Source organism: Bombina bombina, chromosome 1, assembly GCF_027579735.1.
Source record: "Bombina bombina isolate aBomBom1 chromosome 1, aBomBom1.pri, whole genome shotgun sequence".
In the NCBI taxonomy this organism is placed as follows: Eukaryota; Metazoa; Chordata; class Amphibia; order Anura; family Bombinatoridae; genus Bombina; species Bombina bombina.
In genome coordinates this window covers 1,453,594,041-1,453,666,129 of record NC_069499.1, presented here as the reverse complement: position 1 = coordinate 1,453,666,129, position 72,089 = coordinate 1,453,594,041, and the positions used below count along the sequence as shown (strand labels likewise).

Here is a 72,089-nt window from a genome sequence, read left to right as displayed (position 1 = left end):
AGCCAATAGAATGCAAGCTCAATTTTATTGGCTGATTGCAGCAGCCAATAGGATTTTTCCTACCTTAATTCCGATTGGCTGATAGGATTCTATCAGCCAATCGGAATTGAAGGGACGCCATCTTGGATGACGTCACTTAAAGGAATCTTCATTCAGTTGTTGGATCAAGAAGGAAGAGGATGCTCCGCGTCGGATGTCTTCAAGATGGACCCGCTCCGCTCTGGATGGAAGAAGATAGAAGATGCCGCCTGGATGAAGACTTCTGCCGGTCTGGATGTCCTCTTCTGGCCGTTTCGGATGAAGACTTCTGCCCCTCTGGAGGTCCACTTGTGCCCGGCTGGGTGAAGACATCTCAAGGTAGGGTGATCTTCAAGGGTGTAGTGTAAAGTTTTATTAAGGGGGGATTGGGTGGGTTTTAGAGTAGGGTTGGGTGTGTGGGTGGTGGGTTTTAATGTTGGGGGGGTATTGTCTTGTTTTTTTACAGGTAAAAGAGCTGATTACTTTGGGGCAATGCCCCGCAAAAGGCCCTTTTAAGGGCTATTTGTAATTTAATATAGGGTAGGGAATTTTATTATTTTGGGGGGCTTTTTTATTTTAATAGGGAGATTAGTGTAGGTGTAATTAGCTTAAAAAATTGTAATTCTTTTTTTATTTTCTGTAATTTAGTGTTTGTTGTTTTTTGTACTTTAGTTTATTTAATTTAATTGTAGTTAGTTTATGTAATTAATTCAATTATAGTGTAGTGTTAGGTTTAATTGTAATTTAGGTAAGGATTTATTTTACAGGTATATTGTCAGGGTAGGTTAAGTCCAGAGTTAGACCCAAATGCTAAAATGAAGTTAGAATAACACTCTAGCACTGTGAGTATATTCCAGGACCAGACCCTGCGACAGCTGCAATAGTATACTCACAGAAATTAACTGGAAGATGGCACAGCAGGGTCAGGAGAAGAACTTCAGGTAGTTAGGGTAAACCAAAAGAGTAATCCATCAAGCAATAACCGGTAACAAGGAATCAGGCAGGCAGGGGTTAACCAGAAGGATTTGTCAAACAAGCAAAGTCCAGCAATGAGTAATCAGACAGTTTGGGGTTAAACAGTAGAATGGTCTAGCAAGCAAAGTTCCAGCAGCGTGAAATCAGGCAGTTTGGGGTTAAACAGTAGAATGGTCAAACAAGCAAAGTTCCAGCAGCGTGTAATCAGGCAGTTTGGGGTTAAACAGTAGAATGGTCAAACAAGCAAAGTTCCAGCAGCGTGTAATCAGGCAGTATGGGGTTAAACAGTAGAATGGTCAAACAAGCAAAGTTCCAGAAGCGTGTAATCAGGCAGTATGGGGTTAAACAGTAGAATGGTCAAACAAGCAAAGTACAGCAACGTATAATCCAGGCAGTATGAGGTTAAACAGAGAAATGTCCAAACTAGCAATAGTCCAGATAACAGGAATCAGGCAGGAAGGGTTAAGCGGGTTAGGAGTTAAACAAGCCAGCAATTCTTGATTCAAACAAGTAATCCAAAAGTTACTTACAAGCCAGGAATAGAACAAACAGGCCCCGAGGTGAGGAGACGCCGGAATAAGAAGGCCCAATGACGTCAGCAGAAGGGGCCGAGGGGAACAGGGTTGCATAGCAACCAAGAAAGCGCTACCGCGCTGTCAAAGAGAAAAGGAAGCGATCAGCAGCTGAGCTGAGCGATCGCGACAGTGCCCCCTCCTCAAGGACCCCTCCGGGGGACACGAACAGGCTTAGAGGGATTCTGAGCGTGGAACTGTTTGATCAAAGCAGAAGCACGGACATGAGAAGCAGGTTCCCAAGAACGCTCAGTGATGGGATATCCCTTCCAGTGGACCAAATAATATAGACGGGTACCCCGTAATCTAGAATCAAGAATGTGACTGATCTCAAATTCAGAAGTACCATCCACAAGGAACGGAGAGGGAACTTTACATTTGGTGGAAAACCGGTTAGAGACTGCCGGTTTCAGAAGAGATACGTGAAAGACAGGGTGAATCTTCAAGTTGTCTGGTAAAGCCACCCTGTAGGCAGTGGAACATACCTTGGAAACAATCCTGAATGGTCCAATGTATTTAGGACCCAATTTAGCACAAGGTTGTTTGAGTCGAATGAATCTGGTGGAAATCCAAACCTTGTCTCCAGTCCGAAAAGAGGGTGCCTTCCGGCGTCTGCGATCAGCAAATCGTTTATACTTCTGAGAAGAGAGAAGAAGAATTTCCCGAATCTTCTTCCAGTATTTACAAAGATTTCTCACTGTACGATCTGCTCCAGGGACTCCGGAACCTCCCGAAGACATAGGAAAAGTTCTAGGCACAAATCCATAGGCTGCCTTAAAAGTAGAAGTCTGTAAAGAAGAATTGAAACGGGAATTGTAAGCAAGTTCAGCTAAGGGAAGAAGTTGAGACCAATTGGAGTGCTGATGATTAACATAGTGCCTGAGATAGGATTCAAGAGATTGATTTACACGCTCAGTTTGACCGTTGGACTGAGGATGATGAGCGATAGAAAGAGATATGGTAACTCCAAACTGTTTGCACAGAGATTTCTAAAATCTTGAGACAAATTGAACTCCTCGATCAGAAACAATGTCCAAAGGAAAACCATGTAATCTGGTGATATGGAGAATAAACAATTCAGCAAGTTTCTGGTCCGATGGTAATCCAGGTAATGGAACAAAATGAGCTGCTTTGGAAAACCTGTCTACCAAAACCCATATGGTCTTGTTTCCGGCAGAATTAGGAAGATCTGTAATAAAGTCCATGGAAACATGAGACCAGGGATAATATGGCAGAGGTTGTAAGAGACCAAGAGGTAAAGATGAAGACTGTTTATTAGAGGTACAGGAATGACAAGCTGCGACATAATCCTTGACATCTTTGCCCATGGAAGGCCACCAGACATGTTGTTTGAGTCTCCATAAAGTATTACGTACTCCTGGATGTCCAGATAGAACATTATCATGAGCCCAACAGAGAAGTTTTAGGCGGAATTCAGTAGGTACAAATAAGATCCCAGGAGGTATGTTAAAGGATGAAGGAACAGAAGCTTGAACAGACTGTAATGCTTGGAAAGGAAAAGTAGACAACTGAGCTAGAACTTTAGCAGAACGGAGAATGGGTTCAGAATCCAAAAATGTAGAATCAGAGGCTAGAAACTGTCTAGATAAAGCGTCTGCTTTCGTATTCTTAGAACCAGGAATATAAGAGAGGACAACATTAAATCTGGAGAAGAAGAGAGCCCATCGGGCTTGACGTGAGTTGAGGCGTTTGGCAGTATGAAGATACAGAAGATTTTTATGATCCATGAGAATAAGAAATGGTTGAACCGTGCCTTCAAGCAGATGTCTCCATTCTTCCAAAGCCATTTTAATAGCTAATACAGGGAGTGCAGAATTATTAGGCAAGTTGTATTTTTGAGGATTAATTTTATTATTGAACAACAACCATGTTCTCAATGAACCCAAAAAACTCATTAATATCAAAGCTGAATAGTTTTGGAAGAAGTTTTTAGTTTGTTTTTAGTTATAGCTATTTTAGGGGGATATCTGTGTGTGCAGGTGACTATTACTGTACTATTATTAGGCAACTTAACAAAAAAACAAATATATACCCATTTCAATTATTTATTTTTACCAGTGAAACCAATATAACATCTTAACATTCACAAATATACATTTCTGACATTCAAAAACAAAACAAAAACAAATCAGTGACCAATATAGCCACCTTTCTTTGCAAGGACACTCAAAAGCCTGCCATCCATGGATTCTGTCAGTGTTTTGATCTGTTCACCATCAACATTGCGTGCAGCAGCAACCACAGCCTCCCAGACACTGTTCAGAGAGGTGTACTGTTTTCCCTCCTTGTAAATCTCACATTTGATGATGGACCACAGGTTCTCAATGGGGTTCAGATCAGGTGAACAAGGAGGCCATGTCATTAGATTTTCTTCTTTTATACCCTTTCTTGCCAGCCATGCTGTGGAGTACTTGGATGCGTGTGATGGAGCATTGTCCTGCATGAAAATCATGTTTTTCTTGAAGGATGCAGACTTCTTCCTGTACCACTGTTTGAAGAAGGTGTCTTCCAGAAACTGGCAGTAGGAATGGGAGTTGAGCTTGACTCTATCCTCAACCCGAAAAGGCCCCACAAGCTCATCTTTGATGATACCAGCCCAAACCAGTACTCCACCTCCACCTTGCTGGCGTCTGAGTCGGACTGGAGCTCTCTGCCCTTTACCAATCCAGCCACAGGCCCATCCATATGGCCCATCAAGACTCACTCTCATTTCATCAGTCTCTGAGTATTGCACACCTTGTGCTTTTGGGCACTCCAGTGATGTTGCAGCTCTGAAATATGGCCAAACTGGTGGCAAGTGGCATCTTGGCAGCTGCACGCTTGACTTTTCTCAGTTCATGGGCAGTTATTTTGCGCCTTGGTTTTTCCACACGCTTCTTGCGACCCTGTTGACTATTTTGAATGAAACGCTTGATTGTTCGATGATCACGCTTCAGACACTTTTAAGAGTGCTGCATCCCTCTGCAAGATATCTTTTCTGAGCCTGTCAAGTCCTTCTTTTGACCCATTTTTCCAAAGGAAAGGAAGTTGCCTAATAATTATGCACACCTGATATAGGGTGTTGATGTCATTAGACCACACCCCTTCTCATTACAGAGAGGCACATCACCTAATATGCTTAATTGGTAGTAGGCTTTCGAGCCTATACAGCTTGGAGTAAGACAACATGCATAAAGAGGATGATGTGGTCAAAATACTCATTTGCCTAATAATTCTGCACACAGTGTAGTTCCTTGTTACCGACGTCATAATTCAGTTCAGAAGTATTGAACTTCTTGGAGAAAAATCCCACAGGAAGGATCTTGCTAGAAACAGGATTTCGCTGAGATAGTACTGCCCCAGCAGCGATCAGAGAAGCATCCACTTCAAGGATGAATTGGAGACTCGGAACAGGATGGCAAAGAACGGGAGCAGAAGTAAATGCAGACTTCAGAGATTCAAATGCCTGTAAGGCTTTATCAGACCAATGCTTGCAATCCTGACCCTTCTTAGTAAGAGCAGTAAGGGGTGCCGAGATGTTAGCAAAGTCTTTTATGAACTTACGATAGTAATTGGCAAACCCCAGGAACCTTTGAAGAGATTTTAAGGAAGTAGGTCTAGGCCAATCAATAATTGCCGACAGTTTGTCAGAATCCATCTTGAATCCAGACGGGGAAATAATGTAACCCAGGAAAGGAATAGATTCTTGATGAAAAGAGCACTTTTCAAGCTTGGCAAAGAGAGAATTTTCATGTAATCTCTGGAGTACTAGTGTACCATGATGAACATGATCTTGGAAAGTCCGGGAATAAATCAAAATGTCATCAAGATAGATAATAACGAATTGATTAAGATAGTCTCTGAATATTTCATTAACAAAATGTTGAAAAACTGCAGGGGCATTGCATAACCCAAAAGGCATAACTAAATATTCATAATGCCCAAACCGGGTGTTGAAGGCAGTTTTCCACTCGTCCCCTTTACGCATTCTGACCAAATTATATGCCCCACGAAGATCCAATTTGGTAAAGATGGAAGCACCCTGGAGACGGTCAAATAATTCGGGAATGAGAGGGAGTGGATAACAATTCTTGATTGTTATTTGATTAAGAGCTCGATAGTCAATGCAAGGACGAAGGCCTCCATCTTTTTTTTCCACAAAGAAAAAACCTGCTCCTACTGGAGAAGAAGAAGGGCGGATAAAACCTCGGGCCAAATTATCCTTGATATATTCCTCAAGTGAAACATTTTCTTGATGAGAAAGTGGGTATGTTTTACCCTTAGGTAGAGGAGCTCCTGGTAATAGGTCAATGGGACAATCAAAAGTCCGGTGTGGAGGTAATACTTCAGCATCCTTTTTAGAGAAGACATCACAGAAAGAATGATAATGTCCAGGAAAAGAATCAGGAATGTCCAAAGCTGCCACAACTGTACCAGAAATTTTGGGAGTACTTTGAAGACACTGTTTGAAACAAGAAGATCCCCAAGCAACAAGTTCTCCTTTAGACCATGAAAAATTGGATTGTGTAATTAAAGCCAAGGGAGTCCCAAAATGAGAGGAAACTGTGGGGAAGAGATTATGTCAAAACAAATGGATTCGGAATGAAGTACTCCTACAGACATAAGAAGTGGTATCGTAGAGTATTGAATGAAACCAGAACCTAAGGGTTGACCACTGACAGTAGTGACCTTAACTACTTGACTCTTGGAAAGCAAAGGAATATGTAAAGCATTGACAAAGTCCGAATCCATAAACATTCCTGCAGCTCCAGAATCGATGAGTGCTTGAGCCTGAAACTTGGTGTTGCCAAAACGGATAGTGACTGGAACAAACAGCTTGGGATTGAGGGTAGAAAAAGATCTTTGGCTTAACTCAGTCCCTCTTTCTGGAGTTAAGCCCTGGCTTTTACTGGACAATCTTTTAACATATGCCCCTTAATACCACAGTAAAGACATAGTCCCAAATTACTCCTTCTGAGACGTTCAGCTTCGGATAATTTAATTGCACCAACCTCCATGGGTTCACTTGACTCAGAGATAGAAGTATTTGGATGAAGCAGGTTTGGTGAACGAGGCATTGGACGGAAAGAAGATCTGATAAAGGATCTTCTGTTACTGTCACGTTCATGGAGACGCTCAGAGTAACGAGCATCTAGCTTGATACATAAGTTGATAAGTTCTTCTAGAGAATCAGGAAGATCCCTATAAACCAATTCATCTTTCAAACGATCACAAAGACCTTTACGAAATGCTGCACGCAAGGCCCCATGATTCCACATAGTTTCAGCAGCTAAAGTCTGGAATTCTATAGCGTATTGTGCTACAGAAAGAGACCCCTGTCTTAGATCTAAAAGTCCTGCTTCAGCAGCTGCTGATCTACCAGGTTTATCAAACACAGAAGAAAATATGGATACAAAAGTGTCAATATCATGGAGCAAAGGATCATCCTTCTCCAGTAGTGGAGAAACCCAAGCCAAAGCTTTACCCTTCATAAGAGAAATTAAAAAGGTGATCTTGGAGGAAGAGGAAACAAACATCTGAGGATTATTTCTGAATTGAAGGCGGCACTGATTTAGAAATCCTCGACAGTCTTCAGGATTGCCGTCATATTTATCCGGTAGTGGAATTCTAGGAATAAACTGTTCTGCAGGTTGTGGCGGATTAAATGCAGGGTTAGAACTGGCCGCAGGAACTACAGGTGTTGCAGAAACTTGAGAAGGAGAGAGATTATGTAAAAGAGCAGTAATTTGATCCAATTTAGAATCCAGGGATTGTAGGTGTGCAGAGTGGGTTCCAAGAAGCTGTCCCTGTAGAGCCACAGCTCTGGATAACTCACCAGGGTCCATTTTATGGCCTGTTTGTAATGTCAGGGTAGGTTAAGTCCAGAGTTAGACCCAAATGCTAAAATGAAGTTAGAATAACACTCTAGCACTGTGAGTATATTCCAGGACCTGACCCTGCGACAGCTGCAATAGTATACTTACAGAAATTAACTGGAAGATGGCACAGCAGGGTCAGGAGAAGAACTTCAGGTAGTTAGGGTAAACCAAAAGAGTAATCCATCAAGCAATAACCGGTAACATGGAATCAGGCAGGCAGGGGTTAACCAGAAGGATTTGTCAAACAAGCAAAGTCCAGCAATGAGTAATCAGACAGTTTGGGGTTAAACAGTAGAATGGTCTAGCAAGCAAAGTTCCAGCAGCGTGAAATCAGGCAGTTTGGGGTTAAACAGTAGAATGGTCAAACAAGCAAAGTTCCAGCAGCGTGTAATCAGGCAGTATGGGGTTAAACAGTAGAATGGTCAAACAAGCAAAGTCCAGCAACGTGTAATCAGGCAGTTTGGGGTTAAACAGTAGAATGGTCAAACAAGCAGAGTTCCAGCAGCGTGTAATCAGGCAGTATGGGGTTAAACAGTAGAATGGTCAAACAAGCAAAGTTCCAGCAGCGTGTAATCAGGCAGTATGGGGTTAAACAGTAGAATGGTCAAACAAGCAAAGTCCAGCAACGTATAATCCAGGCAGTATGAGGTTAAACAGAGAAATGTCCAAACAAGCAATAGTCCAGATAACAGGAATCAGGCAGGAAGGGTTAAGCGGGTTAGGAGTTAAACAAGCCAGCAATTCTTGATTCAAACAAGTAATCCAAAAGTTACTTACAAGCCAGGAATAGAACAAACAGGCCCCGAGGTGAGGAGACGCCGGAATAAGAAGGCCCAATGACGTCAGCAGAAGGGGCCGAGGGGAACAGGGTTGCATAGGAACCAAGAAAGCGCTACCGCGCTGTCAAAGAGAAAAGGAAGCGATCAGCAGCTGAGCTGAGCGATCGCAACATATATTTGTCTTTATTTTAACTAGGTAGCTATTAAATAGTTAATAACTATTTAATAACTATTATACCTAGTTAAAATAAATACAAAGTTGCCTGTAAAATAAAAATAAACCCTAAACTAGCTACAATGTAACTATTAGTTATATTGTAGCTAGCTTAGGGTTTATTTTATAGGTAAGTATTTAGTTTTAAATAGGAATAATTTAGTTTATTATAGTAAATTTATTTAGATTTATTTAAATTATATTTAAGTTAGGGGGTGTTAGGGTTAGGGTTAGACAGGTTTAGGGGTTAATAAATTTATTATAGTGGCGGCGACGTTGGCAGCGGCAGATTAGGGGTTAATAAATTTATTATAGTTGTGGGTGACGTTGGGGGGGAGATTAGGGGTTAATAAATAAAATGTAGGGTTCGGCGATGCTGGGGGCAGCAGATTAGGGGTTCATAGGGATAATGTAGGTGGCGGTGATGTCCGGAGCGGCAGATTAGGGGTTAATAATATAATGCAGGTGTCAGCAATGTCGGGGGTGGCAGATTAGGGGTTAATAAGTGTAAGATTAAGGGTATTTAGACTCGGGGTTCATGTTAGGGTGTTAGGTGCAGACATAAAAAGTATTTCCCCATAGGAAACAATGGGGTTGCGTTAGGAGCTGAACGCTGCTTTTTTGCAGGTGTTAGGTTTTTTTTCAGCCAGCTCAGCCCCATTGTTTCCTATGGGGAGATCGTGCATGAGCACGTTCAGCCAGTTTACCGCTGACTTAAGCAACGCTGGTATTGAGGTGAGATGTGGAGCTAAATTTTGCTCAACGCTCACTTTTCTGAGGCTAACGCCGGCTTGCAGAAAACTCGTAATGCCAGCGTTGTCTTAAGTGAGCGGTAACAAAAAAAGGAGCGTTAGCACCGCACACCATTACTGACAAAAACTCATAATCTAGCCGATAGGTCAAATTTGTACAAAAATAAACTGCTCTGATATTAAAGATATTTATTTTGAGGAAACACTTTGGTGTAGATGTTAACATGTATCCTGGACCCAGAGTGATATAGCCAACAGGACCCAGTTGTTTATGAATAAATGGGAACCTCTTCTATTTACTTTACCCACAACACTACAGAAACAAATCCTCTACCCATTCAGGAACTCTGAATACATCCTTAATGCTCAGTTACATGGTGAGGGGCAACTAGACTTTTACCCCCTCTGATACCACCTGATTTCCTTGTTAGTCTCATAATTAGAATCAGGAGTGAAACCATGGAAATGTATTTAGTACAATAAATTCAATATTTTGTTTATCCTAAAAGAGTTAGTGGGCCTCTTTGAAGTTCTCTTCAAGGAATAATATCCCTTTACATCATAGTTTCCAGTGCCCTTGTTTTCTTAAATCTGTTGGACCTTTTAATATACTTGCTTAGGGGACTCATTCCTCTAAATCCTTGTAAACTCACACAGAACATTTATGTAATTCTCTTGTGGACTCATATTTGAATAACCCAATGTAATTGTTCTTAGAGTGTTCATCTTGCCATGGGTTATAAGTATGGAACAGAATGAGCCAATGGTTATCCCATGGACACAATATTACAAACATGTTGTTGTCTTGGACTCTTTAGGATAAGGGTTATTGTACAATATTCTTAAGAATTATTTAGAATTTTGTAACTTGAGGGGTATTAGTCTGGACACCACATCTTAAATAATATCAAGCAACATATTTTGCCTAGGCTAGTTTAGTTTAATTTAGACTACTTTCGTTTATTAAAAATTAATAAAAGCCCAACAATACTGTTAAGGAATTTTATCTGAAAGCTTCTAATTATTGAAAGCAGCTTGAATTTATTCTTTTGAGCAGAGATGTGTTCCAGATTATAGACAGTCATATTTCACACTATGGTTATTACAATTTGTTATACTTGTCTTGCATGGCATGACAATGCACATTTTGTATATTTGTAATCGTGGCATATAAATAAAAGTTATTAAAAAAAAGCATATATCCTGGAAATCAACAGTCTCAGTAAAACCTACTAGCAGGACATTAGAAGCACATAGCTGTGCAACAAGATATAGCTTCCATAGCATTTGTACACATAGATCAAACAGTTTAAACATTCGCATCAGCTCTGACATATGAGCTAAAACACGAGACCCCATCATCAATCACCATGAAATATATTTTAAAGCCCAAACAAGAAGACATTGTGATCTTGACAAGGTAAACATAAAGAAAATAGAAGACATCTTATTTTTGCACACTGTTTTATAGGTTGAATTAATTATTTATTTATTTTTAAAAGTGAAATTTGCTGTATAACGCTTATGTATAGATTTGGTAACTACAAGTTGCTACTGACTACTTTACCAAATCTGACCAGTAGAGGGCAGTAAGAGACAAGCTTTGATCACTCACCTGCAGCAAACCATTGAGAGAGACTTTATGGGCTCAATTTATCAAGCCCTTCTCCTCCCTTCGACCTGCAGCCAGGATTTATCAAGCAGCGGCCATTAGACTGCTGCTTCCCTACCCTTTTCTCCACCTCTTAGCTGAAGAATTTCAATCTCCCCGGTCTCATCCGATCTCCCCGATCTCATCCGACCGGGAAGATTGACAGCTCCTGCCCACGTGTGATTGGCCATGAGCGGGCAAGGGGCAGGGTTGCACTTGAGCGCAAAATAGTACTCGTGTACAATGTTAAATTCGGGGAGCAGATTGCTGCCCGCCAGAGGAGAGCTTGGACAGACAGGAGCCCATATGTATACCCCTGTCCGCCCTTGATTGATAAATTGAGCCCTATCTATGTGTTTAATCCCTTTGTGACTAGTGCAGAAATTACAGGCTCTAACAGTAGGTTTACATTTATAAATCCTTCAACTTTCATGTATGTTTCTGAAAAGGTGATATTTCTGTGCTGAAATTCTTGTTGGGTGTGTCACTGTCTACCAACAGTAGCATAGTTTGGGGTTTTTTTTTTTTTTTTTTTTTTATCAGCCAGTGACACAGGAACCAGTTGTGCACATACATGCAAAATCAAAATAAACAGCTTTAACCTTTTCCATATAAAATAAAGTATCGTAAATAGTGTTCTATCACATGTGTATGCATGGAAGAAATTACTAACCCTATGTTTTATTTTTGCTTTCAGTAATGTACAAAATGTTCAAAGAATGGAAATTGTAAACACATTTGTATCATGCATAAGAAGCATCAGCAGTTATTAGGGTTACCAGCTCAACAAAAATACTGGAGAATCTGTAGATGCATGAGCAGGGTGGTAGTTTGTTCACACAAAGCTCTACCTTAGCCCTACTCTTGATCCCACCAAGTATCATTTTCACAACTGATCAGATATTTTACTCCTTAGCTGCCAGTAAAATACAAATAAAAAGTGTTACCTTCTGCCACTAACACACATAAACAGTTAACCCACTTGAATTCCTCTCACTTCTATCTGCTCTCCTTGTAACTTGTAAGTTATTGAGGCAAAGGGTGCCTTATACATTTAGCTAACACTCAGGTACTTTAAAAAAACAAACTGGACATTTAGGTGTCCATTATTTTTGTGAAGATGTTACGGGACAGCCTAGTATAATACTGGACTGTCTAAAGACTGCCTTCAGAGATTTAGAAATCAGTTGGAGCCTACCTAGGTTTACATTTCAAAAAAGAATACGAAGAGAACAAAGAAAATTTGATGATAAAAGTAAATTCATCTGCTGCACCTCTCTGCCAATCCCTTCACTGGCTTCCTCTTGCCTCCAGGATTAAATACAAAGTTCTCACTCTGACATACAAAGCCCTCAACTGCACTGCTCCCCCCAACATCTCAGACTTTTTCTCCAGATACTCTCCCTCCTGTCCCCTTCGCTCTGCTCATGACCTCCTCTTCTCCTCTCTTGTTACCTCCTCACACTCCCGTTTGCAGGACTTCTCCAGACTGGCTCCCATCTTGTGGAACTCTCTGCCTTGCTCCACAAGATTTTCCCCTAGTTTTGAAAACTTCAAGCGCTCCCTAAAGACTGTACTGTTCAGGGATGCATACAACCTACACTAACCTTTCTTTATACAGTTTCCGCTCTTCCATTGCTATCCCCTTGAACCCCCTTAGCATGTAAGACTAAGAGCCATGCTTTTTGTAGATCACCTTCTTTAGAGCTGACAACAGTGCGATTCTTGGCAGGGCCTGTCTGATCCCTATAAATGTTTCCTTTTATTCCGCCTATGTTTATAGCGCTGCGGAATCTGTTGGCGCTCTACAAATAACCGATAATAATTCTAAAAGTTACATTTTGATTTGACTGTCCCTTTAAGTATACAGTTATGGAGTACAATAATAGAAGATATTTACATAAATCATAAGGATATATTGTTTAAATTTTAACTGAAACTAGCAAATAATTAATATTGCCTACTTAGGTATTAATTGCTACTGAATTATAGTAAAGAGTCCTACAGCTCTGTTGGTGGACAGATACAAGTAAAGTATAGTTTCCCTTTTAAAAACTTCTATGCATTTCCTTTATATTGCTATTTACAATTTAGTTTATATTCTGTTTGACACTGTACTTGTTATTTCCTGTCCGTTCTACAGTTTACAGATTATTTCTTACAGGTTTACAGACAGATTGTGTTCTCAGTACATCAACAGATTATTTCTTACAGTAGTACAGTAGTACAGTGTTTATATAAGGCTAGATCTTGTTCTCAGTGCAGTGTTTATATACAGTAAGGCTAGATCTTGTTCTCAGTACAGTGTTTATATACAGTAAGGCTAGACCTTGTTCTCAGTACAGTGTATATATTATATACAGTAAGGCTAGATCTTGTTTTCTGTACAGTGTTTATATACAGTAAGGCTAGATCTTGTTCTCAGTACAGTGTTTATATACAGTAAGGCTAGATCTTGTTCTCAGTACATTGTTTATATAAGGCTAGTTCTTGTTTTCTGTACAGTGCTAATATACAGTAAGACTAGATCTTGTTCTCAGTACAGTGTTTATATAAGGCTAGATCTTGTTCTCAGTGCAGTGTTTATATACAGTAAGGCTAGATCTTGTTTTCAGTACAGTGTTTATATACAGTAAGGCTAGATCTTGTTCTCAGTACAGTGTTTATATACAGTAAGGCTAGATCTTGTTCTCAGTACAGTGTATATATACAGTAAGGCTAGATCTTGTTCTCAGTACAGTGTTTATATACAGTAAGGCTAGATCTTGTTCTCAGTACAGTGTATATATTATATACAGTAAGGCTAGAACTTGTTTTCTGTATAGTGTTTATATACAGTAAGGCTAGATCTTGTTCTCAGTACAGTGTTTATATACAGTAAGGCTAGATCTTGTTCTCAGTACAGTGTTTATATACAGTAAGGCTAGATCTTGTTCTCAGTACAGTGTATATATACAGTAAGGCTAGATCTTGTTCTCAGTACAGTGTTTATATACAGTAAGGCTAGATCTTGTTCTCAGTACAGTGTTTATATACAGTAAGGCTAGATCTTGTGCTCAGTACAGTGTTTATATACAGTAAGGCTAGATCTTGTTTTCTGTACAGTGTTTATATACAGTAAGGCTAGATCTTGTTCTCAGTACAGTGTTTATATACAGTAAGGCTAGATCTTGTTCTCAGTACAGTGTTTATATACAGTATAGGCTAGATCTTGTTCTCAGTACAGTGTTTATATACAGTATAGGCTAGATCTTGTTCTCAGTACAGTGTTTATATACAGTATAGGCTAGATCTTGTTCTCAGTACAGTGTTTATATACAGTAAGGCTAGATCTTGTTCTCAGTACAGTGTTTATATAAGGCTAAATCTTGTTTTCAGTACAGTGTTTATATACAGTAAGGCTAGATCTTGTTCTCAGTACAGTGTTTATATACAGTAAGGCTAGATCTTGTTCTCAGTACAGTGTTTATATCCAGTAAGGCTAGATCTTGTTCTCAGTACAGTGTTTATATACAGTAAGGCTAGATCTTGTTCTCAGTACAGTGTTTATATACAGTAAGGCTAGATCTTGTTTTCTGTACAGTGTTTATATACAGTAAGGCTAGATCTTGTTCTCAGTACAGTGTTTATATACAGTAAGGCTAGATCTTGTTCTCAGTACAGTGTTTATATACAGTAAGGCTAGATCTTGTTCTCAGTGCAGTGTTTATATACAGTATAGGCTAGATCTTGTTCTCAGTACAGTGTTTATATACAGTAAGGCTAGATCTTGTTCTCAGTACAGTGTTTATATACAGTAAGGCTAGATCTTGTTCTCAGTGCAGTGTTTATATACAGTATAGGCTAGATCTTGTTCTCAGTACAGTGTTTATATACAGTAAGGCTAGATCTTGTTCTCAGTGCAGTGTTTATATACAGTATAGGCTAGATCTTGTTCTCAGTACAGTGTTTATATACAGTAAGGCTAGATCTTGTTCTCAGTACAGTGTTTATATACAGTAAGGCTAGATCTTGTTCTCAGTACAGTGTTTATATACAGTAAGGCTAGATCTTGTTCTCAGTACAGTGTTTATATACAGTAAGGCTAGATCTTGTTCTTAGTACAGTGTTTATATACAGTAAGGCTAGATCTTGTTCTCAGTACAGTGTTTATATACAGTAAGGCTAGATCTTGTTCTCAGTACAGTGTTTATATACAGTAAGGCTAGATCTTGTTCTCAGTACATTGTATATACAGGTGGCCCTCGGTTTACAACGGTTCAATTTGCACCGTTTCAGAATAACAACCTTTTTTTCCAGTCATGTGACTGCTATTGAAAAGCATTTAGAAGCAGTGCATTGATTAAAATAGCCAGTAGGTGGAGCTGTCCGCTTGTGTTGCAGCAAAGATATGCAAGCCAAGCAAGCTGAAATTAATCGGTTTAACCATACATGAGCTATCAAGCAGATTTCAAAGGAACAAGATCTTCCTGTCTATAAATCAGTCCAGATTTGAATGCATAGAAAGAACTGTTTGCAGAAAAATGCAAGTGAAGTCTGTGTTTTGTGATTATTTTATTAGGTTTATAATGATGTTTAGCAAATGTTTTTGTTCATTTAACTTAGTTTAATTATATATTCTGTGTTGTGTGATTATTTTATTAGGTTTATAATGCTGTTTAGCATTTAAAGTCTTAATTTCAAAGCTTTAAAAATAATGTATTAGGTGTTACTTATGACAATTTTGAGAGGGGCCTGGAACCTAACTCCCTCATTTCACATTGACTTACATTATAAACTGGGTTTCAATTTACAACGGTTTCGATTTACAACCATTCCTTCTGGAACCTAACCCTGGCGGAAACTGAGGGCTACCTGTATACAGTAAGGCTAGATCTTGTTTTCTGTACAGTGTTTATATACAGTAAGACTAGATCTTGTTCTCATTACAGTGTTAATATACAGTAAGGCTAGATCTTGTTCTCAGTACAGTGTTAATATACAGTAAGGCTAGAATGACTTGTACATTTTATGGGCCAGATGTGCTCTGGGAGGTTAATGTGACCGAGCACAAGGATGTAAGATGTTCGTGAATACCATTAAGATCATTGCGCTGCTATGCCCACATTAAAGATGGCTGCAAACGGCATTTCAATAGTAAATACATCAACCGCTCATTGAAGCTCCACCAATCAAATTTAGAGAACAATCGAATTTGGTAAGGAAGGGAAGATCGGTCGTCAACGGTTGGGGAAAGGGGTTAGCACAATAATAATAATAATCTATAGCACAATATGATTACATTTATTTCGTGCTATGTGATGTTTTTCTGCTCCCTCCTAGTGCATCATGAAGATCCACATTAAAGGATGGAATGGAGTCGCTTCCTGGCTCTGGATGGCAAATGATGAGAACTGTGGGATCTGCAGGATGGCTTTTAATGGCTGCTGCCCTGACTGTAAGTGACTCCGAATTGGTTAATCTGTCCCATAAATCTCCCTACAGAGCACACTAAATATCGCTCCTTTATACACATAACTGCTGCAGGCTGCATCTTTATGTCCCGTATTTGATAGCTGCCTATGGAAACTTTTACTCAGGGAAATTTAGTTGACCGTGCAACACACGTCTGCCTTTTGTCAGTTGGAGGAATAACGCTACCTGATAGGGTGGAGGATCTGCTCTAGAGTATATCGGCTCTGGGATTGGAGGTGGGGTTTTCATGAAAAGCAGCATTGACAGTTGCTGGTGACCTAAGACCTGCATCTGAATAATGCCAGTTGACTTACAGCTCTCAACAAGCTGCCTACTGCAACTCTGTAAACCGAATAGCTATCTGGCACAGTATGTAGCTGTATAAACACATTGAGAGAATTGCTGCCAACATAAACTGATAAACAGTGTTTATTGTTTGAGTCACTGCACATCCAGATATTAACAAAGAGGCAAAACAATACATTTTGAAAATATAGAGTATATATATATATAATTCCAGGAAGGATTTGCCTCGTCCCACAAATATCACAGCTGCCAGGGTGCCCTTAAAGTAGTATCATAGCAGACCATCAAAAAGTAAAGGCACTTACTGGACTTTGTTAACCCTTTAAGGACACAGCTTTCAGTTTGCTTAATTGTTTTATGACGGAAAAATTCCGTCATATGTCCTTAAGAGGTTAAAAACTGGACTGGACTTTGTTATTCTACAAACGTGTACTTTTTATGTTTGTAGAATAAATGCTAAGTTTTATTTTAAGTGATGGTAAGCTAACTATAATCAGATTTTACGAATCGACCGGAATCATCCAAATAAGTGTATTAGCGCTTTTATTTCCCGCTACCTTACCTGCAATAATTCATTTCCATTAGTATAATATCGCTGCCTGTCAATCGTGTAATACAACCTATTACCGCTATACGCTTTTCTTTCTGTAGTGGTTGGTATTGCAATATACGTCACTTGTTGGAAGGGAAAATATCTCAGTGGGTGGAGTAAAATTATAAAAAAAAATATCCATGCTGTACTTTATATACATATTTAAAGGTAATATAATTAATTTTAATACTTTCCTTTTTGGCGGTTGTACTTTAAACAATACAATTATAGTAAAACACTATAGGCAATAATTGATTGTTTACCATCGCTTTAATCAAGTCCAGTTATTTATATATATATATATATATATATATATATATATATATATATATATATATATACATACACCCCCACACACACACTTGCGCGACAACCCAACATAAAAATATGAATATTTCACATTCCACTGTCCTTCACATAGAAGAATGTTATATTTATTAATAAATACATATTTCTATATATATCTATTGGTACTTTGGTACAATATATATCTATACCTATGTATGTTTGTATGTATGTATATATACATGATTATATATAGGTATAAATATATACAGATATATAGTAATATCTATATAGAGATACTTAGAACATATTCCTCTATTGGAATGTGACATATTTACACTAAAAACACAGTACAACACTTTATTAAATATGAATATTGCATAAATATGATTTTACTTGTTTTCATCTACTTGACTACAAAGGGCTCCAATCCAATATATATATATATATATATATATATATATATATATATATATATATATATATATATTTAATACAATCTTGTACCTGGCTCTGGTTTTTTACTTAAAGGTACACTGAACCCAAAAAAAATTATTTCGTGATTCAGATAGAGCATGCAATTTTAAACAACTTTCCAATTTACTCCTATTATCAATTTTTCTTCGTTTTCTTGCTTTCTTTATTTGAAAAAGAAGGCATCTAAGCAATTTTTTTGGTTCAGAACCATGGAAAGCACTTGTTTATTGGTAGGTGAATTTACCCACCAATCAGCAAGAACAACACAGTGTGTTCACCAAAAATGGACTGGCATCTAAACTTACATTCTTGCATTTTAAATAAAGATATCAAGAGAATGAAAATAATTTGATAATAGGAGTAAATTAGAAAGTTTCTTAAAACTGCATGCTCTATCTGAATCATGATAGAAAAAAATTGGGTTCAGTGTCCCTTTAAAGGGATGCTAAATCCAACATTTTCTTTAATAATTCAGATAAAGCATGCCATTTTTAGCAACTTTCTAATTTACTCCTATTATCAATTTTTCGTCATTCTCTTGCTATCTTTATTTAAAAAGCAGGAATGTAAAGCTTAGGAGCTGGCCCATTTTTGGTTCAGTACCTGGGTTACACTTGCTTATTGGTTGGCTCAATGTAATCATCAATGTAATCACCAATTAGCAAGCGCTATCCAGGGTGCTGAACCTAAAATGGGCATGTTCCTAAGCTTTACATTCCTGCTTTTTAAATAACGATAGCAAGAGAAAGAAGGAAAAATGATAATAGGAGTAAATTAGAAAGTTGCTTAAAATTGCATGCTCTATCTGAAAGTTAAGGATACCTTTAAAAATAATTTAGTAATTATTCCTATTTTTTTATGTGTTTTGCTGCTTCCATAGTTGGATATGGATAAACCAAATGAAGATGAAGTACACGTAGTGTCACAGATACCTCAGAAATAATGTTTTATTTATAAATAGTCTTCATCCCTTTGCCACTAATCCACCCTTACCAGGTGACTCACTACCTACAGTGCCCTCCACTAATATTGGCACGCTTGGTAAATCTGATGAAAGCATGTAATTTTAAACAACTTTCTAATTTACTTGTATCATCACATTTGCTTTGTTCTCTTGTTATTCTTAGTTGAAAGGTAAACCTAGGTAGGCTCATATGCTAATTTCTAAGCCCTTGAAGGCCGCCTCTAATTTTAATGCATTTCACAGTTTTTCACAGCTAGAGTTCATGTGTTTCATATAGATAACATTGTGCTCACGCACGTGAAGTTATTTAAGAGTCAGCACTAATTGCCTGCAATGCAAGTCTGTCAAAAGATCTGCGATAAGGAGGCAGTCAGCAGAAGCTTAGATACAAAGTAATTACAGAGGTAACAAGTATATTTCTATAACAGTGTTGGTTATGCAAAACTGGGGAATGGCAATAAAGGGATTATCTATCGTTATAAACAATATAATTTTTGGTGTTTACTATCCCTTTAACCTTTTGATCTTTTGTTAAAAATATACACACATACTCTGCTCTCATGGATATCAAACAATTGCAAAACATAACACAGGGTTATACAAAACTATCTTTTTTAAATAGATGTGTGGCACAATTATTGGAACCACTATGAATTCATATGAGAAAAAATATATTTGAAGCATATTCCCATTGATATTTTACATTTTTAGTACACCTGGGTGACTAGGAACAGGAAATAGTTCAGCCATGACTTCCTGTTTCACAGGGGTATAAATATGAGGTAACGAGTAGGCCAAATTCCCTTCGTCATTAATGGGTAAGACCAAGGTATATAGCTGTGATCTGCGGCAAAAGGTTGTTGAGCTTCACAAAATAGGAAGTGGTTATAAGTAAATAGCAAAAGCATTGAAAATGCTAATTTCCAGTTTCAGGGCAAAAGTTCCAGTCAACTGGAAATGTTTTGAATCAACCTGAAAGAGGACGCGTGTCTGTTGTCTCAGTGCACTGTGAAGAGGATTGTTTGAGTGGCCAAAATATCTCCAAAGATCAGCTGTAGAATTGCAGAAGTTAGTTGCGTTTTGGTGTCAGAAAGTCTCCAAAACTACAATCCGACGTCACCTACATCACCACAAGTTGTTTGGAAGGGTTTCAAGAAAAAGCCTCTATTTTCATCCAAAAACAAACTCAAGCGTCTTCCGTTTGCCAGACACTACTGGAACGTCAAATGGGATTGGTTCTATTGTCAAATAAAACCAAAATAGAGCTTTTTCGCAATAAACACCATTGATGGGTTTGGCGCACATAGAGAGGTAGCCATTTGGAAAAATACCTCATGCCCACGATTAATTATGGTGGTGGCTCTTTAATGTTTTTAAGTTATTTTTCTGCCAGAGGACCTTGATATTTTGTTTGATACATGACATCATGGACTCTATCAAATATCAAAACAAGAGAACTGAGAGACGCACTCACTGAGACAGAACAAAAGCTAGAAAAACTTCTGTGCTTGTCCACAAGGCCAGTGCCACTCAGGGTGCAGTCTCTTTTTGCACATCATGCCTTTTCACAGAGAAAAAATATCCTGTAGTTTATCAGTCTGATCCTGCCCAATGACAGTCCAGCGCCGAAATACCAGGAAATTCTTCTCTGAACAAGACAAACAACAAACCCCAGACGTACTTTTCGGCCTCCCTTGGGCCTCATCAGTGATATTTCTTTCTCTGTGAAAAGGTATAGTGTGCAAAAAGAGACTGCACCCTGAGTGGCATTGGCCTTGTGGACAAGCACAGAAGTTTTTCTAGCTATTGTTCTGTCTCAGTTAGTGTGTCTCTCTATTTTCTTGATTTTATGTAAATTGCTGTTAGGTCTCCCTAAGAGTAAACAGGGGAAACCAGATATGGACTCCTTGCACACATGCCCTAGAGATATGCAACTGCACCTCACTGACGAGGCCCAAGAGAGGCCGAAACGTACGTCTGGGGTTTGTTGTTTGTCTTGTTCAGAGAAGAATTGCCTGGTATTTCGGTGCTGGACTGTCATTGGGCAGGATCAGACTGATATGCTACAGGATATTTTTTCTCTGTGAAAAGGCATAGGGGGGTAGTTATCAACGTGTCTACTTTACCTGCCTTCGCCGGTTCAATACGCCCGCCTAAGCTCGCCTACCATCGCCGCCGCGGACCTTCAAAATTTCGCCTAAGTTATCAAAAAAGCTGTCAAAAAGCCGCGCACCAAGTACGGGGCGATGAGCAGCGGACTGTGAGAGTTATCACTCATCCAATCTCGCTGCTCTTCGGCTTTTTGACAGCTTTACTGCTAGCCTGTCACTAAGCACCCACACTAAACTACACTGTTCTACCCCCTATACCGGCGCCCCCGGAACCCCCCGCAACTGAATAAAGTTATTAACCCCTAAACCGCCGCTCCTAGACCCCGCCGCAACACTTATAAATGTATTAACCCCTAAACCGCTGCTCCTGGACACCGCCGCCACCTACATAATACCTAGTAACCCCTATCCTGCCCCCCCATACCGCCGCCACCTATAATAAAGTTATTAACCCCTATCCTGCCGATCCCGGACCTCGCCGCAACTAAATAAATACTTTAACCCCTAAACCACCGCTCCCGGACCCCGCCGCAACCTATATTAAACTTATTAACCCCTAATCTGCCCCCCCTACACCGTCGCCACCTATAATAAGTTTATTAACCCCTATCCTGCCCCCCCTACACCGTCGCCACCTATAATAAGTTTATTAACCCCTATCCTGCCCCCCCTACACCGTCGCCACTGTAATAAAATTATTAACCCCTAAACCTAAGTCTAACACTAACCCTAACACTCCCCCTAACTTAAATATTAATTAAATAAATCTAAATAATATTTCTCTTTTTAACTAAATTATTCCTATTTAAAACTAAATACTTACCTTTAAAATAAACCCTAAGATAGCTACAATATATATAATAATTATATTGTAGCTATTTTAGGATTTATTTTTATTTTACAGGCAAATTTCAATTTATTTTAACTAGGTAGAATAGCTATTAAATAGCTATTAACTATTTAATAGCTACCTAGCTAAAATAAAGAGAAATTTACCTGTAAAATAAAAACTAACCTAAGTTACAATTACACCTAACACTACACTATACTTAAATAAATTAATCCTATTTAAAACTAAATACTTACTTGTAAAATAAACCCTAAGATAGCTACAATATAAATAATAATTATATTGTAGCTATTTTAGGATTTATAATTATTTTACAGGTAACTTTGTATTTATTTTAGCTAGTTAGAATAGTTATTAAATAGTTATTAACTATTTAATAACTACCTAGCTAAAAGAAATACAAAATTACCTGTAAAATAAATCCTAACCTAAGTTACAATTAAACCTAACACTACACTATCATTAAATTAATTAAATAAATTAGTTACAAATAACTACAATTAAATTAAATAAACTAACTAAAGTACAAAAAATAAAAAAAGCTAAGTTACAAAAAATAAAAAAAATAAGTTAAAAACATTTAAAAAATATTACAACAATTTTAAGCTACTTACACCTAATCTAAGCCCCCTAATAAAATAACAAAGCCCCCCAAAATAAAAAAATGCTCTACCCTATCTTCAGACGAGCCGACGCGGAGCCATCCTCTTCTTCCCGACGACTAACGACAAATGGATATTCCTTTAAGGGACGTCATCCAAGATGGCGTCCCTTCAATTCCGATTGGCTGATAGGATTCTATCAGCCAATCGGAATTAAGGTAGGAAAAATCTGATCGGAACAGCCAATAGAATGCAAGCTCAATCTGATTGGCTAATTGGATTTTTCCTACCTTAATTCCGATTGGCTGATAGAATCCTATCAGCCAATCGGAATTGAAGGGACGCCATCTTGGATGACGTCCCTTAAAGGAATATCCATTCGTCGTTAGTCGTCGGGAAGAAGAGGATGGCTCCGCGTCGGCTCGTCTGAAGATGGCTCCGCTCCGGATGGATGAAGATTGAAGACGCCGCCTGGATGAAGACTTCTATCGGATGGAAGACTTCTTCAGCGCCGCCTGGATGATGACTTCATCGGATGGAAGACTTCTTCAGCGCCGCCTGGATGATGACTTCTGCCGCTCCGGATCTCCTCTTCGGTTTCATCGGTGGTCGGCTGGCTGAAGACGACTCAAGGTAGGATGATCTTCAGGGGGGTAGTGTTAGGTTTATTTAAGGGGGGTTTGGGTTAGATTAGGGGTATGTGGGTGGTGGGTTTTAATGTTGGGGGGGTTGTATTTTTATTTTACAGGCAAAAGAGCAGAATTCTTTGGGGCATGCCCCGCAAAAGGCCCTTTTAAGGGCTGGTAAGGTAAAAGAGCTGGTAACGTTTTAATTTAGAATAGGGTAGGGCATTTTTTTTATTTTCGGGGGCTTTGTTATTTTATTAGGGGGCTTAGATTAGGTGTAAGTAGCTTAAAATTGTTGTAATATTTTTTAAATGTTTGTAACTTATTTTTTTTTATTTTTTGTAACTTAGCTTTTTTATTTTTTGTACTTTAGTTAGTTTATTTAATTTAATTGTAGTTATTTGTAACTAATTAATTTAATTAATTTAATGATAGTGTAGTGTTAGGTTTAATTGTAACTTAGGTTAGGATTTATTTTACAGGTAATTTTGTATTTCTTTTAGCTAGGTAGTTATTAAATAGTTAATAACTATTTAATAACTATTCTAACTAGCTAAAATAAATACAAAGTTACCTGTAAAATAAATATAAATCCTAAAATAGCTACAATACAATTATTATTTATATTGTAGCTATCTTAGGGTTTATTTTACAGGTAAGTATTTAGTTTTAAATAGGATTAATTTATTTAAGTATAGTGTAGTGTTAGGTGTAATTGTAACTTAGGTTAGTTTTTATATTACAGGTAAATTTCTCTTTATTTTAGCTAGGTAGCTATTAAATAGTTAATAACTATTTAATAGCTATTCTACCTAGTTAAAAAAAAATTGAAAGATGCCTGTAAAATAAAAATAAATCCTAAAATAGCTACAATGTAATTATTATTTATATTGTAGCTATCTTAGGCTTTATTTTAAAGGTAAGTATTTAGTTTTAAATAGGAATAATTTAGTTAATAAGAGAAATATTATTTAGATGTATTTAATTAATATTTAAGTTAGGGGGGTGTTAGGGTTAGTGTTAGACTTAGGTTTAGGGGTTATTAGTTTTATTACAGTGGCGGCGGTGTAGGAGGGGGCAGGATAGGGGTTAATAAACTTATTATAGGTGGCGACGGTGTAGGGGGGGCAGGATAGGGGTTAATAAACTTATTATAGGTGGCGACAGTGTACGGGGGGCAGATTAGGGGTTAATAAGTTTAATATAGGTTGTGGCGGGGTCCGGGAGCGGCGGTTTAGGGGTTAAACTATTTAGTTGCGGCGAGGTCCGGGATCCGCAGGATAGGGGTTAATAACTTTATTGTAGGTGGCGGCGGTATAGGGGGGCAGGATAGGGGTTAATAGGTCAAATGTAGGTGGCGGCGGGGTCCAGGAGCGGCAGTTTAGGGGTTAATACATATATTATAGTTGCGACGGGGACCGGGAGCGGCGGTTAAGGGGTTAACATATTTAGTATAGCTTGCGGTGGGCTCCGGGAGCGGCGGTTTAGGGGGTAAACACTTTATTTAGTTGCGGCGGTGTACGGGGGGGCAGATTAGGGGTGTTTAGACTCGGGGTACATGTTAGGGTGTTAGGTGTAGACAGCTCCCATAGGAATCAATGGGATGTCTGGCAGCAGCGAACATGAACTTTCGCTATGGTCAGACTCACATTGATTTCTATGGGATCCGCCGCCCCCAGGGCGCTGGGCCGGAAAAGTGCCGAGCGTACCTGATAGTTTTTTTTATAACTAGCGAAAGTAGTCAGATAGTGCCGCACTTGTGTGCGGAACATCTGGAGTGACGTAAGAATCGATCTGTGTCGGACTGAGTCCGGCGGATCGAAGCTTACGTCACAAAATTCTACTTTTGCCGGTATCTAGGGCTTGATAACTAAGGCGAATCAGCCTCGCCACAAATACGCTGTGGAATTCCAGCGTATTTGAGGCTGACGGCTTGATAACTAGGGGCAAAGTGTTCAAAAAGAGACTGCACGCTGAGTGGCACAGGCCTTGTGGACAAGCACAGAAGTTTTTCTAGCTATTGTTCTGTCTCAGTGAGTGCGTCTCTCTATTTTCTTGACTCTATCAAATATCAACATATATTAAATGAACACCTGACATATGACAGAAAGCTTAAAATTGGCCATGGTTTGATCTTCCAGTTGGATAATGATCTAAAGTATACATCAAAATCAACACAAAAATGTTTTATGAAGTGGAGAGTCTACCAGCGTCAACCTCGAAATTTGAAGGATCTTCAGAGATTCTGTATGGAGGAATGGTCTCGGATCCCTTGCCATGTATTCTCCAACTTCATCAGTCATTATAGGAGAAGACTCGGAGCTGTTATCTTGGCAAAGTGAGGTAGCACAAAGTATTGACAAAAAGAGTGCCAATAATTGTGCAACACATATTTATCAAATATATATATATATATATATATATATATATATATATATATATATATATATATATATATATATAAACCTGTTGTTTAAAATTGTTTGATATCCATGAAAGCAGAGTATTTTTATGTATTTTTTTAAAAAAAGGTTAACCAATAAAGACTCATTTTCACAGCCTTCTTTGCTCATATTTACCAAGGGTGCCAATATTAGTGGAGGAATAGAGACACAAATAGGAGCACCAAAGGCTAAAGTAAGCAATAAGGGATTAAATAGGTTTGGTGGTTGGCTGCTGTTAGCTAAATATAAACCATACCATGTACTAAACAATTTCATATAGATACTGTCTAAAAACCACTAAAAGTGGATCTAAAAACAGATTATTTATTACAGATAAACTGTCGACAAAAGTAAATAATGACATAAATATTGACATCAATAAAACATTTAAAAATGGAAATTATAAGTACAATAAAATAGGCAGATAAATCATGAACATAAACATACGTATGAGTGCACTGGGTGATCACCGCCTCAAAGAGCAATGAAACAAAAATGTTGGAAAAATAATGAAAAAATGGTGATCATATGATCTAGGTTAGTGTTCTATCCCTCCTGGGATCACAAAATATATAATAAAAAACTGTATACAAGTGTACAAAAGTATATGTGTGAAGTCTCAATGATGAAGTGAACGGAGTACTCCTAGAGGCAGTCCTGAAGTGATAATCCTAGTGTGGGGATCCTCAAAGTGTATCCTTAGGTATGCCACAACGGCCTGGGTGATAGAAAGTGACTGAACCTGAGGTCACGTGGTTAGACCTGGAATCAATCTGCCTTGAAAATAAAACATAACCACAAATTCTAAAAAACATAAAAAGTGAGTTATATAAGAAATAAACTCACCAGGGAAGAATACAAGCCTCCTTATGTTATCTATGCGTTTCAGCCCATAAAGAGCCTTTCTCAAGACTGTAGTGTAAGAATATGGCCATATAAATGTACCACCAACCAATCAAAATGCGAGACAGCTGGGGGAGGATTGCTGCCAAAATGTTTGCCGTTTGTGACGCTGTTTTCACTTCCGGTTACACGTGTTTTTACTGCTTCTGGTTTCAGACATGCAGCAGACTCCATCTCAATTGAGGGCAAGATTGCCCTCACAATGACAGCGGACTTAGTATATTGTATATTATATGTGATCGAAAAAGCTTATATGGTGGAGGAACTTATAAATTTTAACTAATAAGAACCGTCCAAACTGCACATAATATACGAGGTTTAAAGGGATAAAATTAAAATTACAAAATGAAAGGGTATGTCTACCTTAATATCTCATAGATAATTATATCAAAGAGAGGTGGGGGCTTATATTCTTCCCAATTACATTCTAATATAAATAGAAATGTCTACATCAATTCTAATAATAGCTGTATCAAAATTACACAGCTAGAGATGGCTCAGAGATAATAAGTGACTTATTAACATGGTAAGGCTGCAAATGAAGTTGTGCCCAATACATCGATGTGGGACCTATTGCACAACATGTTATAATCACATGATACATGGCCTAGTAACATGATGGAAATACAATAATATCCTATGGGACTTAGCCCAGACTAGTTGGGTATATACAAAAACAGTGAGGTAATCATATAATTTAATCTATTAACTTTGAAAATTCGATCTTATACAAGGTTAGGTCCAATACCATTAACTAAATATGATAAATGCAAAACACAATGTTATGTCTGTATGCAGGAAGTCATAATAACATAATCGTTTCAGAGATCCCATAAAGAGGACACTACAAGTGGTATCACAGTAATGGATTATAAAAAGAAGTGTGACTATGCATCACATATTAAGTGGCCTATTGCATACTGTTACACACTAAATGTGGGATTGGACCCAGACTTATTGTATATACTGGACATTAAAGATAATACAAGCTAGTACGAATATACATGTAATATATTTCTCTTGTTAAGTGTGTTCAGTCCACGGGTCATCCATTACTTATGGGATATATTCTCCTTCCCAACAGGAAGTTGCAAGAGGATCACCCAAGCAGATCTGCTATATAGCTTCTCCCCTCACATGTCATATCTAGTCATTCTCTTGCAACCCTCAACATAGAAGGAGGTCGCGAGAGGAGCTGGAGTTTTTACTTATCTATTCTTCAATCAAAAGTTTGTTATTTTAAATGGCAACGGAGTGTGCTGTTTTTCTATCTCAGGCAGTATTTGGAAGAAGAAACTGCCTGCGTTTTTTTTTTTTTTCTATGATCTTAGCAGGCGTAACTAAGATCCACTGGCTGTTCTTGACATTCTGAGGAGTGGGGTAACTTCAGAAACTGGGAATAGCATGCGGGGTCCTCCGCAAATGAGGTATGTGCAGTACTTTATTTTCTGGGAATGGAATTGACTAAGAAAATACTGCTGTTACCGTATGATGTAAGTACAGCCTTAAATGCAGTAGTGGCAACTGGTATCAGGCTGATAAATGTATGCGCAGTCGAGTTATTTTCTAGGGACTAGAATTTGACTGAGAAAATACTGTTAAAACTGAAATAATACTTAAGCCTTATCTGCAGTGGTAGCGACTGGTAGCAGGCTTAGTGATAACTTTGCATGACATTGGAAAATGTTGTTTTTTAATAAAACGTTTACTGGCATGTTATTCGTTTTTGTGAGGTACTTTGGTGATAAATCTCTTTGGGCATGATTTTTTTCCACATGGCTAACATATTTTTCTGCATGGAAACCGTTATATCAGGGCTCCCACTGTTGTGATAGGAGTGGGAGGGACCTTGTTTTAGCGCCTTGTTGCGCAGTTAAAATTCTAGCACAGTCTTCCTGCTTCTTCCTCCTTGATCCAGGACATCTCTAGAGAGCTCAGGGGTCTGCAAAATTCATTTGTGAGGGAGGTAATCAGTCACAGCAGATCTGTGACAGTGTGCTTGACTGTGATTAAAAGCGTTAAATCTTAATTGATCCGTTTTATCCGTTTTGGGTATTGAGGGGTTAATCATCCTTTTGCTAATGGGTGCAATCCTCTGCTAATAATACACTTCTTGTTAAGAATTGTTTAATTATATCTGTATTTTTGAAGCGCTGCAGCGTTTTTTATATTGCTTGTAAACTTATTGAAAGTGATTTCCAAGCTTGCTAGTTTCATTGCTAAGTCTGTTTAAACATGTCTGATTCAGAGGAAACTGTTTGTTCATCATGTTCAAAAGCCAATGTGGAGCCCAATAGAACGATGTGTACCAATTGTATTGATATTGCTTTGAATAAAAGTCAATCTGTACCGATAAAGAAACTATCACCAGACAACGAGGGGGAAGTTATGCCGCCTAACTCTCCTCACGTGTCAGTACCTGCGTCTCCCGCTCGGGAGTTGCGTAGGATTGAGACGCCAAGTACATCTAGGCCCTGACAAATCACTTTACATGATATGGCTAATGTTATGAAAGAAGTATTATATAATATGCCCGAATTAAGGGGCAAACGCGATAGCTCTGGGTTAAAGACAGAGCGTGCTGATGACACGAGAGCCATGTCTGATACTGCGTCACAATTTGCAGAACATGAGGACGGTGAGCTTCATTCTGTCGGTGACGGTTCTGTTCCGGGGAGACCGGCTTCAGAAATTTTAAATTTAAGCTTGAGAACCTCCGTGTGTTACTAGGGGAGCTATTAGCGGCTCTGAATGATTGCGACACGGTGGCAATTCCAGAGAAATTGTGTAGGTTGGATAAATACTATGCGGTACCGGTGTGTACTGACATCTTTCCTATACCAAAAAGACTTACAGAAATTATTAGTAAGGAGTGGGATAGACCCGGTGTGCCTTTTTCCCCTCCCCCGATATTTAGAAAAATGTTCCCTATAGACGCCACCACACGAGACTTATGGCAGACGGTCCCTAAGGTGGAGGGAGCAGTTTCTACGTTAGCCAAGCGTACCACTATCCCGGTGGAGGATAGCTGTGCTTTCTCAGATCCAATGGATAAAAAATTAGAGGGTTATCTTAAGAAAATGTTTGTTCAACAGGGTTTTATATTGCAGCCTCTTGCATGCATTGCGCCTGTCACGGCTGCAGCGGCATTCTGGTTTGAGTCTCTGGAAGAGGCGATTCGCACAGAGCCATTGGATGAGGCTTTGAGCAAAGTTAGAACCCTTAAGCAAGCTAATGCGTTTGTTTCAGATGCCGTAGTACATCTAACCAAACTTACGGCTAAAAATTCCGGATTCGCCATACAGGCGCGCAGAGCGCTCTGGCTTAAATCCTGGTCAGCGGATGTAACTTCCAAGTCTAAGCTACTTAACATTCCTTTCAAAGGGCAGACCTTATTCGGGCCCGGCTTGAAGGAAATTATTGCTGACATTACGGGAGGTAAGGGCCACGCCTTTCCTCAGGACAGGGCCAAATCAAAGGCCAAACAGTCTAATTTTCGTGCCTTTCGTAACTTCAAGGCAGGAGCAGCATCGACTTCCTCCGCTCCAAAACAGGAAGGAACTACTGCTCGTTACAGACAGGGTTGGAAAGGCATCCAGTCATGGAACAAGGGCAAGCAGGCCAGAAAGCCTACTCCCGCCCCTAAGACAGCATGAAGACAGGGCCCCCTATCCGGAGACGGATTTAGTGGGGGGCAGACTTTCTCTCTTCGCCCAGGCTTGGGCAAGAGATGTGCAGGATCCCTGGACGTTAAAGATTATATCTCAGGGATACCTTCTGGATTTCAAAACCTCTCCTCCACAAGGGAGGTTCCATCTTTCGAGGTTATCAACAAACCTAGTAAAGAGAGAGTCATTTCTACAATGTGTACAAGACCTCTTAATCATGGGAGTGATCCACTCAGTTCCGCGATCGGAACAGGGACAAGGATTTTACTCGAATCTATTTGTGGTTCCCAAAAAAGAGGGAACCTTCAGACCAATCTTGGACTTAAAGATCTTAAACAAATTCCTAAGGGTACCATCGTTCAAGATGGAAACCATTTGAACCATCATACCCATGATCCAAGAGGGTCAATATATGACCACAGTGGACTTAAAGGATGCTTACCTTCATATACCGATTCACAAAGATCATTATCGGTACCTAAGGTTTGCCTTTCTAGACAGGCATTACCAGTTGTGGCAGTTTGTTAGCCACGGCCCCGAGAATTTTTACGAAGGTTCTGTGCTCACTTCTGGCGGTACTAAGACCACGAAGCATAGCGGTGGCTCCGTACCTAGACGACATTCTGATACAAGCGTCAAGTTTTCAGAATGCAAAGTCTCATACAGAGATAGTTCTAGTATTTTTGAGGTCGCATGGGTGGAAAGTGAACGTGGAAAAGAGTTCTCTGTTACCACTCACAAGGGTTCCTTTTCTAGGGACTCTTATAGATTCTGTAGAGATGAAGATTTACCTGACGGAGTCCAGGTTATCAAGATTCTCAATGCTTGCCGTGTCCTTCATTCCGTTCCAAGCCCATCGGTAGCTCAGTGCATGGAGGTAATCGGCTTAATGGTCGCGGCAATGGACATAGTGCCATTTGCGCGCCTGCATCTCAGACCGCTGCAACTATGCATGCTCAGTCAATGGAACGGGGATTACTCAGATCTGTCCCCTTTGCTAAATCTGGACCAGGAGACCAGAGATTCTCTTCTCTGGTGGTTGTCACCGGTTCATCTGTCCAAAGGAATGACCTTTCGCAGACCAGATTGGACGATTGTAACAACGGATGCCAGCCTTCTAGGCTGGGGAGCCGTCTGGAATTCCCTGAAGGCTCAGGGATAGTGGACTCAGGAGGAGAAACTCCTTCCAATAAACATTCTAGAATTAAGAGCAATATTCAATGCTCTTCTAGCTTGGCCTCAGTTAGCAAAACTGAGGTTCATCAGATTTCAGTCGGACAATATCACGACTGTGGCTTACATCAATCATCAAGGGGGAACCAGGAGTTCCCTAGCGATGTTGGAAGTCTCGAAGATAATTCGCTGGGCAGAGTCTCACTCTTGCCACCTGTCAGCGATTTACATCCCGGGCGTAGAGAACTGGGAGGCGGATTTCCTAAGTCGCCAGACTTTTCATCCGGGAGAGTGGGAACTTCACCCGGAGGTATTTGCTCAACTGATTCGTCGTTGGGGCAAACCGGATCTGGATCTCATGGCATCTCGCCAGAACGCGAAGCTTCCTTGTTACGGATCCAGGTCCAGGGACCCGGGAGCGGTGCTGGTAGATGCATTAGCAGCCCCTTGGGTTTTCAACATAGCTTATGTGTTTCCACCATTTCCGTTGCTACCTCGACTGATTGCCAGGATCAAACAGGAGAGGGCATCGGTAATTCTGATAGCGCCTGCGTGGCCACGCAGGACCTGGTATGCAGACCTAGTGGACATGTCGTCCTGTCCACCATGGTCTCTTCCTCTGAGGCAGGACCTTCTAATTCAGGGTCCTTTCAACCATCCAAACCTAATTTCTCTGAGGCTGACTGCCTGGAAATTGAACGCTTGATTCTATCAAAGCGTGGGTTTTCGGATTCGGTTATTGATACATTAATACAGGCTCGGAAACCTGTGACCAGAAAAATTTACCATAAGATATGGCGTAAATATTTATATTGGTGCGAATCCAAGAGTTACTCATGGAGTAAGGTTAGGATTCCTAGGATATTGGCTTTTCTACAAGAGGGTTTAGAAAAGGGTTTATCCGCTAGTTCGCTAAAGGGACAGATTTCAGCTCTGTCTATTCTTTTACACAAACGTCTGGCAGAGAATCCAGACGTCCAGGCCTTTTGTTAGGCTTTGGCTAGAATTAAGCCTGTGTTTAAAGCTGTTGCTCCTCCGTGGAGCTTAAACTTGGTTCTTAAAGTTCTTCAGGGTGTTCCGTTTGAACCCCTTCATTCCATTGATATTAAGCTTTTATCTTGGAAAGTTTTGTTTTTTAAGGCTATTTCCTCGGCTCGAAGAGTCTCTGAGTTATCTGCCTTACATTGTGATTCTCCTTATCTGATCTTTCATTCAGACAAGGTAGTACTGCGTACTAAACCTGGATTTTTGCCTAAGGTTGTTTCTAACAGGAATATCAATCAAGAGATTGTTGTTCCATCATTATGTCCTAATCCTTCTTCAAAGAAGGAACGTCTTTTGCATAATCTAGACGTGGTCCGTGCTCTGAAGTTCTACTTACAGGCAACTAAAGATTTTAGACAAACTTCTTCTCTGTTTGTCGTTTACTCTGGACAGAGGAGAGGTCAAAAGGCTTCGGCTACCTCTCTCTCTTTTTGGCTTCGTAGCATAATACGTTTAGCCTATGAGACTGCTGGACAGCAGCCTCCTGAAAGAATTACAGCTCATTCCACTAGAGCTGTGGCTTCCACCTGGGAATTTAAGAATGAAGCCTCTGTTGAACAGATTTGCAAGGCTGCAACTTGGTCTTCACTTCATACTTTTTCCAAATTTTACAAATTTGACACTTTCGCTTTTTCGGATGCTGGTTTTGGGAGAAAGGTTCTACAGGCAGTGGTTCCTTCTGTTTAATGTTCCTGCCTTGTCCCTCCCATCATCCGTGTACTTAGCTTTGGTATGGGTATCCCATAAGTAATGGATGACCCGTGGACTGAACACACTTAACAAGAGAAAACATAATTTATGCTTACCTGATAAATTTATTTCTTTTGTAGTGTGTTCAGTCCACGGCCCGCCCTGTCTTTTTAAGGCAGGTTCTAAATTTTAAAATTATAACTCCAGTCACCACTGCACCTTATAGTTTCTCCTTTCTCGTCTTGTTTCGGTCGAATGATTGGATATGACATGTGAGGGGAGGAGCTATATAGCAGATCTGCTTGGGTGATCCTCTTGCAACTTCCTGTTGGGAAGGAGAATATATCCCATAAGTAATGGATGACCCGTGGACTGAACACACTACAAGAGAAATAAATTTATCAGGTAAGCATAAATTATGTTTTTACCCATTTATATAAAAATCTATATAAGGAATGTGTATAGTGATTGTAAATAAGTCTCGTCCTGGTGTATAGATTTTTATATAAATGGGTAAAATATATTACATGTAGTAACAATACACAAAAAACCAGGCGAGTCTCTAGGCACAATTCGATAAAAAAATTTGTTAAGCTTTATTGGAAACCATTAAAATATAATGAAGTTAAAACAAAAATGAAAACATAAGAGCAATAGCTGGATTGTCTTACGCGTTTCGGCTACATGTGAGCCTTACTCATAGACACACTTTGTGAAAATAAATGCAAGGCTTAAATAGCCCTGTGTCTAATACAATCACAAAGCCCCAGCTGAACATAATTAAAGTGAAAAAGGAACGTTACCTTATACATTATTGGAACACTATCAGACATGCAGTAGAGATCATTCAATACACTTTTCACATTGAAACAATTCAATTCAACTCATATTGTATATTTGCAGGGGTGATCATTAGGGGGATTGATGGAACTCAGAACGTTAGTATGTGGCCCAATTGTTTTTAAATATATAAATGCTATGTATATAGGTGTTAAAATACCAAAGTTCAATTTTAAAGGGCCATACCCCAGATTACATATATAAAGGGCTACCCCAGGTAACATATTGGCATAAAAAATTAATTAGCAGCATACTAGTAATATACTAGAGACTACAGGTTAAACTCATCAAATTTTAGTATTGTTAGTATCACCTATTTACTATAAAAGGACCTATGTGATCCTTAACATAAAGCACTGACCTAAATTATCAAAGGAGCAAACTTTAATACATCCATTATTTAAGACTGACAGTTCTTGTCACTATTGAAATGTGCTATGATAAGACATAGGTACAGTTATTATATTATAGTGTTGGCGATATACTAAATGTATTCTGCAAGCTAAACTCATTATAGATACGTTATTGCTTCAGTTCATAACTATTTTTAGAAACCTTTTTTTACAAGATTAGCATTTATTAACATTAGAATAGATTAATATTATTACTATGATTTTTACTGTTATGCAGTTTTTTTCTCACTTAGCGTATTACTGTTACGCCATTTGTTAATTCATTTGTTACATTTGTTTGCACCACATTAATTTGATTGCACTAGATTCTGTGTTTATACACGTCCAGCTTTATTCCAGGTTCACATTATTTACAGAACTGGAGAACACACAGGGCTTTTAGGATTAAGCACGCCTACCTCGTCAGGCGGACACACGCTCTAACCTATTTATATTTTATATCAATTTTTTTCACTTGATTACAATCAGGATAACTATCGTGACACACAAGTGTATTTATTATTCACACTTACACACCACACATCACAAATTCACTTTAGTCCATTTTACCAAACACCATTTGCATTTGCACCAACATTGAGGGATATATATTTGCATTTTAAATCCTTTTCACAATTAATTGGCATCAGACAAAATGCAGTCTAAGGAAGAACGCAGCTCTAAAAGATTAAGTTTCAATTTATCCAAAGATAACAACATTTCAGAAACTATCTCTGAGAGTAATGAAATTAAACCCATGAGAGACCTTTTTTATCTATTAGAGGAAGAATTAAACAAGGAACACAGACATTGGTGGGATTTCACGGCCCTAGAGAAATATTTAGAAGTTAATTATATCCCTAGGGGGTTAAGGATTTTTAAACACTGTTCCTTTAAAGACGATCCCGCACTTCTAAAAAAATGGTATGAGGCACTTTATGAATGCTCTTTCAATTTAATGAAAATTCTGATAGAACATAGACGACAACTTTATAGCCAAAGTAGTACCAATATAGATAAAATACAGACAGATCTCAGGGTCTACCAACAAAACCCTGATTATGGTAAAATATTGAAGGAGATAAATGAACGCACAGATAGATTTCAAGAGAGCATTGTTACCAATAAAAATAGGAAATTACAAAGGGATTATGAGGATTATATTAAGGATTGTGTGTATACTTTTAATCGGAAAGAGAATTCCTTTCCAAATAGTTCTGCCCCCCAGAAACAACAAGGGTGGAGGTCTACTTCTAATTATTATTATAATAATAACAATCATTACAAAGCCCCACAATCTTTCGAGAACAAAACACTAGCACACAATTTTGCACATCACAACTCTTTTAATTATAGAAATTCAAAGCCTAATATGGAACAGAGAACGCACAAAGAGGGCTACGACAGATACAATGTATCTTCCAATCACAACAGGATTTATTATAACTACAACACAAACCAAGATAGATCACAACCAGCAGGATTTCACAACAAAACACAACAACATCGTCCATACAATAATAGAGACCAAACACACAGTTTAAACAGAGAAAAAACACACAATGATCACAACACTCATTTTAATCATAACACATCATATCAGACAGTTCAGGCATATCAACATCAAGGAGCGCATCCCCCACCACAACCAGGTAATAATTGGAAGCCAATGAGCCATTATAGATCTCAGAGGGAACACAACATCACACACGATGATAACGACCATCATAACATGCCACGACACTTGAGGCGACCTACCTCAGATCCACAAACAAATCACATATGGGCTCATAATGACAGTCCACGTACACCAAACATCAATTTTGAACAATATGAACACGCCAACAGATACAGTCCACTCACAATAGTGGAAAATGCCGAAAGTCCTAGCACTAGTCACCTTCCTCCACCACCTTTTTTAGGGATAGGCCCCAATACAAGAACGGAAAATTTTCCAACAAGGTCGGCCAAAAGACCACATATAGCAGAAAACGAGGCAGCAGGGGCAGAGGCCTTGCCGCCAAGAAAGCGGAATTATCCCGATTAGATCAGGGATTGTTCAACTTATCATCTCACACATTATCTATTGAGGAGAAAAGAGTACTCAAAAAAGGTCTTTCTTTTTGTCCACCCAACCCCCCAAATATTTTTAACATATTCGTTGATGTGAACAATTTCACACGAAAATTATCTTTACAATAATATTTTGTTAACAAAAAATTAAAAAAAGACCCTTACAATAACACAAATTCCCAGGTGATAGTAACTGACAACATGACACCCAACAAATTAATTCCATGTATAACGGCAAATGATAATGTTGATGTTTTAACTGATCATTTATTTGAAGAATACATACACACAACAGTCAAAAACAAATCTAATTTTAACCCTACGAACATTAACAATAAATATATAGAACTATACCAAAATATGGTCTTAGAAGATTGTGAAAAATTGTTAAAATCAGGGGCCAAAAAGAAAAATCACTCATTTTATAGACACAAAAAAGCATTATACAGCCTACAGAACAATCAGAATATTGTTATTCGCCATGCGGATAAGGGTGGTGGGATCATCATTCAAGATTATAAAGATTATATCATAGAAGCAGAAAGAATCCTAGGGGACTTCAATTATTATAAAATCCTATCACAAGATCCCACTCCTTTGTTCTTACAGACCTATCGAAAACTAATAGGGAAAGGTTTTACACAAGGAATACTGAATAAAGATGAAAGGGATTTTTTGAGAGTAGACAATCCAAGCATAGCACATTATTACCATCTTCCCAAAATCCACAAGGATAAAAATAACCCTCCCGGACTTCCCATCATAGCAGGGATTGGGAATTTAACATACAATTTATCATTTTATATAGATCAGTTCTTGCAGAAATTCGTAATAACACTTCCTTCTTACATTAGAGATAGCACTCATCTTTTACAATTGTTACAAGATCTCACTCTTACTAACACTACTAAACTTTGGATTACATGTGACGTCAGTTCTCTTTATTCAAATATCACCCATGATTTGGGGCTGTCGTCAGTATCTCATTTTCTAGAGCAAGATCTGTATTTACCTAAGGAACAAAAAGCTTTCATTTTGGAATGCATTAAGTACATATTGCAACATAATTATTTTTTATACTTAGATCGTTTTTATTTACAGACTAGGGGAACGGCCATGGGTACCAGGTTCGCCCCAAGTTTTGCCAATCTCTTTATGGGACTTTTTGAAGAGGTGTACATTCACCGGGCGGACCTTGGGGCTAGCCTGGTATTCTATGGCCGTTACATAGACGACCTGTTGTTCATATGGAATGGCAGCTTAGAATCAGCCGAATCTTTTATTTCACATCTCAATAATAATGATATGGGAATCACCTTTACAGCTAACATACAAACCGTCTCAATAGAATATCTAGATTTAGTACTTAGTTGGGGACCCAATCTAACTATAACATCCAAAACACACTTTAAGGATGTGGACAGCAACAGCTATCTAGAATACCACAGTAACCATCATAGAAGCTGGATTAATAATGTCCCATACAGCCAGTTTAGACGTATCAGGAGAAATTGTTCAGAATATCAAACCTTCATCGACCAAAGCCAAATTTTATACAATAGATTCATGGAAAAAAGTTATCCTGCTCACATTTTAGATCAGGCGCTAATGAGAACAAAATTATTAGATAGAAATGTAATATTATCTAAGAACAAAAATATTAATCAGATAAGGGATAAAACAACTGAACAAAGTAGCACTATGTTCATCACACAATACAATAATAGCTTTTACAAAATACAACAGATAATTTGCAAACACTGGCATGTCATCCAAAGGGACCCCATACTGAAAAATATAGTTTCAGACAAACCACAAATAGTTTATAGGAGAGCTCCTACATTGAGAAGTAGACTAGCACCGAGCAAAATAGTCAAACACACGCAACAGAGATCTAAAGACAATAAAATCAAAAAGGGTATTTTTGGCCTACAGGGAATCTATAAATGTGGTAAAATTAGATGTGTTTCTTGCAAATATATTAAATCTGGTGCCAAACAATTTAAGTCTCACATCACTGGGGAAATTTTCCCTATCCAGGGTTTTTTCAATTGCGACTCCTTTTTTGTCATATATTTATTGGAATGTGTATGCGGCCTACAATATGTTGGCCGCACCACCAGAAAGGCAAAAATAAGGTGGGGTGAGCATTTTCGCAATTGTAAAAATTGCAAGAAATCTAATATCAAACACAGTGTCCCTAATCACTGCCTAACAAAACATCAAGGCAATCCTTACATTTTCAAATATCTACCAATAGATTTTATCCCTAAATCCTCAGATTATAACAGAGTCAATAAACTTAGACAACGAGAAACCTTTTGGATTTTTAAATTAAAAACCTTGTTTCCGGATGGTTTAAATGCCAACCTGGATTTGGCAGCCTTCAATTAAGGTCTCTCAAAAACTGGAAATTTAATCTTTTTCAATATAAACTACTTCAGATCCCACTATCTCAAATCCCATATCCATTAGATCAAAACCCAATCAATTGAAGCACATGTTTTCACAAATAAGTTCAGAAGCATTCACTTTTTACATATTTCAAACATCAACATTCACACATCATCATCGTTAGCAGATTATAATTAATGAAACACACCTATACATATATACTTTTAAGCCTTTCTTTATATTATCCATATTACCATGAACGTCTCCCTTATATCAGATACACCCTTGTGGTAAATACCATTAACAAGGATTTGGTCTCAAGATCTCCCAATGAGCTCAACCTAGAACTGATAGACTTAAATATCCGCCCAACATCACCTAGAAGCACCATCAGCTTCACATCCACTGCTTCTATTTTTTGAAAAAAACTAGCAACATTTGTGGACCAACACTATTTGGTCTGCATCAAAGATTTCCAGTAGGGTAGTCCCATACAAACTATTTAATCGGGCTTCTACCATTCTCTTTAGAACTAATAAGGACACGATTCTCCTTACCTGATCAAGATCTCTCATTCCACGAATATATCTATACACCTACTACTTTCATGCACATGGATCCTTATTTTTATGCACATTGGCTTCACACAATAATGATCCTCTACTTTATCTTTTTCTCGACACTATATGATCGATACGGTTATTATAATATTATATATACATGCTTCAAAAATGGTTCTCATAGATGCATACCCTATTTTATCTTTAGATTAGCTAAATTTTTCATTAGCAATCTATTGTGACATCACACACCAACTTTCACATATATACACACTTTCTCAGACATGCACTACATGTTCATTCAAGACTAGGATCGCTTACACAATCATTAACTATATAAGAATTTTTACAACATAGGTTCACATAGCGTTTAGCCAAATTAGTACAACAGTGGTTATATAGGAGAATAGCAACATTTGTTCACATATATGAGAACAGACATAGGGGTTTGTTCTGATCAAATCAAAAGTCAGTAGACACTATAGATCCAACTCCTTCTATTTATCATGATCAAATATTATAGGAATCCCACAGTAATATAGCTAAATTACATTATCAACTTCCATTTATTGAAGAGGAATCCGTACCAATTCCACTCTTTCCTCACACAATCTGCAAACTCTCAGATTAAAATTATTTTTTATATATTTTAAAAATTAAGATATTATATACTTTTTAACAAAAATTGCCATTACATTATGTGGTACATTTTTCCGTTCTTTAGGCTAGGGCCGGGAAATCCCACCTTTTCTGTAAATCACACACCTTCATTAATAGATATTCTATACCTTTATTATCAATTTAACATCAACAAAATATCTCTTTAAGTTCTCTTTAACAAATCTTTACAGACTCAAACCGAAAACAACAAAATTTGTTTACCTTTTCTAAAATGGAAAACACTACAACTTGGTTTTTTAATTTTTAATTTTTTAGTGTGCAAGTGATTTTATTCTAACATACACACGAACTACATAGATTATAAAATATCATGCTTTCTTTTGTTGATGCTAGAAAAAACAACTATACCTTTACTACATGTAAGATATTGACTAATATGGATAACAAAACTCCAGGTTCTTTTCTTCCCCCTTTTTCATTTTATTTTTGAGCTCAGACAAAACAGTTGAATTAAATCTTTTATACCAGTCTGTTATGGGTTAACACATTTGAATTTCTAATCAGGGATAATTACACTCATCGTATCAACTAAGCTATTATTGGTTACTCTAGGTGCTTTGACAACTTCCGTTTTTTAATACACACCTGTATATAAGGTTTTTACTTTGTAACAATTGTATCCATTATTTCATGCCTGAGGAAACGACCGGTTACGGTCGAGAAACGCGTAGCGGTACTTTATATGGAATAAATATCTTTTAACTTATACGGAAGTTGTCCTTTTTGCTTTTACCGGCAATTTGCAAGGGTCAAGGTGTCACACTTAACCTGCAGTGTGAATTTAACAAAACAATATCACGTTGGCTGAGAAAGTGAGCGACCCGACACAGGAGTAAGACAGAATCACTCGACCTGCACACAGACGCAGTTTACCACAGACATCAGTGTACTAACCACTGTGAGTGTTAGCCGGCTTGTCAGCACCGGTCACAGTACGGTGCATTTCCATTTGGTAAGCATTTTTGATTCATTTTACCTTTGAAGTTGTCTCAAACATATTACGCTATGTGGCGCCCTCTTTCTCAACTTTAATTCATTAAAATATAATGAAGTTAACACAAAAATGAAAACATAAGAGCAATAGCTGGATTGTCTTACGCGTTTCGGCTACATGTGAGCCTTACTCATAGACACACTTTGTGAAAATAAATGCAAGGCTTAAATAGCCCTGTGTCTAATACAATCACAAAGCCCCAGCTGAACATAATTAAAGTGAAAAAGGAACGTTACCTTATACATTATTGGAACACTATCAGACATGCAGTAGAGATCATTCAATACACTTTTCACATTGAAACAATTCAATTCAACTCATATTGTATATTTGCAGGGGTGATCATTAGGGGGATTGATGGAACTCAGAACGTTAGTATGTGGCCCAATTGTTTTTAAATATATAAATGCTATGTATATAGGTGTTAAAATACCAAAGTTCAATTTTAAAGGGCCATACCCCAGATTACATATATAAAGGGCTACCCCAGGTAACATATTGGCATAAAAAATTAATTAGCAGCATACTAGTAATATACTAGAGACTACAGGTTAAACTCATCAAATTTTAGTATTGTTAGTATCACCTATTTACTATAAAAGGACCTATGTGATCCTTAACATAAAGCACTGACCTAAATTATCAAAGGAGCAAACTTTAATACATCCATTATTTAAGACTGACAGTTCTTGTCACTATTGAAATGTGCTATGATAAGACATAGGTACAGTTATTATATTATAGTGTTGGCGATATACTAAATGTATTCTGCAAGCTAAACTCATTATAGATACGTTATTGCTTCAGTTCATAACTATTTTTAGAAACCTGTACCTAATCTTCTTTGGCTTTTAGCTCTAGCATAAATATTTCAAAGAACGTACTGTAGTAATAAAAGATTAAGTAAACTGACTACCCGTGTCATTATATACATGATCTATAGCTGAGTATAAATAGACTTAGGTGTAGATATCAAAAGTAGGGACTATAGATTATAGGCGTATTTGCTATAATAATGTGCTTGATTCAGATACAAATTTATAATCTGCCTAAATCATATAATTAATAGCAAAGGTGAATTTAATTATTCATTTGCGTTGCCAAAAATTAATAATGTCCCCTTCAATATTAAAACCTTCTGGTCTTCTAGTTCTAAGTTGAAAAATCCAGTAAGCCTCTTGATAAAGAAGCTTACTAGTAATATCTCCACCTCTGTCTGGAGCTCTAACCTGTTCTATAATCTGCCAACGAAAACTATTTAAATTTTTGCCATGCTTATAGATAAAGTGCCTTGCTAAATCCGAACATTCAACCCCATTTTCAATGTTGTTCAAATGTTCGCGAATTTGTGTGCGTGCCTCCCTGGAGGAGCAACCTACTTACTGTTTTTTACAGAGTATACAGTCCACCATGTAAACAACATTATGTGTACGACAATTTGTGCAACTTTTGAGAAGGTACACTTGTGTGACCATAGACTGAAATTTTTTTGTTACATTGGTACATCCACAAGCAATACATTTATTAAAGTGACATTTGTAATGCCCTCTCACATGTAACCAACTACTTGCACCTGGTTTTTTTCTGAGCATGCTAGGTGACAATATGTTACCTAAGGTGCATCCTCTTTTTGCCACGAAATTGCACCCAGATTGAAGACGGATTACGTCACAGACCGGAAGTGCACAGTGGAAGCGTGCAACGAGTCAACGTTGCAGAAGAATTGGAGCGGCACATTCGTTTATGGACGCCGCGGAGCAGGCTAAAATCTCTGTGGACTCTGTGATCTGTGCTGTTTATGTTTTTAACGCAAGTATAATAAATTGACTTTTAAATACATCTATCTCTCCCTGCCTACATTTCTACTCCGTGGGACTGTGCAATTGTTCAATTTAAAATCTCTACGAGTAAGGAGACCGAGGTCCGGTGAAAGGCAAGGTAACGTGGGCTTCCGGCACAAGGCTAAAGAAGCAAGCGTGGTGAGTTGTACATCACTCCGGTTTAAGCCGATACGAATATTTGCCATACTGTAGACCCTGCTTTAACTCCTAAGATGCCTATATGATTCATGACTGTAAAAATCTGCACACGAAGCATCAGTGTCTGTTAGACGTTTGGCTTTACTCACACCTAACCTTTGATAGGATTTAAGATTCCCTCCCCACACACCACGCACCTTGAGCCGCACTAAGAAGAGTTTGTATGTTTTTTTATCTTTAAAATATATTACATGTATGTATGTTCGTACTAGCTTGTATTATCTTTAATGCCCAGTATATACAATAAGTCTGGGTCCAATCCCACATTTAGTGTGTAATAATAGTATGCAATAGGCCACTTAATATGTGATGCATGGTCACACTTCTTCTTATAATCCACTGCTGTGATACCTCTTGTAGTGTCCTCTTTCTCTTGTAAGGTGTATCCAGTCCACGGATCATCCATTACTTGTGGGATATTCTCATTCCCAACAGGAAGTTGCAAGAGGACACCCACAGCAGAGCTGTAATATAGCTCCTCCCCTAACTGTCATAGCCAGTCATTCTCTTGCAACTCTCAATAAGCTAGGATGTTGTAGGAGAGAGTGGTTAAATATAGTTAGTTTATTTTCTTCAATCAAAAGTTTGTTATTTTTAAATAGTACCGGAGTTGTGCTATTTTATCTCAGGCAGTAAATAGAAGAAGAATCTGCCTGAGGTTTCTATGATCTTAGCAGGTTGTAACTAAGATCCATTGCTATTCTCACATATGTCTGAGGGGATTACACAGATGAGGTAACTTAAGCGAGAGAATGAGAGAATGGCGTGCAGTTTATTCTGCTATCAGGTATGTGCAGTTATAATTTTTTCTAGAGATGGAAAACACTAGAAAATGCTGCTGATACCGGATTAATGTAAGTTAAGCCTGAATACAGTGATTTAATAACGACTGGTATAATGCTTACTCCCAGGGGTAATACCCTTATGATATTGCAATATAAACGTTTGCTGGCATGTTTAATCGTTTTTATATATGCATTGGTGATAAAACTTTATTGGGGCCTAGTTTTTTCCACATGGCTGGCTTAAATTTTGACTAGAAACAGTTTTACTGAGGCTTTCCACTGTTATAGTATAAAAGTTACAGTTGGTGCAGTTAAAATTACAAACTGTGACATCCAGCTTCCCTCAGGAGTCCCCTGTATGCTATAGGACATCTCTAAAGGGCTCAAAGGCTTTCCAAAGTCGTTTATTGGGGAAGGTAGGACCACAGCTTGCTGTGGCAGTTGGCTGTGACTGTTAAAAAACGTCTATTTCTCCAACATAGGTGTGTCCGGTCCACGGCGTCATCCTTACTTGTGGGATATTCTCTTCCCCAACAGGAAATGGCAAAGAGCCCAGCAAAGCTGGTCACATGATCCCTCCTAGGCTCCGCCTACCCCAGTCATTCTCTTTGCCGTTGTACAGGCAACATCTCCACGGAGATGGCTTAGAGTTTTTTAGTGTTTAACTGTAGTTTTTATTATTCAATCAAGAGTTTGTTATTTTGAAATAGTGCTGGTATGTACTATTTACTCAGAAACAGAAAAGAGATGAAGATTTCTGTTTGTATGAGGAAAATGATTTTAGCAACCGTCACTAAAATCCATGGCTGTTCCACACAGGACTGTTGAGAGCAATTAACTTCAGTTGGGGGAACAGTGAGCAGTCTCTTGCTGCTTGAGGTATGACACATTCTAACAAGACGATGTAATGCTGGAAGCTGTCATTTTCCCTATGGGATCCGGTAAGCCATGTTTATTACGATCGTAAATAAGGGCTTCAAAAAGGGCTTATTAAGACTGTAGACTTTTTCTGGGCTAAATCGATTCATTATTAACACATATTTAGCCTTGAGGAATCATTTTATCTGGGTATTTTGATATAATCATATCGGCAGGCACTGTTTTAGTCACCTTATTCTTTAGGGGCTTTCCCAAAGCATAGGCAGAGCCTCATTTTCGCGCCGGTGTTGCGCACTTGTTTTTGAGAGGCATGGCATGCAGTCGCATGTGAGAGGAGCTCTGATACTTAGAAAAGACTTTCTGAAGGCGTCATTTGGTATCGTATTCCCCTTGGGGCTTGGTTGGGTCTCAGCAAAGCAGATACCAGGGACTGTAAAGGGGTTATAGTTCAAAACGGCTCCGGTTCCGTTATTTTAAGGGTTAAAGCTTCCAAATTTGGTGTGCAATACTTTTAAGGCTTTAAGACACTGTGGTGAAAATTTGGTGAATTTTGAACAATTCCTTCATGTTTTTTCGCAATTGCAGTAATAAAGTGTGTTCAGTTTAAAATTTAAAGTGACAGTAACGGTTTTATTTTAAAACGTTTTTTGTACTTTGTTATCAAGTTTATGCCTGTTTAACATGTCTGAACTACCAGATAGACTGTGTTCTGAATGTGGGGAAGCCAGAATTCCTATTCATTTAAATAAATGTGATTTATGTGACAATGACAATGATGCCCAAGATGATTCCTCAAGTGAGGGGAGTAAGCATGGTACTGCATCATTCCCTCCTTCGTCTACACGAGTCTTGCCCACTCAGGAGGCCCCTAGTACATCTAGCGCGCCAATACTCCTTACTATGCAACAATTAACGGCTGTAATGGATAATTCTGTCAAAAACATTTTAGCCAAAATGAACACTTATCAGCGTAAGCGCGACTGCTCTGTTTTAGATACTGAAGAGCATGACGACGCTGATAATAATATTTCTGAAGGGCCCCTAACCCAGTCTGATGGGGCCAGGGAGGTTTTGTCTGAGGGAGAAATTACTGATTCAGGGAACATTTCTCAACAAGCTGAACCTGATGTGATTGCATTTAAATTTAAGTTGGAACATCTCCGCATTCTGCTTAAGGAGGTATTATCCACTCTGGATGATTGTGACAAGTTGGTCATCCCAGAGAAACTATGTAAAATGGACAAGTTCCTAGAGGTGCCGGGGCTCCCAGAAGCTTTTCCTATACCCAAGCGGGTGGCGGACATTGTTAATAAAGAATGGGAAAGGCCCGGTATTCCTTTCGTCCCTCCCCCCATATTTAAAAAATTGTTTCCTATGGTCGACCCCAGAAAGGACTTATGGCAGACAGTCCCCAAGGTCGAGGGAGCGGTTTCCACTTTAAACAAACGCACCACTATACCCATAGAGGATAGTTGTGCTTTCAAAGATCCTATGGATAAAAAATTAGAAGGTTTGCTTAAAAAGATGTTTGTTCAGCAGGGTTACCTTCTACAACCAATTTCATGCATTGTCCCTGTCGCTACAGCCGCATGTTTCTGGTTCGATGAGCTGATAAAGGCGGTCGATAGTGATTCTCCTCCTTATGAGGAGATTATGGACAGAATCAATGCTCTCAAATTGGCTAATTCTTTCACCCTAGACGCCACTTTGCAATTGGCTAGGTTAGCGGCTAAGAATTCTGGGTTTGCTATTGTGGCGCGCAGAGCGCTTTGGTTGAAATCTTGGTCGGCTGATGCGTCTTCCAAGAACAAGCTACTTAACATTCCTTTCAAGGGGAAAACGCTGTTTGGCCCTGACTTGAAAGAGATTATCTCTGATATCACTGGGGGTAAGGGCCACGCCCTTCCTCAGGATCGGCCTTTCAAGGCAAAAAATAAACCTAATTTTCGTCCCTTTCGTAGAAACGGACCAGCCCAAAGTGCTACGTCCTCTAAGCAAGAGGGTAATACTTCTCAAGCCAAGCCAGCTTGGAGACCAATGCAAGGCTGGAACAAGGGAAAGCAGGCCAAGAAACCTGCCACTGCTACCAAGACAGCATGAAATGTTGGCCCCCGATCCGGGACCGGATCTGGTGGGGGGCAGACTCTCTCTCTTCGCTCAGGCTTGGGCAAGAGATGTTCTGGATCCTTGGGCGCTAGAAATAGTCTCCCAAGGTTATCTTCTGGAATTCAAGGGACTTCCCCCAAGGGGGAGGTTCCACAGGTCTCAGTTGTCTTCAGACCACATAAAAAGACAGGCATTCTTACATTGTGTAGAAGACCTGTTAAAAATGGGAGTGATTCATCCTGTTCCATTAAGAGAACAAGGGATGGGGTTCTACTCCAATCTGTTTATAGTTCCCAAAAAAGAGGGAACGTTCAGACCAATCTTAGATCTCAAGATTTTAAACAAGTTTCTCAAGGTTCCATCGTTCAAGATGGAAACCATTCGAACTATTCTTCCTTCCATCCAGGAAGGTCAATTCATGACCACGGTGGATTTAAAGGATGCGTATCTACATATTCCTATCCACAAGGAACATCATCGGTTCCTGAGGTTCGCATTCCTGGACAAACATTACCAGTTCGTGGCGCTTCCTTTCGGATTAGCCACTGCTCCAAGGATTTTCACAAAGGTACTAGGGTCCCTTCTAGCTGTGCTAAGACCAAGGGGCATTGCTGTAGTACCTTACTTGGACGACATTCTGATTCAAGCGTCGTCCCTTCCTCAAGCAAAGGCTCACACGGACATTGTCCTGGCCTTTCTCAGATCTCACGGATGGAAAGTGAACGTGGAAAAGAGTTCTCTATCTCCGTCAACAAGGGTTCCCTTCTTGGGAACAATAATAGACTCCTTAGAAATGAGGATTTTTCTGACAGAGGCCAGAAAAACAAAACTTCTAGACTCTTGTCGGATACTTCATTCCGTTCCTCTTCCTTCCATAGCTCAGTGCATGGAAGTGATCGGGTTGATGGTAGCGGCAATGGACATAGTTCCTTTTGCACGCATTCATCTAAGACCATTACAACTGTGCATGCTCAGTCAGTGGAATGGGGACTATACAGACTTGTCTCCGAAGATACAAGTAAATCAGAGGACCAGAGACTCACTCCGTTGGTGGCTGTCCCTGGACAACCTGTCACGAGGGATGACATTCCGCAGACCAGAGTGGGTCATTGTCACGACCGACGCCAGTCTGATGGGCTGGGGCGCGGTCTGGGGATCCCTGAAAGCTCAGGGTCTTTGGTCTCGGGAAGAATCTCTTCTACCGATAAATATTCTGGAACTGAGAGCGATATTCAATGCTCTCAAGGCTTGGCCTCAGCTAGCGAGGGCCAAGTTCATACGGTTTCAATCAGACAACATGACAACTGTTGCGTACATCAACCATCAGGGGGGAACAAGGAGTTCCCTGGCGATGGAAGAAGTGACCAAAATCATTCTATGGGCGGAGTCTCACTCCTGCCACCTGTCTGCTATCCACATCCCAGGAGTGGAAAATTGGGAAGCGGATTTTCTGAGTCGTCAGACACTGCATCCGGGGGAGTGGGAACTCCATCCGGAAATCTTTGCCCAAGTCACTCAGCTGTGGGGCATTCCAGACATGGATCTGATGGCCTCTCGTCAGAACTTCAAAGTTCCTTGCTACGGGTCCAGATCCAGGGATCCCAAGGCGGCTCTAGTGGATGCACTAGTAGCACCTTGGACCTTCAAACTAGCTTATGTGTTCCCGCCGTTTCCTCTCATCCCCAGGCTGGTAGCCAGGATCAATCAGGAGAGGGCGTCGGTGATCTTGATAGCTCCTGCGTGGCCACGCAGGACTTGGTATGCAGATCTGGTGAATATGTCATCGGCGCTACCTTTGAGACGAGACCTTCTTGTTCAGGGTCCGTTCGAACATCCGAATCTGGTTTCACTCCAGCTGACTGCTTGGAGATTGAACGCTTGATCTTATCGAAGCGAGGGTTCTCAGATTCTGTTATCGATACTCTTGTTCAGGCCAGAAAGCCTGTAACTAGAAAGATTTACCACAAAATTTGGAAAAAATATATCTGTTGGTGTGAATCTAAAGGATTCCCTTGGGACAAGGTTAAGATTCCTAGGATTCTATCCTTCCTTCAAGAAGGATTGGAAAAAGGATTATCTGCAAGTTCCCTGAAGGGACAGATTTCTGCCTTGTCTGTGTTACTTCACAAAAAGCTGGCCGCTGTGCCAGATGTTCAAGCCTTTGTTCAGGCTCTGGTTAGAATTAAGCCTGTTTACAAACCTTTGACTCCTCCTTGGAGTCTCAATTTAGTTCTTTCAGTTCTTCAGGGGGTTCCGTTTGAACCCTTGCATTCCGTTGATATTAAGTTATTATCTTGGAAAGTTTTGTTTTTAGTTGCAATTTCTTCTGCTAGAAGAGTTTCAGAATTATCTGCTCTGCAGTGTTCTCCTCCTTATCTGGTGTTCCATGCAGATAAGGTGGTTTTACGTACTAAACCTGGTTTTCTTCCAAAAGTTGTTTCTAACAAAAACATTAACCAGGAGATTATCGTACCTTCTCTGTGTCCGAAACCAGTTTCAAAGAAGGAACGTTTGTTGCACAATTTGGATGTTGTTCGCGCTCTAAAATTCTATTTAGATGCTACAAAGGATTTTAGACAAACATCTTCCTTGTTTGTTGTTTATTCCGGTAAAAGGAGAGGTCAAAAAGCAACTTCTACCTCTCTCTCTTTTTGGATTAAAAGCATCATCAGATTGGCTTACGAGACTGCCGGACGGCAGCCTCCCGAAAGAATCACAGCTCATTCCACTAGGGCTGTGGCTTCCACATGGGCCTTCAAGAACGAGGCTTCTGTTGATCAGATATGTAGGGCAGCGACTTGGTCTTCACTGCACACTTTTACCAAATTTTACAAGTTTGATACTTTTGCTTCTTCTGAGGCTATTTTTGGGAGAAAGGTTTTGCAAGCCGTGGTGCCTTCCATTTAGGTGACCTGATTTGCTCCCTCCCTTCATCCGTGTCCTAAAGCTTTGGTATTGGTTCCCACAAGTAAGGATGACGCCGTGGACCGGACACACCTATGTTGGAGAAAACAGAATTTATGTTTACCTGATAAATTACTTTCTCCAACGGTGTGTCCGGTCCACGGCCCGCCCTGGTTTTTTTAATCAGGTCTGATAATTTATTTTCTTTAACTACAGTCACCACGGTACCATATGGTTTCTCCTATGCAAATATTCCTCCTTAACGTCGGTCGAATGACTGGGGTAGGCGGAGCCTAGGAGGGATCATGTGACCAGCTTTGCTGGGCTCTTTGCCATTTCCTGTTGGGGAAGAGAATATCCCACAAGTAAGGATGACGCCGTGGACCGGACACACCGTTGGAGAAAGTAATTTATCAGGTAAACATAAATTCTGTTTTCGTTTTTTTTATCCGTTTTTTGAACTAAGGGGTTAATCATCCATTTGCAAGTGGATGCAATGCTCTGCTAGCCTATTACATACACTGTAAAAATTTCGTTTGATTTACTGCATTTTTTCACTGTTTTTCAAATTCTGACAAAATTTTTTCTCTTAAAGGCACAGTACCGTTTTTTATATTTGCTTGTTAACTTGATTTAAAGTGTTTTCCAAGCTTGCTAGTCTCATTGCTAGTCTGTATAAACATGTCTGACATAGAAGAAACTCCTTGTTCATTATGTTTAAAAGCCATGGTGGAACCCCCTCTTAGAATGTGTACCAAATGTACTGATTTCATTTTATGCAATAAAGATCATATTCTGTTTTTAAAAAAATTATCACCAGAGGAATCTGACGAGGGGAAAGTTATGCCGACTAACTCTCCCCACGTGTCAGACCCTTTGACTCCCGCCCAAAGGACTCACGCTCAAATGGCGCCAAGTACATCTAGGGCGCCCATAGCGTTTACTTTACAAGACATGGCGGCAGTCATGGATAATACACTGTCAGCGGTATTAGCCAGACTACCTGAACTTAGAGGTTAGCGAGATAGCTCTGGGGTGAGACAAAATGCAGAGCATACTGACGCTTTAAGAACCATGTCTGATACTGCCTCACAATATGCAGAAGCTGAGGAAGGAGAGCTTCAGTCAGTGGGTGATGTTAATGACTCAGGAAAGATACCTGATTCTAATATTTCTACATTTAAATTTAAGCTTGAACACCTCCGCGTGTTACTTAGGGAGGTTTTAGCTGCTCTGAATGACTGTGATACCACTGCAGTGCCAGAGAAATTTTGTAGACTGGATAAATGCTTTGCAGTGCCGGTGTGTACTGATGTTTTTCCAATACCTAAAAGGTTTACAGAAATTATTAATAAGGAATGGGATAGACCAGGGGTGCCGTTCTCTTCCCCTCCTATTTTTAGAAAAATGTTTTCCAATAGACGCCACCACACGGGACTTATGGCAGACAGTCCCTAAGGTGGAGGGAGCAGTTTCTACTCTTAGCAAAGCGTACTACTATCCCTGTCCAGGACAGTTGTGCTTTTTTAGAGCCAATGGATAAAAAATTAGAAGGTTACCTTAAGAAAATATTTATTCAACAAGGTTTTATCCTACAGCCCATTGCATGCATTGCCCCTGTCACTGCTGCTGCGGCGTACTGGTTTGAGTCTCTGGAAGAGGCTTTACAGGTAGAGACTCCATTGGATGACATACTTGGCAAACTTAGAGCACTTAAGCTAGCCAATTATTTTATTTCTGATGCCATTGTTCATTTGAATAAACTAACGGCTAAGAATTCTGGTTTTGCTATACAGGCGTGTAAGAGCGCTATGGCTTAAATCATGGTCAGCTGACGTGACTTTAAAATCTAAGCTACTTAACATTGCCTTCAAGGGGCAGACCCTATTCGGGCCTGGTTTGAAGGAGATTATTGCTGATATCACGGGAGGAAAAGGTTGTGCCCTTCCTCAGGACAGGTCCAAATCTAGGGCCAAACAGTCTAATTTTCGTGCCTTTCGAAAACTTCAAGGCAGGTGCGGCATCAACTTCCTCTAATAATAAACAAGAGGGAACTTTTGCTCAATCCAAGACGGTCTGGAGACCAAACCAGACCTGGAAAAAAGGTAAGCAGGTCAAAAAGCCTGCTTCTGCCTCTAAGACAGCATGAAGGAACGACCCCCTATCCGGTAACGGATCTAGTAGGAGGCAGACTTTCACTCTTCGCCCAGGTATGGGCAAGAGATGTTCAGGATCCCTGGGCGTTGGAAATTATATCCCAGGGATATCTTCTGGACTTCAAAGCTTCCCCCCCAAAAGCGAGATTTCACCTTTCACAATTATCTGCAAACCAGATAAAGAGTGAGGCATTCTTACACTGTGTACGAGACCTCCTAGTTATGGGAGTGATCCATCCAGTTCCAAAGGAGGAACAGGAACAGGGTTTTTACTCAAATCTGTTTGTGGTTCCCAAAAAAGAGGGAACATTCAGACCGATTTTGGATCTAAAGATCTTAAACAAATTCTTCAAAGTTCCGTCGTTCAAGATGGAAACTATTCGTACCATCCTACCACTGATCCAGGAGGGTCAATATATGACTACAGTGGATCTAAAGGATGCTTATCTTCACATTCCGATACACAAAGATCATCATCGGTTTCTCAGGTTTGCCTTTCAAGACAGGCATTACCAGTTGTCGCTCTTCCCTTTGGATTAGCTACAGCCCCAAGAATCTTTACAAAGGTTCTAGGGTCGCTTTTGGCGGTCCTAAGGCCGCAGGGCATAGCAGTAGCCCCTTATTTAGACGACATCCTGATACAGGCGTCAAACTTCCAAATTGCCAAGTCTCATACGGACGTAGTACTGGCATTTCTGAGGTCGCATGGGTGGAAAGTGAACGAGGAAAAGTGTTCTCTATCCCCACTCACAAGAGTTTCCTTTCTAGGGACTCTGATAGATTCTGTAGAAATGAAAATTTACCTTGACGGAGTCCAGGTTATCAAAGATTCTAAATTCCTGTCGGGTTCTTCATTCCATTCCGCGCCCTTTGGTGGCTCAGTGTATGGAAGTAATCGGCTTAATGGTAGCGGCAATGGACATAGTGCCGTTTGCACGCTTACATCTCAGACCGCTGCAACTATGCAAGCTCAGTCAGTGGAGCGGGGATTACACAGATTTGGCCCCTCAACTGAATCTGGACCAAGAGACCAGGGATCCTCTTCCCTGGTGGCTATCTCGGGTCCATCTGTCCAAAGGTATGACCTTCGCAGGCCAGATTGGACTATTGTAGCAACAAATGCCAGCTTTCTAGGTTGGGGTGCAGTCTGGAACTCCCTGAAGGCTCAGGGATCGTGGACTCAGGAGGAGTCTCTCCTTCCAATAAATATTCTGGAACTAAGAGCGATATTCAAGGCTCTTCAGGTTTGGCCTCAGTTAGCAACTCTGAGGTACATCAGATTTCTTATACAAGGTTAGGTCCAACACCATTAACTAAATATGATAAATGCAAAACACAATGTTATGTCTGTATGCAGGAAGTCATAATAACATAATCGTTTCAGAGATCCCATAAAACACAATTTATGCTTACCTGATAAATTTATTTCTCTTGTGGTGTATCCAGTCCACGGATCATCCATTACTTGTGGGATATTCTCATTCCCAACAGGAAGTTGCAAGAGGACACCCACAGCAGAGCTGTAATATAGCTCCTCCCCTAACTGTCATAGCCAGTCATTCGACCGAAAACAAGCCGAGAAAGGAGGAACCATAGGGTGTAGTGGTTACTGTAGTTTAAATTTAAAAATTTACCTGCCTTAAAATGACAGGGCGGGCCGTGGACTGGATACACCACAAGAGAAATAAATTTATCAGGTAAGCATAAATTGTGTTTTCTCTTGTAAGGTGTATCCAGTCCACGGATCATCCATTACTTGTGGGATACCAATACCAAAGCTAAAGTACAGATTTGCAAGGCGGCGACTTGGTCTTCTCTTCATACTTTTTCAAAATTTTACAAATTTGATACTTTTGCTTCTTCGGAGGCTATATTTGGGAGAAAGGTTTTACAGGCAGTGGTTCCTGCCTTGTCCCTCCCTTCATCCGTGTACTTTAGCTTTGGTATTGGTATCCCACAAGTAATGGATGATCCGTGGACTGGATACACCTTACAAGAGAAAACACAATTTATGCTTACCTGATAAATTTATTTCTCTTGTGGTGTATCCAGTCCACGGCCCGCCCTGTCATTTTAAGGCAGGTAAATTTTTAAATTTAAACTACAGTAACCACTACACCCTATGGTTCCTCCTTTCTCGGCTTGTTTTCGGTCGAATGACTGGCTATGACAGTTAGGGGAGGAGCTATATTACAGCTCTGCTGTGGGTGTCCTCTTGCAACTTCCTGTTGGGAATGAGAATATCCCACAAGTAATGGATGATCCGTGGACTGGATACACCACAAGAGAAATAAATTTATCAGGTAAGCATAAATTGTGTTTTATGGGATCTCTGAAACGATTATGTTATTATGACTTCCTGCATACAGACATAACATTGTGTTTTGCATTTATCATATTTAGTTAATGGTGTTGGACCTAACCTTGTATAAGATCGAATTTTCAAAATTAATAGATTAAATTATATGATTACCTCACTGCTTTTATATCTATCCAACTAGTCTGGGCTAAGTCCCATAGGATATTATTGTATTTCCATCATGTTACTAGGCCATGTATCATGTGATTATAACATGTTGTGCAATAGGTCCCACATCAATGTCTGTACCCAGTATTGGGCACAACTTCATTTGCAGTCTTACCATGTTAATAAGTCACTAATTATCTCTGAGCCATCTCTAGCTGTGTAATTTTGATACAGCTATTATTAGAATTGATGTAGAGATTTCTATTTAAATAAGAATGTAATTGCGAAGAATATAAGCCCCCACCTCTCTTTGATGACATCTATGAGATATTAAGGTAGACATACCCTTTCATTTTGTAATTTTCATTTTATCCCTTTAAACCTCGTATATTATGTGCAGTTTGGATGGTTCTTATTAGTAAAAATTCCCCCACCATATAAGCTTTTTCTATCACATATAATATACAATATACTAAGTCCGCTGTCATTGCGAGGGCAATCTTGCCCTCAATTGAGATGGAGTCTGCTGCTTGTCCGAAACCAGAAGCAGTAAAAACAAGTAAAACCGGAAGTCCGTAACCAGAAGTGACCGCAACGTCACACGCGGTACGCTAGCAAACGGCAAACATTTTGGCAGCAATCCTCCCCCAGCTGTCTCGCATTTTGATTGGTTGGTGGTACATTTTATATGGCCATATTCTTACACTCCTCCTTATGCCTTGAGAAAGGCCCTTTATGGACTGAAATGCGTAGATAACATAAGGAGGCTTGTATTCTTCCCTGGTGAGTTTATTTCTTATATAACTCACTTTTTATATGGTTTTTGCATTTGTGGTTTTGTTTTATTTTCTAGGCAGATTGATTCCAGGTCTAACCACGTGACCTCAGGTTCAGTCAATTTCTATCACCCAGGCCATTGTGGCTTACCTAAGGATACACTTTAAGGATCCCCCCACTAGGATTATCACTTCAGGACTGCCTCTAGTAGGGGTTCTCCGTTCACTTGATCATTGAGACTTTACACATATACTTTTGTACACTTGTACACAGTTTTTTATTATATTTCCATCTTAATATGGAAAGAGTCCACAGTGCATTCCTTACTTGTGGGAAATACTGAACCTGGCCACCAGGAGGAGGCAAAGATACCCTAGCCAAAGGCTTAAAGGGACACTCAATCAAAATTAAACTTTCATGATTCAGATAGAGCATGCCATTTTAAACAACTTTCCAATTTACTTCCATTATCTAAATGTGCACAGTCTTTTTATATTTAAACTTTTTGAGTCACCAGCTCCTACTGAGCATGTGCAAAAATAAGTGTGTATGCATTTGTGAATGGCTGATGGCTTTCACATGGTACGTGTATGCATTTGTGAATGGCTGATGGCTGTCACATGGTATAGGGGGAGTGGAAAAAGACATAACTTTTAAAATTGTCAGAAAAAAAATCTACTACTCATTTTAAGTTCAGGCTCAGTGCTATTGCATTGTCCTTGTTATCTTGTATTTGTTGATTATGCAAATCTACTGTGTTGACTGGTCCTTTAAATACCTCACCCAGTTCCTCATAACCCCAGTCATTTTTTGCGTTTCGTCACAGGAGGTTGACAGAGAGAAGATTTTGGAGTAGTTTCTTATGGAGGGTAGTACTCTTCGAGATGGGACTGGAGTTTTAAGTAGTCCTGTCAGCCTCTCAGTGAGAGCATGGATGAAAGTTAGAGTCCAGAGATGCAGGGAGAGTCTTTCTGCGAAACCATCCCGACTCATATTAACAGCTCCATAGGCAATCAGCGTTGAGTTTCGCTGCTTGCTTTATTCACTCAAGTCCATATCATAAGCAATGCTACTATCTGTCACACTTGAAGGGCCGTGTTCCTGTTCCACAGCGTAGATTCTGGTAAGATCGTTTCATATTTTATACATGTATGATAATGCAAGAAGACGGGTGTGATTCCTTTTATCTGTATAGAATCAAGGGTTGATATCTCCTTAGGGGGATTATTGAACAGGGGGGAATAATCTTATATGTTTATTTGATTTTATGCTGCTTTATGTGTGAGATGTTATGGTCTTATAGGCTGTTATGGAATATACAGGTTTCACTTTCACTTTGAGAGCCATGCAGCTTACAAGCTTGGCGCGCTTTCTCATAGCAGGGATGGTCCTGCATTGTGCACCATGTGATTCATTCCCTTTTTCCTGACCGGGTGTCTAGCAGAGAGGAGTCATAAATCTCTGTACTGTCTGGGTCATAGGAGGTGGTAGGTGCCCCAGCCATTGGGGTATAAGGGTGCCATGTTTTTGAATAAAATAAGATGTTATTTCTCTAGTTCTACGGTTATTACACTAGCGATGGAGGATTCTGTTTACTTTAGAGGACACTCCCTCTATTTCTAATGAATAATTCCTGTTTATATGGTGAGGAGGCCTTAGTTCCGCCCTCTCAATTATGTTCCATATACCTTGCTAATGTGATAATATCAAACATGTTTGATACCACAGAGCCATCCACCTCGGAGGAGTTATCTTCCAGTGAGGTGCGTACCCTACATTCTTATATCTCTACACATGCAGTTTTCCCGTAGCATTGCTGATCCTCCATCTGGAGGGGGCCTTTTTTCACCAGACGTTACTGCGCAGTGCAGACGGCGGTGTCTGCGGCCTTTAATGCTTTACCTCGCCCTGCTAAGCACAAGCTAAATGTTACATATTGCTCTCCTTCCCAGTGTACATCAGATAATTTATTAGATTTAACTGAGGGTTATCCGAGGATGAAGTTCTTTCTGAGACTTTAGAGTATGAACATTTTGGGTTGGAGTCTGCTGCCTCTAAACATCTGGCTGCGGAGGAACCAGACTTTAGTTAAGGAATTTGCACTTTCTTCTAAAGGAATTTTTTGGCGAATTCAGAGGTTCCAGAGGCCAAATTGCCTGATGAACCTTTAATTCCTAAATTGGATAGAGTTTGAGGATAGAGGGGTTCCTTATCATTTCCTGCTTCTGTTAGATGGCAAACATTATTAAGAATGAATGGGACAGGATTGGATTCCTTTTCCCCCTCTTCTTCCTTTAACAAATTGTCCCCGGTCCTGGACTCTCAATTAATGGGATGGCGTTATCTTCACCCTTGCTAAACGTACTACTTTCCTGCTTGAGGATAGTTCTTCGTTTGAGGAGCCCATGGATAAAAAATGGAAACTCTGGTACGAAATATGTTTCTACATAGGGATATTTGTTTCAACCGGCGGCGGCTGTTGCTGCGGTTACCGGAGAAACTACCTTCTGGTGTGACTCCTTACAGGATTTGATCGGGGTGGAGGATCCCCTCGACGTTACTCAGAAAAGATTTACGACCTTGAGGGTTGTTAATTCTTTTATCTGTACTGTACTTAGGCAGTTTATTCGCTTGAATGCTATGGCTTCAGCTTTTTCTGTTCAGGCCCGTTGGGCTCTGGCTGAAGTCATGGTCTGCGGATATGACTTCTAAGCCTAGACTTCTTCCCTCCCTTTAAGGGAATGATTTTGTCTGGTCCAGGCCTGGACTCAATTATCTCCACGGTGCCCTCCTACCGCAAGAGTATATGAACTAATCTAAGGGATGATTCTTATTCTGCTAAAGCCCATGTCAGCAGTCCTCCGCTAAGCCAGAGCAAACCAAGAGCTCTTGGAAACCGACTCAGTCCTGGAATAAATCCAAGCAGAGCAAGAAGCCCGTTGAGTCTACCCCAGCATGAATGGGCGGTCCCCGGTCCTCTTCTGGGGCAGTATGTCGCTCTTTTCAGTCGCTTGGTTCAGGGACGTGCAGGATCCATGGGTCCTGGAGGTCATAGCTCAGGGTTACAAGATAGGTTTTAAGTCTCAGCCACGCAAGGGCAGATTCCTCCTGTCTTCCTGACCCAAAAGGAGGGAAGCCTTTCTGGAGTGTGTACGGGATCTGTCCCTGTGCCTATCGCAGTGAGAAGTTTGGGATACTATTCAAACTTTTTTGTGGTCCCTAAGAAGGAGGGAACTTTCCGTCCCACTCTGGACCTAAAGTGCTTAAGCAGGTTTTTAAATGTCCCCTTGTTTAAGATGGTGACAATTAGGTCCATTCTTACCCTCTTTTGAGAGGGGTAGTTCATGACCACAATAAATTCCTGGACCAGCACTTCCATCTTATTGCTCTTCCGTTTGGTCTAGCTAAATACATTTTTAGAAGAGTGGACCATTCGGAATATCTCCTCTGTCTTCTTCGATCCCATGTATGACAGATAATCTAAAGAGAGTTCTCTTGTATCAAGTACCAGGGTAGAATTCTCGGGTACTATAATAGTATCCATAGACATGAGAATATTACTAACAGACCAGAGACGTTGCAAGCTAGCTTCAACATGTCTTGCCCTCCAGATCTCCTTAAAGCCATTTGTGGCTCGGTGTATGAAGGTGATTGGTCTCATGGTGTCCAGCTTGGACATAATTTCCTTTGCCAGGTTTCACCTCAGACTGTTGCAACTGCGCATGCTGAACTAGTGGAACGGCGATCATTCGGATCTGTCTCAACAGATTGCTCTGGACAACCAATCGAGAGAATTGCTCTCTTGGTGGTTTTGTCCGGATCACTTGTCCTGAGGGACGTCCGTCTCAAGACCATCCTGGGTGATTGTGACTACGGTTGCGAGTCTGTCAGGATGGGGAGCCATTTGGGGTGCCAGGAAGGCACAGGGCATCTGGTCTCAGGAGGTAAAACTCCTGATCTCATTTTGGATCTTCGGGCAATATACAATGCTCTGAAGGCTTGGCCTCTGCTGGGTTCGTTCCAGTTAATCAGATTCTAATCAAACAATATATCCCTGGTGGCTTACATCAACCATCACAGGGGGAAATGAGAAGCTCCCTAGCTATGAGGGAAGTATCTTGGATTCTGGTGTGGGGGAGACCCGCATTTGTTCGCTGTCAGTGATCCACATTCCGGGTGTGGACAACTGGGAAGCGAATTTCCTCAGCAGACCATCCTTTCATCCGGGAGAATGGTCTCTCCATCCCGAGTGTTTGCAGAGATTTGCAAGAGGAAGATCTTATAACATCTCAATACCAAGCTACCCAGACAGGGGTCGAGGTACAGGGATCCTCATGCGGAGCTTACAGATGCATTAGCGGTGCCTTGGAGGTTCAATCTAATTTATCCTTTCCGACCGTTACCACTACTTCCTAGTGTAATGGCTCAAATCAAGCAGGCGTCAGTGATACTGACTGCTCCGTCTTGGCCGTGAAGGATATGGTTTGCGGATCTAGTGGGGATGTCATAATCTCCTCCGTGGAAGTTACCTTGTCGCAGGAATCTGCTGACTACGGTCTCTTTGTTTATGACTGTCTAGATTCTCTGAGGATGACTGCGTAGAGATTGAACGCTTAGTCCTAGCCAAGAGAGGGTTTTCTGAGAGAGCTCAGTAAGCTGGTTGCTCGTCGCATCTATCATAAGGTGTCGAGGACCTACTTATTCTGTTCTCCAGGATGAACTGGAGAAGGGCTTTTCTGCAAGTCCACTGAAGGGACAGTTTGCGGCCCTGTCTGTGTTTCTGCACAAGAGGTTTGCCGAGCTTCCAGATGTGCAGTCATTTGTTAAGGCTCTGCTGGGATCAGACTTGTGTTTAGAGCTAAGGCTCCTCCTTGGAGTTTAAATCTTGTCCTTAAGGTTTTGCAACAGGCTTCATTGGAGCCTATGCATGAAGTAGACATTAAATTGTTGTCTTGGAAGGTTCTTTTTCTACTAGATATTGCTACTGCGTGCAGAGCCTATGAGATTGCTGCCTTGCAATGCGACCCTCCTTATCTGGCGTTTCATGCCGATAATGCTGTTCTACTAACCAAGTTATGTTTTCTTCCTAAGGTTGTGTCAATTCGCAACATCAATAAAGAGATTGTGGTTCCTTATGTCCTAATCCTTCTTCGTCGATGGAACGTTTACAACGTATTTCTGGATGTGGTTTGTGTCTTGAAGTTCTATCTTTGGGCCACAAAGAATTTAGACAAACCTCTTTCTCTGTTTGTTTCCCTTTCTGGGAAGCGTAGGGGTCAGAGGGCCTCTTCGACTTCCTTATCTTTTTGTCTGAGGAGTGTAATCTGTTTAGCATAGAAATGGCGGGACATAAGCCTCCTCTAAAGATTTACGGCTCATTCTACGAGAGCAGTGGTTCCTCTTGGGCCTTCAAAACTGAGGCCTCTATGGACCAGATTTGTAAGGCGGCTATCTGGTTCTCCTTACATACTTTTCCAAAATTTTACAAGTTTGATGTTTTTGATTCTGCTAAAGCAGTTTTCGGGAGAGAGGTTTTGCAGGCTGTGGTGCCCTCAGATTAGGGTCCGCCTCTCTTTTTTCCCTCCCGTTAGCATTCCGTGTACTCTAGAACTTGTGTATATGTTTCCCACAAGTAAAGAATGCAGCTGTGGACTCTTCCCATATTAAGATGGAAAATATAAATTATGCTTACCTGATAATTTAATTTCCATCTGTATGGGAAGAGTCCACAGCTCCCGCCCGTGTTCTCCGAAGGGCGGCCCTAAATTTGATTTTTTTTTTTCTTCTGGCACCTTTTATCAACCTGATATTTCTAATACTGTTCCTTGTTCCCTTGGCAGAATGACTGGGGATATGAGGAAGTGGGGGAGGTATTTAAAGGGCCATTATACACTCATTTTTTCTTTGCATAAATGTTTTGTAGATTATCTATTTATAAAGCCCATAAAGTTTTTTTTTTTTTAAAAATGTATAATTTTGCTTATTTTTAAATAACATTGCTCTGATTTTCAGACTCCTAACCAAGCCCCAAAGTTTTATTTGAATACCGTCAGCTACCTTCTCCAGCTTGCTCCTGTTTGTGTAAAGGGTCTTTTCATGAGCAAAAGAAGGGGGAGGGGGGAGTGTCTTATTTCCCACTTGCAGTGGGCTTTCCAACTGCCTTTTCAACAGAGCTAAACTGAAAGCTTCTAAGTACGTTTTTAAACCATTTTATACTGAATTTTTATCAGTATCTGTGCATCTTATTCTTTATAGTAGTGTCTATTACATGCAGTTATATGAAAACGAGTGTATACTGTCCCTTTAAGCCTTTGGCTGTGGTGTCTTTGCCTCCTCCTGGTGGTCAGGTTCAGTATTTCCCACAAGTAAGGAATGCAGCTGTGGACTCTTCCCATACAGATGGAAATGAAATTATCAGGTAAGCATAATTTATGATGTTTCGTGATCCCAGGAGGGATAGAACACTAACCTAGATCATATGATTACCATTTTTTCATTATTTTTCCAACATTTTTGTTTCATTGCACTTTGAGGTGGTGATCACCCAGTGCACTCATACGTATGTTTATGTTCATGATTTATCTGCCTATTTTATTGTACTTATAATTTCCATTTTTAATGTTTTATTGATGTCAATATTTATGTCATTATTTACTTTAGTTGACAGTTTATCTGTAATAAATAATCTGTTTTTAGATCCACTTTTAGTGGTTTTTAGACAGTCTCTATATGAAATTGTTTAGTATCATATTTTATATGGTCTATATTTAGCTAACAGCGGCCAACCACCACACCTATTTAATCCCTGATTGCTTACTTTAGCCTTTGGCGCTCCTATTTGTGTCTGTTCTGTTTGCGTACCTTAGGATCTTTGTTAGGAGATCCTTTAATAGTGAGCTTGTCTGCTTAATCCGGGCGCAGTCAATTGTATTTTGTTCTAATATTAGTGGAGGGCACTCTATACATGCAATGACTCCATGGTGATGTCTGACATAAATTATTCTTTTAACAAAAAATATACCAGTCAAACCTTCCCATGTTTGCAGTTTTTCTTCTGAAGTTCTGTGTTGTCCTCTGACCATTTATCTTGCTCCTTTACAGGTAAAGTTCCAGGGGATGACTGCCCATTGGTGTGGGGTCACTGCTCTCATTGTTTTCACATGCATTGTATTCTGAAGTGGCTCAACTCCCAGCAAGTGCAGCAACACTGTCCAATGTGCAGACAGGACTGGAAGTTTAAAGAGTGACCCCCAGCAGTCCCTCATGTGTCTCATATGTAAATAGTGACCCCCAGTGATTACAGTGCTTTGTTCAATGAATGATCCTTAGCGTTCACATTATTTTACTCCATTTTATTTTCTAATAAAATAATTGTGTGATAACTCTGGTTTTGTTCTATTTTTTTCTCACCAGAGAGGTGGACAGTTAGAACATATCAAGGAAGAGATGTGGATTCTAACTAGCTTTATCCAGACACCTATACATTTGACAGAACCCAGTGAAATGTTGTTATAGAAGGGACAAAGTGAAAGTTTGACAGGTGCAAGCCTAGGGTAGGAGAATGTGGAGTAGGATATGGGTGCACTATTTTTCACCTCCAATAATCCCACTCTGGATATGCTGGGAAGAATAGTTTATTTCTGCATTGTGTAATAAATAGAATATCACAGTGTCACCTCAGCATACAATATATTATACAGCTACATTTTTATCAGCTTCTCTAAATTAAAGAGACACTAAAGTCAAAATTAATTTTTCAAGATTTAAGATAAAGTATGCAATTTTTTTTTTTAATATATATATATTCGCAACCATTTGTCCACCATCCAAGCAGGAGAAGCCAGTACACCTTTGGTTAGACACTTCTCACGATGCCATAATAAGGACATTAGAAGTCTTAGATGGCAGGCTATTGAAAGAGTATATTGCCCACCTAGAGGGGGTGATCGCGATCGGCTACTGCAGAAGAGAGAGAGATGTATTGGATCTTCAAACTTCAGACCCGACTACCTTCGGGTCTGAATTCCGAATATGATTTAATCAATTTCTGGAAATAATTATGTGGTCGTTTATCTCCCTCTCTTGCAGCGGCCTGATTAAAGATGGACCGGATGTTTATGCCCCCCTCTCCCCCCCCCCTCTCTCACACTTTTCACTCCCCTCCCCCCCCAACCCCCCCTCTTTCCACTTCTTTCCTTTCCCCCTCCCCCCCCCCCAACCCCCCATTTCCCCCCTTTTTCCCTTCCTTTCTTTCCCCTTACCCCTCTCCCTCCCCCCCCCCCATTTCCCCCCCCCCCCTCTTTTTCCCTATTCCATTCTTTCATCCGTGCATTGGAGATTTTCATATCTCATGCAGTAGCATTTGTGTATTCTCACACATGCTTAGTCTTTTTCTATAATATGATTAATAAGATTGATAACTATACCATATATCAATATGCAATACAACTGGAAATATATTATTGAGAAAGTGTCAATATCTTCATCTTAACTATTGTAATTTTAGGATAAGTAACATCTTAGATAAATAATGATAATACTTCCTTACTTGTCCCTTTAATTCAGATACCACACAATTCTAACTTTTTGTGTAAATTTGCACTAAGTTTGAATGATTCCAAGCATACGTTTAAAGTTAATTATATGTGATATAATTCACTTACATTGTGTGGTTATGAACTATTTTATTGCTTAATAAAGGGCATCAAACATACACCTTATGATAATTGTGAACATAGGGTGTAATACCCTTCCTTTAAATCAGCCAGATCATTATACTACACTATGTATTTTGGTCTATAATTACACAAAGTTCATATATGCTTCAAATGGATTTTTAAAGTTAAATTAAACAATTTAACCATTTGATTTATGTGAATATGGAACTTTTCTGTATAGCATTATATAGGGCTTCAGTATACTCTTGCAAAAATATTTACAGCTTAAAAATGTTCACAGTTTACATAGGGTTAAGTATTTATCTCAGCATTTCTTGCCAATTAACTTTTAACCAATTGGATCTCCCCAGCTACCTTAAACAGGTGAGCAGGGATTTTACCTGTAGCTATGATTACGCCGTGAGTGGCGAAACATGTCAGCAGCAGTTTTCCTACAAGTTTTGCTGGTGTTGTGAGACATGCCGTTTGATCATGTATTCATGGATTGTTTTATATTGAAATAAATCGAGTTTTGGATCTGCAAAAAGTCTTCTGCAATTCGTTTTTCATTGCTATATATATAAATATATATATATATTCTCACTTTCTGATGCTTCTACTGAGCATGTGAAAAAGTGCACAGTATGTACATATATATGCATTTTGTTATTGGCTAATGACTCACACGATATAGGGTGAGGGAAAATTGGATTCATTTTTAAATGTAATAAAATAAAAATTCTACTGCTCATTTTCAATTAAAAGTATGTGCTATTCCATTGAAATCACTTTATGATTCAACAAATTCTGGGTAATTTGAAATCACAGGTTTATTAGTCTGCCACAAGGGATTAGCCCAGGCAAGAGCTTTGTCAGAGAGTAACGAGATGAGAAATGCCACCTTAGCTCTGTCAGAGGGAAACGCCTGAGGTAACATCTCAAAGTAAATGCCCACCTGGTTCAAAAACCCTCTGCACTGATTAGGATCGCCTCCATATCGCTGAGGTAGAGGTGCAGAACCGGACATGCTCCTGGTAGGACTAGGTACAGCAGCGCAAACAGGAGCAGCCATAACTTGCGGGACACTTTGGTCCAAATGTGCAGTGCGAGTCAGCAGGGTTTGCAGGGCTAGTGGGCTAGTGCAAATTGATCCAAGCAGTGATCCTGTTCATCCATCCTGGAAATTATGGCAGGTAAAGGTGGATTATTAGCACCATCAGGATTCATGGCCCTTGCGTAATGTCAGGGTGCCAGGAATCAGACTGAGACGAGAAGTGCAAAAATAATCACACCTTTATTAATAGCAAAAAATAATAAAAAGTCCACAAGTCAAATAACAAGCCAGGAATGAAAACCAGAGCTGGTAGTTAGCCGAGCCAAGTCAGGAGCCAAAGCGAATAGTCAGACGAGCCGGAATCAGGAACAAGGAGAACAACAGAGTCAGGAACAAGCCAGGGATCAGGAACCAGGAGGGACATCAGACAGCCAGGTAATACACAGGAGCTCTCACAAACAGGTCTGAGACAACGCAAGGGCACAGCATACTGAACAGAGGCCCTTTAAATAATAAGTGATGACATCACAATTCTGAGACTGCATCCTGTCTCACACTGATGATGTACACCAGTCTGGCCATAAAAGGAAGTGCAGGAAATGAGCAGCATCACACAGTATGCACCAGAGTCAGCAAGAGAGGTGAGTAAAATGGCTGCCAGCAGCACATGGCAAACAAAACAGGGAAAAACCCTGACATGGGCATAGGAGCCTATAAAATGATGGGGTGACAGAAATAAAAAGCAGGTAGTGACCGTGAAACATATACACATTTGCACCATTGCATTTATAAGGACACGCAAATACACTAATTTATCACAAGAACTAGAAAAAACACTAGCATAAGCACTAACACAATCACAGTCAATAGTCATACCCTACGCACTCGCAAAAAAGCTATACACTTGAACACAGCCACTCATGAATAAACCAACACACACAAGCACCCAGAAACACATGCATACAAACACACCAAGGCACTGATACCCACACTGGCACCCTTACCCTTAACAGACAGCCAGATTTGCACAAAAGTATTAAGATGTAGGCAAAGCATTTACACAGACACCTATACAGGTACTTAATAGGGATGGACGAATTTTTCGCATCATTTGAAAAATGAAACAAATTTTAACACATTCGTTCGTTTCAGATTTCAAATGTTTGTACAACAGTCTAACATTCGTTTAATGTAATAGTATTTCTGATGTTTTCTTTAAATGTAATATTCAATTCAAATTTTTCTAATTCAATTTGAATTATGCAATATTCGAATTTGGAAAATTCGAATTGATATATTTGTAATATAATTTCTAATGCTTTCTTAAATGTAATATTCGAATTATGCAATATTTAAAATAGAAACATTCAAATTTATATTTTTTTTTATCTTTTATGTATCAATTTACTAAATTCCCAACCACATGAACTATTAAACTTCTGAATAGTGTTTGTTAAATCAAATGTTACATTACAAATTTCGAATGTGGACATTCGAAATCAAAAGTGACATTCAAAAGAATATTTGTCCTTTTTTTCTACAATAACATTCGTTCTAACATTCGAAACATAATTGCCCATTCCTAGTACTTAGATAACAGAACATGACAGAAATATGCATATACACATGCTCACAAACACACCTAGGTGACAAGAAGATACCTGCATTATCAAGCACTGTCACACTCATACCCATGTGTTCATACAGACATCAATAACAACACACAGAATCCAGGAACATACACAAGCTACAGAGCACATATAGCCATTAACACAATATAGCAGGCATTCACTAATACACCACCCTCACACATTGGATAGGCAAAAGTGTATAACATACACCACCTAGCCCTGCACATTTAAACATATGCACAACAAAAAACTATACTGATTTAAGCAGGGCCGGCTCAACCATGGGACCAAGTGGGTCCAAGGGACCTAGGCAGCACTTGACAACGGGCAGCACTTCAGTGACTTAGCCACTGTCAGACTCAGACCATTATGTACAAATACACAAAATCGGTCAAGGGTGACATTAAAGGTGGAAAAAGTGCAACTTCCTTCCCACTTATTGCACAATTGTGCAATTGTGCATAAGCATTGGTGGCATGCAGATAGGCAGGCTTAGTAAGGATGGCGGCCAGGCTAGTAGGTTGATATACTAATCAATAATGTTACTACTGGAGGGGGAGTCATTGCATTCTTGGACCCAGGCAGCACAATTTCTTGAGCCGGCCCTGGATTTAAGGTACATGTCTGCATGTTTTATTAGACTCTGGACTCTATGCTCAACCTGTGTGGTGCTCCCTGCACACTGTACCCTGATAGCTGGAGGTAAAGCCGACTTGCTGTAAGAGCAGGAGGTCCTTCCCTCCTCCACCGTTCTACCCTTTACAGCCTATGTATAGCTAAGAGGCAGGTATCTGAGCGGGTAATGTGGCACTGGTCTGTAATACCTATTATAATTTCATTATAAGTGCATGGGGTATTAAAAATCAAGCTTTAGCCTCCTCCCTGCTTGCACTGCCACATACCCTGTGCGTAGCCACCTACTGCATCCTGGGGGAGGTAAGCTAACAGAGTGTCTCAGGAACGTCGAGACAGGTTCAGTGCCGCCGCCTGCACATCATGCAGAGACTGTATTGGAGTCAGACCACGTGCAACAAAAACTTCTGACTGGAGACTCACTCGTGCACTGCAGGTTGGTATTGGGTGGAATTTTCTCACATGATGACCAACCTCACGTTGTATTATGAGGAACCAATAGGAATTTAAGAAAGAAAAATCAACAGTGCTGCAGACCGGGGGCAATGCGGGACAGACCCCTAAAATCGGGACTGTCCCGTGAAAATCGGGACAGTTGGGGGGTATGAACCATGATTATTCAAACGTTTTATGTACCTCTTACAAGCTTATAGATGTGGAACCCGTATGTGACAATAAGTAATAAAGAATAAGTATTGGGTCTAGACTGTCCCTTTAAGTCTCACGAGAATGTGTTCCAATCAGAAAAGCCACTAAATAGTGCATTGTGTGGGTTTATTAAGGACATTCTAATCCAGAAAAAAAAATTCTTATGGCTTTGTAATTTTTGCACCGTAATTACTCATCAAATAGAAACCCTCACCAACAGTATGCCAAACCACTGAATAACATTTTTTTTCTAAGAGATATGTTAAAATATTATATATATATATATATATATATATATATATATATATATATATATATATATATATATATATCAGTAATTAAACAATGAAAATAATTAAACAGTAAATAAACAATGAATAACATTTATAACGTGCAAAATTCTTCTTGTGCTAGCAAAGGGGCAATTAATAGTAAACCCCTTAAAAACCATGTTGTTTATTTTCTCTGATTATGAGCAGACTGTGAACCCCTTTGACAGTGTTTAATACATAATTATATATAAGCAACAATGGCACATTATTTTAAGTCACCAATAAAAAAGCAAAATGAATAATACATTTATATTGCAGTGTTCTCCACAGAATATTTTCCCAGCCAGGTGGGGGCAGTGTTATACTTTACAATACTATGACATTTTCTGTCATTTATAATTAATTGCAAAAACATTGAAAATAATTAATTTTAGCTTAATATTCACTTACATTTTAACACCAGGGGATGTGCCCATTAAATAGGTTCTGGGGAGAACACTGTGTTGTGTTAATTTCAACTAATTTATGGTGAATTTATGGTGAATTAAAAAGGGATATGAAATCCCCACAGAGCACACAATGAAAAAAATAAGGTTTCCAGTTTATTTCTATTATCAAATTGACTTAGTTCCCATGGTATTCTTTAGCGCACTACATGGCAGAAAACAGTGCTGCCATCTAGTGCTCTTGTAAATGGATAATATTCTTGCAAAACTTCTGCCATAAAGTCCTCCAGACATCTGTATGCTCATGAGCTTACGTCCCTGCTTTTCAACAAAAGATACTAAGGGAACAAAGAAAATTTGATAATAGAAGTAAATTAGAAAGTTGTTTAAAACTGCATGTTATATCTGAGTCATAAAAGAAAAAAAATTAAGGTTTCATGTCCCTTTTTTCATCTAATATCTGATTTAATAAAAAAATAATTATAGCTCAAATTAGATTTTTAAACAATTAAACTTGTACGCAGCTAACAGCCATCTCAATGTTTATTTATAATTTCATTTATTTATTTAAGTTTAAAAATGTCAATTACCAAAAGCATATGAACTTGTTATTGTACATTATTAATAAACTAGGTGATAAGCTAAATTGACAAACATAATTTATGTAAGAACTTACCTGATAAATTCATTTCTTTCATATTGGCAAGAGTCCATGAGCTAGTGACGTATGGGATATACATTCCTACCAGGAGGGGCAAAGTTTCCCAAACCTCAAAATGCCTATAAATACACCCCTCACCACACCCACAATTCCGTTTAATGAATAACAAAGAAGTGGGGTGATAAAAAAAGGAGTAAAAAGCATCAACAAAGGAATTTGGAAATAATTGTGCTTTATACAAATAAATCATAACCACTATTAAAAAAGGGGGTGGGTCTCATGGACTCTTGCCAATATGAAATAAATGAATTTATCAGGTAAGTTCTTACATAAATTATGTTTTCTTTCACATAATTGGCAAGAGTCCATGAGCTAGTGACGTATGGGATAGCAATACCCAAGATGTAGAACTCCACACACGAGTAATTAGAGAGGGAGGGAAAAATAAAAAAATACAAAATTAATCCACAACCCAAATATAAATTTATTCTCAAAAAATTAAAATAAAAACTTAAATCATAAGTAGAAGATTCAAACTGAAACAGCTGCCTGAAGAACTTTCCTACCAAAAACTGCTTTAGAAGAAGCAAATACATCATAATGGTAGAATTTAGTAAATGTATGCAAAGAAGACCAAGTTGCTGCTTTGCAAATCTGATCAACTGAAGCTTCATTCTTAAAAGCCCAAGAAGTGGAAACTGATATAGTAGAATGATCTGTAATTCTCTGAGGCAGGGCTTTACCCAACTCCAAATAAGGTTGATGAATCAAAAGCTTTAACCACGATGCCAAAGAAACGGTAGAAGCCTTCTGACCTTTCCTGGAACCAGAAAAGATAACAAATAGACTAGACGTCTTCCTGAAATCTTTAGTGGCTTCAACATAATATTTCAAAGCTCTCACCACATCCAAAGAATGTAAAGATCTCTCCAAAGAATTATTATGATTAGGACACAAAGAAGGGACAACAATTTCTCTATTAATGTTGTTAGAATTCACAACCTTAGGTAAATGAAGTCCGCAAAACTGCCTTATCCTGATGAAAAATCAGAAAAGGAGAATCACAAGAAAGAAGCAGCAGAGATGGCCAAAATGAACAACACTTTCCAAGAAAGTAGTTTAATGTCCAAAGAATGCATAGGCTCAAATGGAGGAGCCTGTAAAGCCTTCAAAACCAAATTAAGAGACTCCAAAGAGGAGAGATTGATTTAATGACAGGCTTGATACGAACCAAAGCCTGTACAAAACAATGAATATCAGGGAGTTTAGCAATTTTCCTGTGGAATAAAACAGAAAGAGCAGAGATTTGTCCTTTCAAGGAACTTGCAGACAAACCTTTATCCAAACCATCCTGAAGGAACTGTAAAATTCTAGGAATTCTAAAAGAATGCCAAGAGAATTTATGAGAAGAACACCATGAAATGTAAGTCTTCCAAACTCGATGATAAATCTTTCTAGAAACAGATTTACGAACCTGCAACATAGTATTAATCACTGAGTCAGAGAAACCTCTATGACTAAGTACTAAGCGTTCAATTTCCATACCTTCAAATTTAATGATATGAGATCCTGATGGAAAAATGGACCTTGAGATAGAAGGTCTGGCCTTAATGGAAGTGGCCAAGGTTGCAGTGGCGGCTGGTGAATTTTTAGGATGGGGGTGCACAAGACCCTGCCCCTATTAGAAAGCCACACCCCTTTTTAAAAACCACACCCATTTTAACCAGCCACACCCCTTTTTAAAAGCTACACCCCTTTGCGAAAGTCACGCCCATCAAATGGCCCCACCCATTTGAACCAGCAGTGTTTTGGTCATCGTCTTCTTGAAATATCCAGCCCTGGCCTGGGGGTAACTTCAACTGAAGTTTGTGACTGATTCCTCAACATTATTCTCAAGTATCTGCTGATATTGAGTGTAATCCATGAGACCCTCAACAATATTCCCAGTAGTACAGGTCTTTGGAGGTGGTCTGTGGGCTGTTTTTGACCGTTCTTATCATCCTTTGCCTATCCGATATTTTACTTGGCCTGCCACTTCTGGCCTTAACAAGAACTGTGCCTGTGGTCTTCCATATCCTCACCATGCTGACTATGTTCCTCACAGTGGACACTGACATCTTAAATCTATGCAATAGCTTTTTGTAGCCTTCCTCTAAACCATGATGTTGAACAATCTTTGTTTTTAGGTCATTTGAGAGTTGTTTTGTGGCCCCCATGTTGCCACTCTTCAGAGGAGAGACATAGAGAACAACTTGCAATTGGCCACCTTAAAACCTTTTCTCATGATTGGATACACCTGTCTATGAAGTTTAAGGCTTAATGGGCTCACCAAACCAATTTTGTCTTCCAATTAATCATTGCTAGGTAGTTACAGGTATTCAAATCAACAAAATAACAAGGGTGCACAAATGTATGCACCTGTCAAATTTTGTTTTGATGCATATTGCACATTTTCTGTTAATCCAATAAACCTAATTTCACTACTGAATTTTTACTGTGTCCATTTATTTGATAGATCAAAATGAAATTACTGATCCAAACAGCCAATTATTTATAACTGAAAATCATAGAAATTGTAACATCAATTATATATAAATACTATGCTCCAATACAGCTCACAGGCAGGATATCTAAAAAATATACAAAGGGAACATTTGTTAAAGTTTAAGCTTCAAAAGATTCTTTACTTCATCGCTTAATGAGATTAGATCTCTACAAACAAGATAACCATGTTACCTCTCTGGGGTGACAGAGAAACAATTCTGTACTTTAGTTCAGATATGCTCAATCTTCAGGAAAGTAAGTAATTATCCCTTGTATGATATACAAATGATGAGACTAACAATACTTTTGAAGGTGTGAATCCACATATACGTCTGGAAAGGTTTTCTAGCTCAGAATCGATGCAAGCATGTAGAAGACAAAATTTCATATGAAATGACTTGTACCTAATTTTCATATAGTTTTATATACTCCTATACTTTATTAAGGAATGACTTCAAATATGGAAT

At 39.4% G+C, this 72,089-nt stretch overlaps 1 protein-coding gene across 2 annotated transcripts; it reads left to right on the top strand.

The window, feature by feature from the left end:
- Positions 1-15,941: 15,941 nt before the first annotated feature.
- Positions 15,942-62,458, top strand: ANAPC11 (anaphase promoting complex subunit 11). 2 transcript variants are annotated; one of them, XM_053705834.1, is made up of 3 exons: positions 15,942-16,037; positions 16,163-16,277; positions 62,178-62,458. In XM_053705834.1, the coding sequence occupies exons 2-3, from the start codon at positions 16,169-16,171 to the stop codon at positions 62,321-62,323; spliced, it is 255 nt and encodes an 84-aa protein (XP_053561809.1). In that variant the 5' UTR covers positions 15,942-16,037; positions 16,163-16,168; the 3' UTR covers positions 62,324-62,458. The 2 variants fall into 2 exon arrangements, with proteins under 2 accessions (XP_053561809.1, XP_053561800.1); XM_053705825.1 differs by having other exon boundaries at positions 16,036-16,078.
- Positions 62,459-72,089: the final 9,631 nt, after the last annotated feature.

Excerpts from the sequence above, each read along its gene's own strand:
- ANAPC11 (XM_053705834.1), top strand. The coding sequence starts at position 16,169 with ATGAAGATCCACATTAAAGGATGGAATGGAGTCGCTTCCTGGCTCTGG. Across the intron at positions 16,278-62,177 it reads TAATGGCTGCTGCCCTGACT|GTAAAGTTCCAGGGGATGAC; the intron begins GTAAGTGACTCC and ends GCTCCTTTACAG.